The sequence below is a fragment of the Neoarius graeffei genome, chromosome 3 (genome assembly GCF_027579695.1).
Source record: "Neoarius graeffei isolate fNeoGra1 chromosome 3, fNeoGra1.pri, whole genome shotgun sequence".
Taxonomy (NCBI): Eukaryota; Metazoa; Chordata; class Actinopteri; order Siluriformes; family Ariidae; genus Neoarius; species Neoarius graeffei.
The window spans coordinates 84,106,876-84,178,964 of record NC_083571.1 but is presented as its reverse complement, the minus strand read 5'-3'; the positions used below and the strand labels follow the sequence as shown (position 1 = coordinate 84,178,964).

At 41.3% G+C, this 72,089-nt stretch overlaps 2 protein-coding genes across 2 annotated transcripts; both read left to right on the top strand.

The window, feature by feature from the left end:
• The first annotated feature begins 2,321 nt into the window (after window positions 1-2,321).
• Window positions 2,322-19,929, top strand: si:dkey-86e18.1 (uncharacterized protein LOC557342 homolog). Its single transcript, XM_060917542.1, has 5 exons — window positions 2,322-2,482; window positions 2,630-2,670; window positions 2,755-2,829; window positions 9,304-9,493; window positions 19,326-19,929. The coding sequence occupies exons 1-5, from the start codon at window positions 2,338-2,340 to the stop codon at window positions 19,718-19,720; spliced, it is 846 nt and encodes a 281-aa protein (XP_060773525.1). The 5' UTR covers window positions 2,322-2,337; the 3' UTR covers window positions 19,721-19,929.
• A 28,863-nt stretch (window positions 19,930-48,792) lies between these two features.
• On the top strand, window positions 48,793-51,951 carry faslg (Fas ligand (TNF superfamily, member 6)). Its single transcript, XM_060916071.1, has 4 exons — window positions 48,793-49,368; window positions 50,122-50,167; window positions 50,282-50,338; window positions 50,922-51,951. The coding sequence occupies exons 1-4, from the start codon at window positions 48,904-48,906 to the stop codon at window positions 51,323-51,325; spliced, it is 972 nt and encodes a 323-aa protein (XP_060772054.1). The 5' UTR covers window positions 48,793-48,903; the 3' UTR covers window positions 51,326-51,951.
• Window positions 51,952-72,089: the final 20,138 nt, after the last annotated feature.

Sequence of the window (72,089 nt, the reverse complement as noted above, 5' to 3'; positions counted from 1 at the left end):
TAGTTGGCCTCAATTAAGGTAAATGCAGATGCCTATAAGCAACACCACATTTTTAAAAGCTTTTCAGTGTCATATTGTATTTTTTCACTTCCTTAAAAATATGTAAAAGGAATAGTAGTAAGAAATTCTTGAACCTACTTTGTGAATTTTGCCCATTTTCCTTTTTAAAAAAATATAATAATAATAATAATAATAATAATAATAATAATAATAATAATAATAATAATTCCTGCTCAGGAAGCCATAGACACATTTACACATGTAATATATTTACAATATATTAATTATTATTATACAAACAGGACACTTTTTCAATGGAATAAAACCATGTATTCTATTCCCTTCTAGCAGGTTTCATTCACTTGGTTTAATAGCATGCAATATTGTTAGCATATCGCTTATCCTATGTTATTACATCACTCTACCCAATGGAGAATGAGCACTGAATATGGTTTATGATATTGCATGGTTGTCAAGACAACATGACGTCACACGCTGGAGCTGATGCAAATATCCAATAAGAAAGTTTACTGCTGCGCATGCGCAGAAGCATTTTGTTGTTCGCCAGGAAGGAGAAAGACATGTGGAACACTTGAAAGGCTACCAGAACTTCATTAGATATTCTTAACACATATTTATAAGCGAAACAACAGACATTGAAAAACTGGAAAAGATAGTGTATAATAATAATAATAATAATAATAATAATAATGGCTTTTTGTCATGGTATATCAGATATATTCCATTCAGCTAGCATGATATTGAACGAGTTGAAAATGAGTTCAATATCATGCTAGCTGAATGGAATATATTTGATATATCACATTCAGTATCATGCTAGCTGAATGGAATATATCTGATATACCACTCAACGCCAGCCAATATTATTTAAATATATAATTACAAATATTTGTAATTTTTTCCTATTATACAGTATTTTGTATTGCCTTTATACTTTGCAAAAAGTCACTATCATAAAGAGGGCGTTAACGCAACCATCTACAGCAGAAGAATTAGTTAAATTGATTAGTTAAATTTAATTTACTGCCAATATCTTATCGTCATGAAATCAGTGATTTGCTGTTCTACTTTAAGTGTCGTTTAGGACTCTTAGACTTTCCGATTCATGAATTTATTAAACCTAGGGTGCCATTTCGTACTACTCGTAACAGTTCTGCTTTTGATTTGATAATTCCGAAGTGCCAAACTAATCTTTTTCAGACTAGTTATTTTAATAGATTGCCTAAGCTTTGGAACACCCTGCCTGTTGCTTTACATTCTTGTAGATCTGTTAAGCAATTTAAATCTTGGTTAACTACTTACTATACTAATGCTTTTAACAATGGTTTTGACATCAATGCTTTTAATAATTGGAAATCCATTTGCCTTAAGTGCTGCTCTTCCCGAAATATTTTAACAACTAATGCTTGCTGCTATTGAGTAGATTTAGAGATTTTCAGTCAGTTTTTAAGTGTAAATAATATTATAAACGATATTAGGCCATAGTAATTGGAATATTGTAATTATATATTTTACATTCTTTTGTTATGAGATTTTTAGAAAATATTTTAATTCGTGGTATGTACTTTTTCTGTGAGGTGAATTTTTTTTAGGTTTCTGCTGAATGGGCTTTTGAATATCAATTAAGTAAAGCTTAATATTTTTAGGTTTTTTTGTGATGTGATATATTTATATTTATTTAGCTTTATTTATATGTATATACATCTTCCCCCCTTTATTATTATTATTATGGGGCGGCACGGTGGTGTAGTGGTTAGCGCTGTCGCCTCACAGCAAGAAGGTCCTGGGTTCGAGCCCTGTGGCCGGTGAGGGCCCTTCTGTGCAGAGTTTGCATGTTGTCCGCGTGGGTTTCCTCCGGGTGCTCCGGTTTCCCCCACAGTCCAAAGACATGCAGGTTAGGTTAACTGGTGACTCTAAATTGACCGTAGGTGTGAATGGTTGTCTGTGTCTATGTGTCAGCCCTGTGATGACCTGGCGACTTGTCCAGGGTGTACCCCGCCTTTCGCCCGTAGTCAGCTGGGATAGGCTCCAGCTTGCCTGCAACCCTGTAGAACAGGATAAAGCGGCTAGAGATAATGAGATTCTTCTTCTTCTTCTTCTTATTATTATTATTATTATAGGGCACACTGTTATTGGAGCCTAGCTCTGTTGTGTAACCCCCACCATTTTTTTATTATGTGTTTATTTATTGTATCTGAGGTGGAAGCTTAATAAAATAAAAAAACAACAACAACAACCACTACTACTACAACGACTACTACTAAAATGATTCTAATCTGCCAGCCCAGACATCGTTAAAGAACTCAGTGTCTCCTAATGATGATGTCACACAGTCTTCCGTTCTGCAGCGTCTGTGTGCGTGTGTCACGTGACTCAGTGTTTTCACCCCCTGGAATGGCGAGGAATGAAGAAAAACAGCTTGGAAAATTAAATCGATTATGGCTTCAGAAGGAAAGAGAGGGTAAAACCTGTCTTCCATTCAGAATGCAAGTTTCAGTTCTTTCTCCCCCCCCCCCCCTTTTTTTGCTGCACCTTGCTTCTGACTGTGTGAGCAGTAATGCTACATTGCCGACTTTAAATGTTTTCTTTTGTCTGTTTTAAAATCTAGAAGGTCGCATTAAAGATGTGCACGAGACAAGACCAAAACTTGTGAGTTTTATTCATCCAAGCACACTTTTACAACTAGGCTAGTTCTTGCTATCTTCCAAATTAATCTTGCTGTTGTTTCTCTAGGCGACATTGAATTCTGTTGCAGCCGTGAAAAAATGGATACCAAGTATCAAGAATGAAATTGAATATTACCTGCAAGTAGGTATAAACTATAACATCATACTAAAGTGGTGCACACGCTGTTTTAAGAGCAGGAGGTGATCATGTGTCTGCTTACACAGGAGTTCATATCATTGCCTGTGTTTATATGTAAAGAAATTCTGAATGATCTGTAGGCAGTCTTTATATGTACATTACATGAGATTGAGGGTGGCACGGTTTTGTAGTGGTTAGCACTGTTGCCTCACAGCAAGAAGGTCCTGGGTTCGAGCCCAGCGGGGGCCTTTCTGTGTGGAGTTTGCATGTTCTCCCCATGTCTGTGTGGGTTTCCAACAGTTTCCACGGAGGAAAGACATGCAGGTTAGGCAATTGGTAGGTGTGAATGTGACCATATGTGTGTCAACCCTGTGATAACCTGGCGACTTGTCCAGGGTGTACCCTGCCTCTCGCCCATAGTCAGCTGGAATAAGCTCCAGCTTGCCTGTGACCCTGTAGAACAGGAAAAGAAAGCACAACTTCATTCATCGCACACTTGTGAAATTCCCCTCTGCATTTAACCCATCTGAAGCAGCGCACACACACGTGAGCAAGGAGCACACACGTACCCAGAGCAGTGGGCAGCCATGCTGACAGCGCCTGGGGAGCAGTTGGGAGTTAGGTGCCTCGCTCAAGGGCACCTCAGGTGGGGTTTACATTAGACCGTATCAGCGGATCATCAGATTAACGTTTTTAAAACGATTAGCGTGCACACAGCAACGCCAATACACGATTCGCGTGCACACAGCAACGCCAATACACGGATACGCTCGGCTCCGCAGGCATCCTGCGCTCCAAATTACTCCGCCCTGAACAGCGAGTGCCCTCTGGAGGGTGCGCACTCCGGCCCTGCGCAGCTCACAGAGCGCGCGAGTGAAGCACACGAGCAGTGATTCGGGACTGAGCCGCTGTGTGTGTGATCTCAGTGCATATCGGGCATGCGCGTCACTTACCACTTGCAAGTGGAAGGATGGCAAGCCTAAAGACAATCATAACTACACAATGGGCAGTATTTGCATCAGTATTTGCAGTATTTTCATACTTTTATACTCTTTAATGAAAGGTGATACAAGGCGGAAGTCCGCGCCGTTTTTCAGCAGTCGCGTCACATGACCAACGCCAGCGAATCAGGAAGGTGGATGTCACAGTGACGTTGTCCAATGACGACACCAGCTAGAGCTCAGCACAGCGTATCCGCGTATTCTCAATGTTTACACAGCACCGGACCAGACACGATCTGGATTGAATACGTGGACCCTGGCGGATTCCCGTTTCCCGGTGTTTCCAGGCATTTTAATGTAAACGGACAGTGCATCCGCGAAGAAAACGAGACAGATACGGTCTAATGTAAACTTGGCCTCAGCCCAAGGCTGTCCCATATTAACCTAACTGCCAGGGGTGTAGTGGGCGTGGTACGCGGGGGTACACCGTCCACCCACTTCTCCCGAGGTGACAATTCCCCTGATGGAAATTGTGAGAGGATGCAGTGCGCAAAGCAATTCGGTCACACATGTTTGCTGGCCGTGAATGTGTGACCTGCTATGACGCTACAATGATTGTGTGTGTGCTTGAGACAGCAGCCCCGCCCCTCTCTGCTCCCTCACTGGCCCCAGTCGGCATGGCGACGGGCCTGAGCAGGAGCGCTGAGTCACACAAGATCTTGTCAGTTTTCTGCTGTTTTTTGCTCAGGAGCAGGCCTCGAACAACGACGAATAACTCGAAATCGAAAGCAGCTATTCACAAAATTCTTTCACAGTGAGCGCTACAAGGGTCTCCTGAATACACTGATGTAATTTTTTTGTCTGTAGTGTTAAAAGTGAGGACACTAGAGTGAGTTAAAAATGAGTGACTTTTCTGTCACGTTTATAATGGGTGTCAATGAGGCCTCTCGGCTGCACTCTCCTCAGTTTGAGGCTTCTCATTCAAAAACTGTAAATCCTATCGGTTAGGTAGACACATTGTGTGAATCAGGACAAGGGTGACCACTACTTTTGAGAAAATCATGTCTGTAGAGTGAAATTTGTGGCTGAAAACACAGTTTAAGCGAGAAAGTTTGAGCTATTTTTTCAAGCTCTCTACACTCTAACTAAATGAGCTCCACTGGTGTGTAACGCAATAGACACCCATTATAAAGCCGGATTTTCTCCCGGAACTCACATGGCGTTTGAGCCGGGACTGATCCGAAAGTGTAGAACCTAGCAGAAAAATTGAATGCCAGATCCACATAGGAGAAGTTTTCCTACATTTTAGAGTTTGAATCACGTCTCTAGGTGAAAGCATGCCAGAGCAGCGGATGTTTGAAAAAGTGCTTTTTTTTTTTTTTTTCAATTAATTCCATAGAAATGAATGGGGTGGAGCCGGCCCCCGCCTCCGCAGTGGGGGAATTGGGCGAGGGAGAGGAACAGAAGGAGAGAGAGAGAGGGGAGGGGAGAAGGGGAGACGTCACGAATCGCGTACCCCCACTTTAAAAATCTCCACTACACCACTGCTAACTGCATGTCTTTGGACCCGGAGGAAACCCACACAGACATGGGGAGAACATGCAGACTCCACACAGAAAGGCCCCCGCTGGCCGCTGAGCTCGAACCCAGAACCTTCTTGCTGTGAGGCGACCATGCTAACCACTTGCAGTACACCATGTCATAAGCGGCTACAGATAATGGATGGATGGATACATGAGATTGAGCTGACGTTATGTGCATGCATGTAGGGAGGTTTAGCGTCAATGTTACCATAACAACGAAATAATTATCCAAGGGTATGGAAGCCCATTTCCACCATGATAATAATGAGGTTTATCATAATTGTGACTTTAGTTAAGTTATGGCCAGGTTCTTGCCCGAACTAATAATCACATCATCAGTTTTTCTCTGGCTAATCAGACACAAGGTATGCCACCACTTTTGTTGGAGCAGTTGGGGGTTAGGTGCCTTGCCCAAGGGTACTTGAGCCAGTCCTGCTGGTTCAGGAAATCGAACCAGCAACTTTTTGGTCCCAAAGCTGTTTCTCTAACCATTTGGCCATGGCGTGACGTAGTACACTATGACTTATCTCATAATAATGAAATATGAGGGTATTTCTCATAATTATGACTTAGAATCTCATGATTATGAAATATTAAGTCATTATTATTACATGATTATGAGACACAGTCATAGTTATGAGATATATTCTCATTATTAGGACATACTTTGTGTCTTTTTTTTTTTTTAAGTGATGGAAACAGCCTTCCATAATTTACTCTTCTTCTAATGTTACTAATATTAAAGGTGAAAACCAGGGATGCTGTCCAGGACCAGGCCATGTGAGGAGCCCAGGATGGTTTAGTAGTCCACTGACATGCAGAAAATACAGTGGGGAGGAAATATATATGGTTTAGGCCTATGCATTGTTTTTTGACACATCAGATATTTGCCCTATTTTGTAAAATGGTTTGGTGTGTTGCAGTTTTCATGGTACTGTAAGAGCCACTGAAACATTTGTGGCTAATTACATACTACTGCTACTACTTTCAGCTGCTTCTGTTAGGGGTCGCCACAGCAGATCTGTTCCACATATTTGATTTTACATAGGATGCCCTTCTTGACACAACCCTCCCCAGTCTATCTGGGCTTGAGACTGGCACTAAGTATGCCCTGGCTTGTACAATCCCAGTGGCTGGGGTTATTTTTTTTTTTTTTTACCTAATCTGCATGTCTTTGAACTGTGGGGGAAACTGGAGCACACCCATGCAACCTCCACATAGAAAGGCCCCCATCAGCCATGAGGTTCAAACCCGGAACCTTCTTGCTGTGAGGCAACAGTGCTAACCACTACCGCCCTTGTGGTTAATTACAGGCTTCTTTTTAATACGTACCGGTAGCTTTTGCCTGGGGGAGCTTCTTAAATGGTTTGTCTCTGGCCCAGACAATATGTACGACAGGCCTGATTACACAAGAATTATAGGCTAGGTTTTGTCTACAGTTTATCCTCTTTTTTTATTACTGTGTATATATTCTGCATCCTCTCTGAATGTTTGGCCCTGAGCCAATGTTACTGAGGTCAGTTTGCACCTTGGATCTGCCTTGAGATGTTCTTTTGATGCCAGCCCAACCTCACAATTATTTTAAATATATTAAAATCTGTACAGTTAAATACATTTTATGTTTCATTCCAGAAGGTATGCATCTTGACCATAGGGCTAAAATACGTAGATAGTGCACTTGAACAGTTGTCTGTTATATGATGGAGTTATCAGTATAACATCCAAAACAGGAAACAATAACCTATGCCAGTTTTCAGAGAATAAATAGCTGACAGTAAAAAAAAAAATGTATATGCAGATTATTTTGGCACTATGTGATTATGAATGTTATAGCAGCTTCAAAATAGCACTTGTAGTCATAGCTACTGAGTACTGCTCCACAAGTATTTGTTTACAACAAGGGTGAGGCTGTCAGAAATGCAGGTGACAGACGGATGTAAGAGCAGCAGAGAGTTTAATAAGGCAAAGCTAGCAGACAAATCCAAAACAATAGGCAAAGGCATAGCCAAAATCAGGCAATGGTCAGGCGAGGCACAAACAGTTTATCAGAGGCAAAAGACCAAAAATACAAATAAGGTCAAAACCACACCATCAGCACAATAATCAGAGGCTTGGTAATGTCAGGCAAGGATACACTAAGCATTTGTTTCACAATGAACTGTGAGAGTGAAGTCCTTAGTGTGGCTGAGAGGCTGTCCACACGGCAATGGATTCAGGTGAATCTGATAAAATTGTTTATCGTTTCGGCCTGGCGTCCACATGGCACCGGCGTTTTGGGTGCCCCAAAATGAGAACGGGTTCCAGAGTGGAAAAATCTGGCAACGGCACCGTTGCGAAGTCGTCTGGATGAGTAGAATGGATTTGTTTACGATGACGTCACAACCACATGACTAGAACAAGCAGCACTCTCGCTGTTTTGTATGAGCCACTGCATTGCATTCACTTTTGTATACAGCTTTTCTTTTAAATAAACAAGTAACTGAACCATTTCTTGAATTTCTTTTTTTTATTGGATAAGACTGCTTTTCAAAATGTTCACACACAATATAAAAAGTTATATAAATTATATAAAAATACTTTTCAAAATGTTCACACACAATAAGAAAATTAAGTTATATAAAACTATGCACACTAATAAAACTAATTTGTACACACAGAAGGCATGATTTCCTCGCGTAGTCGCAGCCATCTTCTTCTTGTTGTTGTGTGCTTGTTCCTGTGAGTGCTTCACGCCGGGTAGAAGAAGGGGTTTATGTGCATGCGTCCTACTTCTTCTATTGTTCTGGTGTCTCCGATGGGACCGTCTTACAGCGCACGTAGAGGTGTGGCATGTGTATTGCATCGTTTTCAGTTTTACTGATCCGTTGCCCATGTGGACGCGATATTTTTTAAATAAAATCTCGTTGCCGTTGTCGTGTGGATGTAGCTTGAGTTGCTGTGCAGTGATTGAGTTCAGGTGTGTGTGTGTGATTTAGAATTCTGAGACTGTGAGCAGTGAGATGCAGGATGGTTATTGTTGTCCATAGCAGCCATATTTAAAGGCCACCGTGAAACCTAGGAAACAGAGTCTTGAATGTGAATAGGTGCAGATGTGACAGAGGCGAGAGGGCACCGAGGTCAACCATGACACCCGAGAATTTGGGGAAAAATTTGATCAGTTGAATAAACAAAGTCTGCATCCTGGGGACTTTGAGAATAATTTAGCAATGATATGATGAAGCTTTCTTTAAGGGCGTATTTATAGAATGAGTCTCTAGTATCAGAGGTTTGTAAGTGTTTTTGTTTTTTTTGAACACGGAAACTATCTAGGACAGAGAACTTTCTGGTTTCTCTCACTCGCTCACCCTGATGCCTGTAGGCCTGGTTTATGAGGCTGTCTGTGTCTATCTTTAATATCTATGTTCAAACCCAGAACCTTCTTGCTATGAGGCAACACTGCACCATTGTGCCACCCTCTGGTTTCTGATCACTTTTTTTGTGTGTGTTTGTGTTATTAATGTCAAGAGAAAAAAAAAAGATTGATGAGGGCAATACTGTTTATAGCTATCATAATGCAAGTGATAATAGAAACTAACCTGTTTTGCTGATGTTCCACAACATTAAAAGTGGTTCATTAATAAATTAATAATTGCTGTGGTACTTCAGGACATGGAAATGTTGTTGAACTGATGTTGTTTAAGTTTTTGTAACAGGCCTGTCGTGTTTTATTCCTTACATACTACTACTCAAATGATAGTTTCCATGTAAAATAAATCATGGTCATACTGAGCAAGTTCCTACACACCCAACAAAGTGTTTGATCTCACTGAGTAGTACAATATTTCAGTGAAAAATAAAAATAGGCTGAACATTTGAATGTTAAAAATGAGTCTCATCACCTTAAATGATGCTGTCTGCTCTCTGTCTCACATGCTCTCTCTCTTGCTTAACCTCACTCTCTCTTATATATGTAGCAGTCCCAGTTGTCGCACTACCCAGAGAGGAAGATAGCAGAGTTCCAGCAGCAAATTGAACGACTGGAAAAAGAGTACAAGGCTTATCTTAACAAACTGCACTTTTTAGACCCCAGCTGCAAACACCAGCCTTGGAGCCCCAGAGCATACACCAAGAGGAGGCCAGACTCTAAAGGCGATCAGTGCATTGGTTAGTCAATGTGATCTACTTGTACTGATGCATATTTTACATGCAGAGATGTCGACAAGCACCGGCAACCGGCTTTTTTCTCTGCCTACATAGACGGTCTGCGTCGGCTACTCAATCCCAGAAAAAATAAAATAAAAAAATTGCCTTTCAATGTTCAAGCGATTCATATTGTCTCCACGGCCCATAATTTGCTGCAAATCCAATTATTTCACCACGAAATTGTCTCCAACTCGGGTCTGGCATGACTGGAAGCGATGCCACATTTGTTGATCGATTCTCATGCTCTGATTGGCTGAGCCGGACCACACCATAGCAGACGGTAAAACCACAGTTGGTGATTGTCCACTGAGCTCTATGTAAAAATCTGGAGAGCTCATAGCCCATTCCCCGCTGTAGAGACAAGTGAAGCCGCCTGGCCGTCATCTTACCGCTCACATCATGTGTATTTGGTTTATGCGTTAAACCATCATATCCGATCAAACTTGCTCCAACAAAAGTAGCTCCTGACTTTTTTCCCCTTTCATTACCTCCTCTTATTTTCTCAACTTTACCCCCATTCCTTACATATCTTTATAGTGCGCCCCTTCACTGTTATTGGGTTTTTTCTTTTTCCAGTTCAGTCTCTGATAATTTTTTTTAATGGCTCTTTTACTACTATAATTATTTTTACACACGTTATTTCAGTTTTTCTTTGTACAGGAAATCATATATCAGACACCATTCAGGAAATAAGCCATTGATCAGGAAATATGGCCAACCCTGATTTAAGAGGACTAATCAGTATATTTGCACTCAATTTAGACTAAAATCATGCAGTTAAAACAGACAATCATGCCCATTTTGTCAATTTGTGCAAGTGGGTGTGACATGTATAGATGATCTACATTATCATTTGTGCTTAGCCTTAGGTAAATAAAAATAACTACTGACCAAACTAGAACAATAACATATCTCTTTTTATTTGCATCCCTCACTGCCATTTCTGCCTTAAAGGAACAGTCCACCGTACTTCCATAATGAAATATGCTCTTATCTGAATTGAAACGAGCTGCTCCCTACCTCTCCGAGCTTTGCGCGACCTCCCAGTCAGTCAGACGCGCTGTCAGTCCTGTTAGCAATGTAGCTAGGCTCAGCATGGCCAATGGTATTTTTTGGGGCTGTAGTTAGATGCAACCAAACTCTTCCACATTTTTCCTGTTTACATAGGTTTATATGACCAGTGATATGAAAAAAGTTCAGTTACACAAATTGAAACGTAGCGATTTTCTATGCTATGGAAAGTCCGCACTATAATGACAGGCGTACTAACACCTTCTGCGCGCTTAGGCAGCGCATTGATACGGAGCTCAGATATCAATGCGCTGCTGAAGCGCGCAGAAGGTGTTAGTACGCCTGTCATTATAGTGCGGACTTTCCATAGCATAGAAAATCGCCACGTTTCAATTTGTGTAACTGAACTTGTTTCATGTCACTGGTCATATAAACCTATGTAAACAGGAAAAACGTGGAAGAGTTTGGTCGCATCTAACTACAGCCCCAAAAAATACCATTGGCCATACTGAGCCTAGCTACATTGCTAACAGGAGTGACAGCGCATCTGACTGCGTCTGACTGACTGGGAGGTCGCGCAAAGCTCGGAGAGGTACGGAGCAGCTCGTCTCAATTCAGATAAGAGCATATTTCATTATGGAAGTACGGTGGACTGTTCCTTTAAGCTGGGCATACACTGTGCAATTTTTTTCAATTGCGGTATTCAGCTGCTGCTCACACTGTACGAGTGAATTGCAGGGGTAAACAGCACGCAGCTTACGATTCCTGTTCTCACACTATACGATCCGATGCTCGGATGCAATGCTCAGGATTTCAAACAGGTTTGATTTTCATCCGATCGATCGGGAGGAGGTCGTAAGGTGTTAATCGCTTGTCGTTACCCCATGTATACTACACGATCCGAGATGCACGATTGAGTCAAAACTCGGCCCGATCTCCAAAATAGTCGCACGAGTGAAAATTGTGTCAAAATCGGGCCAAAAATCGCACAGTGTATGCCCAGCTTTAGGCTATGGTCCTTCTTTCATTTAAGCTACTGAGGCTAATTTACTCAGTTCATTTTTTCTTTTTGAATTTGAGCCGTTGAGCTTGAGCTCTCATATTCAATATCAAACGTTGAGACTTTGGCTTTGATCTAGTCTGGGACATTTCCCTCAAAAATCTGTCACAGTGTTCATCCCAGATATCAATGTCAGATTTTCAACAAAAACAGACAAGATGATATGAGAGATTTTCTATGGGTTTTTCCCATTTGCTCTTGCAAACAATCATAAAATGCTATAGGGGGTCCACGCAAATGGCACTGTGCACACACACATGTAAAAAATGATCCTAACTATCAACACTCACAGGTGAAATGTCTGTCCACAACCTTTGACTTGACAGTTTGTACAGTTCACTGCTGCACATGCAGGCATTTTTCTTGTAATTTTTGTCACTAACTACATAAATAACTTGTCCAGTTTTGTGTAGCTTCCAGTAGTCTAAATGACAGTTCTGCTCCGCGATGTGTTTAGAGTTTAGAGTTTGTTTTATTTTTAAAAGGGACAGTGTACAAATTAAACATTATCCTTGTAGTAAGGACAGATGTCTGTACCAGGTTATAGCAGTACATGCTAGTTTCTGCCTGTAGTCCCTTGGCAGGTGGATGTAATAAAAAAGATAAATAAAATGTACAGAAAATGTCACCAAATCTGTCAATAGAACAATTTGTAGTGATTTAGACCAGTAGAATAGAAATGGATAGCCTCATAAAGCATACACAGCAGCGTCATTTTTCACAATTGCACACACACCATAAGTTAAGCGAAATGTGCAAAGGAATGTGCAAGCCAGTACAAATATGCATTATCCCATCCCACTACCCCCTCTTTACATAGAGTATAAGTTTTACCACTCCAACCTCGAGAGAGAGAGAGCACAAGACATGCTCTCCAAACCACCAAAACTTCACATTTCAGTAGGTTATACCCTCCCACACCCAATGGTCATACACAAGCATAATAAGATAAAATAAGAAAATCCCCCCCCCCCCCCACACACAGGACTCTCCCATCCCTCACAATCCCCACACACCCACAAACACACTAAAAAGTGCAAGAGCTGCATACCCCCCACACACACACCCAATACCCCCATCCCCCACCACACACACACATACCATTCAATAAAATGCCCTAACTATCCTTTTCTATCCATGTATGCATAATTGAGTTGATAATATCCATTTCTTTGTCAAATGTGAAAAAGACTTAAAATTTGTACAGGATATTAATTCTGTTGGAAGGTTATTCCACTGATTTCTAGTGGGACACTACATTCCCCCCTCGACACTGATCTAGTAGTACGTGTTGATACCTCTGAGCACAAAGAAATAAATTGTTTCAAAGGTGGTGGTGCATCATTATGTATAATTTTAAAAAGCAGGCAGAGATTTGCATGCCTAATTAGATTTTCAAGACTCAATATGTTATATTTACGAAGCACAAGACAGTGGTGGTAAGAACGTTTCCTCCTGGCATGGATCTTTATGGCACTTTTGTAAATTGAGCTGAGGGGTCTTAATACCATTTTGCAGGCTTGTGACCAACTTGTGATGCAGTATAGAAAATGAGACATAATCATTGCATTTAAGTATAAACTAGATGCATCAGTAGTGAGAGAGTTGCGTATATATCTGAAATTTGATAAACTGAACTTGTGTGTTACTAAGTTTTTTTGTTTTTTTTACATGAGATTTAAAACTAAGAGTCGGGTCAAGAGTGATGCCTAGGTATTTAAACTCAGTTACATTCTTTATGGCTTGCCTGTTGATTGTGATTTCAGGATAGTTTCTGATTTTGGTTTTGCTTGTAAAGAACATGGATACCATTTTATCAGTGTTTAAGACAAGGCAGGAACTATGCAGCCATTCTACAACCCTTTTCATTTCATTTGAAAGTATAGTTGCAACCTCGGATGCATTATTACCGTGCACATACAATACAGTATCATCTGCATACATTATAATATTAACTTGGTCACATACAAGTGGGAGGTCGTTAATGTAAATACTAAACAGCAATGGCCCCAAAATAGACCCCTGTGACACCCCCATTTCACATGCCTTGGATGAGGAAAGTGCACTATTAACCCGCACACACTGGTAACGATCACTAAGATAAGATTTAATCCATTTTTGTGTGTCAACAGACAGATCATAATTGACTAGTTTATTTATTAGTTTGCCTTCTCCAGATCCACAACATACAAAATGTGGGGGCATACAGGGTATACAGGTTAATCAGGGTTAGTATATATGAGAGTTTTTTTCTTTGTTGTTTGTTTTTTGTAAAGGCTTTACCCCGTTTAAAACAAAACAAAAAACAAACAACAAAGAAAAAAACTCTCATATATACTAACCCTGATTAACCTGTATACCCTGTATGCCCCCACATTTTGTATGCTGCTGAATCTGTCCTTTTTTCAGTAGCTTTGTATAAACAATAACCGCTAAATGTAATGCAATGTTGTGTAAGGTGATCGCCTAGGCATTCTCATTGTGAAAAGTAAGTCACATGTACATGGACTGGCATTTAATGTTGTATTTGTTACTTTCTATTTGTTTTTTTGTCTGTTCATATTCTTTTTGGGGGAGTAAAGTCAGTTTAAAAATGCCGTTAAATGCATAGGCCAAGTTTAATGACCTTGAGGGTATCAGAGGTCATATGTCGTTTTACAAATGAAAAATGAATTCAGCACCCAAACATTTAACAAACAAGGCCATTTGCTAACTTCATTAATCATTTTAGTACATTTCATTCCTTAGAAAGCTGAGAAACTGGGTTCAGCTGAGACGTTTACAGGCCCAAAGTTCAATGACCTCTAGAGGTCAACAGAGGTCAGATAGAGCTCGGCATATTGCAGATTTGAATTCGGCACACCCAAATTGACAAAATAAGACTGTTTGCCGACTTTGTCTCAAAAATGCCTTTGGGTGTCACAATTCTGGATTTTGGTACCAGTCTATACTAATTGGTCGATAGTTGCATACTTCTTGTGCATTACCTGCTTTAAACACAGGTGTCACTATGGCTTTTTTAAATACACTAGGGAAGATGCATTCATCAATAGATTGGTTTACCAATTTAGTCAAAGGGGTAATTATGCATTCTTTTTTTTTTATCAAGGCAGTGTCCATTCCATAGATATCTTTTGCTTTACTATTTGTAAGTGTAGATAAAATCTTTGCAACCTTTGACTCATTTGTGGGTGCCAAGATTAATGAGGTTAATGAGGATGTAGCACTAATGGGTATTTGTGAGGTGCTTATTTTTCCAAATATCTGACCTAGCTGTTGCACAGAGTTTATAAAATAATCGTTAAAATGAGTTGCAACAGCCAAGCTATCATCTACAATACTACTGTTTATTTTGAGTTCTAATTTACCACACTTGCGATTTTCCTTTCCAAGAAGTTTGTCAATGTGTTTCCATAGTTTTTTGCTATTTCCTTTTGCATCTCTTATGATGTCAAGGAAAAAATTTGCTTTTGCCTTTCTAAGTGGTGTTACAACTTTATTTCTTAAACTTTTAAAAATTAAATTATCGGTTACCAACCTTGATTTTAAAAACGTTTTTAAGGCGGCATCTCTTTTCTTCATTAGGTCCCAGAGGTCATTGTTAAACCAGGGGAGATTTTGTTTTGATTTTGGTTTCTGTGTCAGTGTTTTAGTGTGTTTTAATAATATATCTTTATAGGCTATATATATATATATATATATATGTGAGTGGTAAGATGGCGGCCAGATGGCTTCACTCTGACGAACCTATGAGCTCTCCAGATTTTTATGTAGAGCTCAGTGGGGTTGTCACAGATGATGTCACGTGATTTTCACAAAATGTTACCGAAGAAACCGAAACCTTCCATGGACAAAATAAAGTCTATGTTTTCTGCAGGTTTGCACATAAACATCATAATTAATATTTTCATATCTAAGAATTATTTTCATAGCTAGAAGCTACCCGGAGTGCCTAAGTTCCCATAGAGGTGCATGGTCCCTTAGCTAAGGTTTCATGCTTATAAAGCGCAAGTGCAAATAACTAATTGGGTGCAAAGATTTGTGCTGAAATTAAAACTACACAATACCACACCAGAAGCGCATCAAGTACATTACACATGCACCAAATAAGCTCACCATGTAGTTATGTTGTAGTTGTGTTACAGAGCCAGGCAGCGTACTATAGAGGGTAACTGAGAAAGTCAAGCACACATACATCTGGAAGGAAATTTCATACATACAGTGGTGCTTGAAAGTTTCTGGACCCTTTAGAATTTTCTATATTTCTGCATAAATATGACCAAAAACAGCATCAGATTTTCACACAAGTCCTAAAAGTAGATAAAGAGAACCCAGTTAAACAAATGAGACAAAAATATTATATTTGGTCATTTATTTATTGAGGACAATACTCCAATATTACATATCTGTGAGTGGCAAAAGTATGTGAACCTTTGCTTTCAGTATCTGGTGTGACCCCCTTGTGCAGCAAATAACTGCAACTAAACGTTTCCAGTAACTGTTGATCAGTCTTGCATACCGGCTTGGAGGAATTTTAGCCCATTCCTCCATACAGAACAGCTTCAACTCTGGGATGTTGGTGGGTTTCCTCACATGAACTGCTCGCTTCAGGTCCTTCCACAACATTTTGATTGGATTAAGGTCAGGACTTTGACTTGGCCATTCCAAAACATTAACTTTATTCTTCTTTAACCATTCTTTGGTAGAACAACTTGTGTGCTTGGGGTCATTGTCTTGCTGCATGACCTACCTTCTCCTGAGATTCAGTTCATGGTCAGATGTCCTGACATTTTCCTTTAGAATTCGCTGGTATAATTCAGAATTCATTGTTCCATCAATGATGGCAAGCCGTCCTGGCCCAGATGCAGCAAAACAGGCCCAAACCATGATATTACCACCACCATGTTTCACAGACGGGATAAGGTTCTAATGCTGGAATGCAGTGTTTTCCTTTCTCCAAACATAACACTTCTCATTTAAACCAAAAAGTTCTATTTTGGTCTCATCCGTCCACAAAACATTTTTCCAGTAGCCTTCTGGCTTGTCCACATGATCTTTAGCAAACTGCAGCATACTTGCCAACCCTCCCGATTTTGGCGGGAGGCTCCCGATTTTAGCCTCTGTCTCCCACCTCCCGATCGTATTTGTTAAAAACTGGATAATCTCCCGGTTTTGGGAAATCCCTACCGCCAAGTTAAAAATACTCCCAATTATGTCCAATCAGAATCATATGAGAAACACTGCTGACGTCAACTGATTTTTAACCAATCAACGAACAGAACAACAGTCACTTCCGTAATGTAGGATTCACCCAGGCTGTCCGACATTTTTTACAAGCATTATTTACCATTATTTATTAATTACCAAGTATTATTCATCATAGCCACTAAACCAAATACCAAACAGCAAAAATATGAATGTAAATACCAGGTTGCATGGGAGAATGAATTTCCATGGATAAGCAAATGTTTAACCAGCCAGACCAACTTATTTTGCAAGGTAAGCGATTCACTGACCGCACAGGTCAAAGTTTAGAAGTCTGTATGTTTACATCCGGGTTTCACGAATTTATTTCAGTTGGAAAATTTTTAACGCTGGGTCAGGTGGCCGTAACTATCGAATTTGTTTGATGAGTGTATTTGAATAGTGTGGTAGTGTCTTAGTGCTATTTTGAATTTATATTTGAAAGTTTTAAGTGAAAGTTTACAAGTGAATCATCTGGAAAGTGATTTAATTTGATAGAGTTTTAAGTGAAAGATTACAAGTGAGTGTGTTTTGGTAGTACTAAAATTTTGCATTCGAGTGAATTTCTTTGTGGAGTATATTTTGATAGTATGGTAGTATTTATAGTGCCATTTTTAAATTTTGTTTGAAAACTTTGTCAGAGTTTGCAAATGAGCAAATTCCTTTGATGCATTCTGATAGGATTTTGATAGTATTTCTAGTGCCTTTTAAAAATTCTGTTGGAAAGGGTTTAGTGAGAGAGATGCATTTTAGTAGTACTAAGACAGTGCTGTATTTATTTAACTGAGTTGTTACTATTTTGGTCAAATCTCATTGAAATGTTATTTATATATGATATTCTCTGTATTTTTACATGAGCTTACAGAAGGAAAACACATTTGATGCAGCCCAATAACACTTTCATTCACTGTGACTATTTTAAGAAATTATGATTCTTCTAAAGCATCACTTGTGTTATTTTTTGTGGGTCTCTGTATGTATACAATATTCAGGCATGAGATTTTTCAGCTAAAAATCTGATTTAAGCAGACTTCCCTTTCATTGTTGTTATATTAAAATTCAAGATGAGTATTATTTCAGATTTTTCACTCTGAGCTATCGCATGCCTGCTACATGAATCCCATAACCTATAGTAACTGATAGAACAATATCAACAATTCAAAAATTCTTTAATTGTATAAATTTCAAATGTTTTGCAATTAATTGGGATCCACTGTTTTTATCATTTCAACCGCGCATCATACCCTCGTCCAATTGAAAATGTCATTCATGCACTTTTCTCCCCTATGAGAATTTTGAAAAGTTGGCAAGTATGCTGCAGATGAGCAGCAGTGTTCTTTTTGGAGAGCGGTGGCTTTCTCCTTGCAACCCTGCCATGCACACCATTGTTGTTCAGTGGTCTCCTGATGGTGGACTCATGAACATTAACATTAGCCAATGTGAGAGAGGCCTTCAGTTACTTAGAAGTTACCCTGGGGTCCTTTGTGACCTCGCCAACTATTACACGCCTTGCTCTTGGAGTGATCTTGGTTGGTCGACCACTCCTGGGGAGAGTAACAATGATCTTGTATTTCCTCCATTTGTACACAATCTGTCTGACTGTGGATTGGTGGAGTCCAAACTCTTTAGAGATGGTTTTGTGACCTTTACCAGCCTGATGAGCATCAACAACATTTTTTCTGAGGTCCTCAGAAATCTTCTTTGTTCGTGCCATAATACACTTCCACAAACATGTTGTATTGTGAAGATCAGACTTTGATAGATCCCTGTTCTTTAAATAAAACAGGGTGCCCACTCACACCTGATTGTCATCCCATTGATTGAAAGCACCTGACTCTAATTTCACCTTCGAATTAACTGCTAATCCTAGAGGTTCACATACTTTTGCCACTCACAGATATGTAATACTGGATCATTTTCCTCAATAAATAAATGACCAAGTATAATATTTTTTTCTCATTTGTTTAACTGGGTTCTCTTTTATCTACTTTTAGGACTTGTGTGAAAATCTGATGATGTTTTAGGTCATATTTATGCAGAAATATAGAAAATTCTAAAGGGTTCACAAATTTTCAAGCACCACTGTATTTTGCAAGAATTTTACAGGGAAATTGTTAGTAATTTATCTGCTGAAAATGCACTAGAAGCCACCAGAAGGCATGTAAATTTCAAAAATTTCTGCGGGGGCATGTCCCCAGACATCCCTAGTATTAGCTCGCCTTTGGCACGCTGCAGCAGCTTTGCCGCCACAAATTCAAGACCCACCTACTACTTCTTTTTTTTTTTTTTTTTAGCCAGCTACTTCAGATTTCTGGAGATCCTGGTACATTATTTAAACTACAGTTTCCGACAAATTCTATCCATTCGCAAATTCTAGTGTACATTTAAATTACATTTCTCAGTGTGCCATGATCAGCTTGTACAGTTGTTCTTTTAGACTTCCTAAATATAACATAATGTTCTAATACTTTGTTACAGCCAAGAAACCCTGTGCTCAGGCCAGTTCTGAAGAAATTTCTGCAACAGCTACTGCAAAAATGCAGGCTATATGTAACTCCTCACAACTGGGTCCTACACACTCCTCTAATCTTCCAGGCCAGGATCTTCCACTCTCCTTTGACCAATCCAGACTGGCAATAGCAGTAGCTGGGTCTCGGGACGTTTCCTCAAGGCAGCAGAATGAAACAAACATCCTGGCCCGTGTTCTGCATAACAGCCTCCCCAACCTGCACAGCTCAGCTTTAGCACAAGTTCCAGGACTGCCAGAGAGAAAGGGGACAAACTCTTCCTCCTGCACCGAAAACAGTGAGGGTAAGACAGAACATGTGCTGGGACTGGGCTGCTATTCATCATCCTCAGATGAAGAGACTTAAAGTTTTAAACATTTCTGTGATCCCACTGGTTTGTTCATATGGATGTTTGCATTTTTCCATTTTGTGCTTTCTAAAAATGCTATTGTATGTAGCTGTAATACATAGATTTCTAGTAATGTATTTCTAGGAAGTATTTCACTAGTAATGAAAGTTCAGCATTTAAACCCAAACAAACCCCAAAAAATAAACTCCTCTTTACTGACAGATAATATCTATACAAGACATGTTCAATTATTCATTTGTTCATCTTTGTACCTGTACACTATGTACAGATTTTATTTTAAAAGGAAAAACAATGTCCCTGGGCACTGCCATCTTACTCTTACTGAGGTTCAAATATTGCGCTCTGAATACAAATTAGGTGAGAGAATCTGAGACTGTGACATCACTAACATGCTACATGATTTACCGATTCTGAGATCTAGTGGATACATCACTTTTTTAAATTGTTGTAAACAACCCTGAAGATGCAGAGTGTCAAGTGTTTAGCTGTAAAAAAATAAGCCCAAGCAGTGAATAGAGAGAGCGAGAGCAGTGAAGAGCTGCATCCTGGGAATTTTTTTTAAAAGAATCAGAAGCCTTTATTTGATGACTCTGTGTTACTAGTGGGAAAGCTACATCACAAGTGGATATCCGGTTTCGATGCAAATGGCTGCAACCAGGTAAGCCTATTTTTAGCAATATCGTTACTTTTAGAATGGATAAATTGTTGTTATAAAGATTTCTTTTTAATTTAAACATGTGGGGGTACATCAGGGCACTTGCTGTGATCTGGAAACGGCCTTTATTTTTGGGTTTTGTTTGGCTTCAAACCCGTTTCAAGCGTTTGAAAAATACAAAGAGACTCTTTTTGTCTTTTTCTGGTTTTACCAGTTTCAGTCACACTGTTGTTCTTCTCCAACCTGGAGTCTGTTGAACTTCAGAATGAGTTTGATGGTATGACTGGTATAACGTCTCTTCTGGAAGGCATCACTAACGTGATCGGGTGCTACCTAAGTGGGTGTTTTTTAACTTCATTTCAGCAGTTTCACACTGACAGTTAAGCTCAGTATATGGAGAGATTACATAATGACCCCACCACAAAAGATGTTCAACCACATTTGCATCTTACTGAATTATCAGTAAGCAGATATATGCTGACTCAGAGAGAGAGAGCTGGGTGATGCTTCTATAAAGCACACACTTGCTTCACTAGTCTGTTCATTTGTAAGGCATCCTACGCCGACCCCAAAACCATTCTTCCTCTTTTCTTCAGCAGTGGGAACTGCTTAGTGTGCACCACTTCGGGGAAATGAAGCCTTTGTCAGTAGTGAGGCTTTAATAGGACATATGTGGCTTTCATGACACACACACACACTCAGGGACAGGGTTTCCCATACCTGTAAGGGGAGAAATGAAACTTCTGAAGCTCTACCTGCAAAATACGTCATCTGCCGGAAAAGTTTCCTTCAGATTGTGTCATGCTTTTACTTGTCTGATCTTGTTATAATTTACAACGTACTATATAACGTAATATACATGGTGTCCTAAAAGTCTCCATACGTAGGGGAAATTAACACTTTTTAGCAAAATGTGGGTTTTTTTTTCATGTTTAGTTTATAGTATATATTTCTTTTGTCAGATAGCCTTTAAGAATGCTTTAGTCAAAAGAAGGATGTATTGGAATCATTCTCATGGCTACAGCACAAAGATCATTTAAAGGAACGCATGCAAAGTGTTATACATGCATAACACTAGATGAGTTTTCACAAGTTCACCATGAGTGGGAGAGATGGCGCCGTGTGTGTGTGTGTGTGTTTACAAAGAAATTGCAATCATGTAGACTAGAAAATGTTTTGTAAATAAAGTTACATTTTGCTTTTAAAAAAAAGTGTTAATTTCCCCTGTGTATGGAGACTTTTGGAACACCCTGCAGTATAATCTGATTAAATTTAATCTAAATTTGCATAAGAATTCAAGACAAGGAAACATGACATATGTAGGTTATGTGCTTAGAATTGTACAGCTAAAAATTATTACAATTACAATTAAATTATTAATAATAGTAAACCTTGAACCATGAGAAGTGCTGCTACAGCCTTCACTTTTAATTTTTAGAGCAAGCATTTTGTGAAGAAAAATGCTCTCATGCATGTATTTAGCTTGTTGTAGATGCACATTTTAATAGAATAATTTAATAATATTGCAACAACGATAGTAATAGACCCCTTCGCATGTTTGTAAACAAACCGACCGTTGCCAGGATGCGCGCGCAGCCTGGACTCAGAAACAATGGCGCTGCCCATAGACCAGCATTATGAGCTGTCAGATTATGCAAAACAATTGTCGTTACAAGATCGAGAATGCTACATAAATAAGTTAACTCTAACTAGTGGACATCGCCTACCGGATCCGTATTTAATTAAAGAGTGGACGGACGATGTTAGTAAGTTTTCCTCTGATACCTGAAGGCAGTTATACTATTTACAAAAAATATCAAACTCAAAAAAAAAAAACCTATTTACAAAAGTAGCCTGCCATCAACATTCTGGTTACAGTGAGACTACAACTTGATTAACAATGGGACATTCATATTCATTTTGTTTTAATCAAATTATGCCAGTGATGTGATGGCAATGTGGCTTTAGCTACAACAGCAAATACCAACACTAAACAGCAATTTGCAGGAGGTAATGGCATGAAAGGAACGATAGTGTAAAGAGTGCAGCTAAGAGAAATCAGCTGCGTAAAAAGCGAGAGGCAGAGACCAGAAATGAAACTGAACGGGGCGGGAGCTAGGTTAGAGCAGTCAACGTAAGTTGGCATTTAGAGTGAGGGCACGCAATTTTACCTTTCCATCCTTGCTTTAAAATTGTGATTTTCGGCATACACAAATAATGATGGCACAAAATCTGGACTGCTTGAGTCAAGCGAGACCTCTCCTACAAACAAAATTGCATGCAAAGCTAAGTTAACATGCTAACAATATTCATTACATTGTGTAACTATGACCCAGCTAATCAGACAAACGTTACCAAAGTATTTTGCTACATCAATAAACGAAGACTAGAAAGAATAAAAAAGAAAGATTTAATAAATAGCCTGATCTTACCTGTGATGAAGTGGGCGCTGCAAACCCGCGCATTTTTGATGGTGCTTTCATCCCAGTCTACATGTTTGATGGCTTGTAGCCATAGACTTCGGCGATTTTTTTGGAATGGGTGAGATCCTGCTGGAATTCTGTACATTTTAACCCCATCACTGCTACGATTCTGACACCCGACAACACAACAACTAGGCATTTCTTCCAAATATTTCTTCTCGTCTCTACCATCGCTGAGTCTTTTTTGGGTCCAGGCTGCGCGCGCAATTTCCTCTTACGTATGAATGACGTTTACTGCGAAGGGGTCTATAAGATTGAGAATATAGAGACTAAACTTTTGTTCCAACACATAAGGACTCGGACTTACCCGAATTTTCAACTGGCTTATTCCAGTCCTTGTCAAGGAATGACCCTCTGCTTCCGGCACGTGACTTTACGTGATTGGAGCAGAGGATCAAAGGTCGTCGATAACCGGAGCCTCCCTCCATCTTTGTTTATGTGCCGGAAGCACGTAATGTCGTTTACCAACACAGCTGAGTCAACATGCGGAGATTGATAATATGGGTAATAAAATACAGATGCTATAAGAATAATGGCAGTTTTCCAATCCTGGGCAAAAATAAAGTCTGAGGACCAAAATCGGGTTGCTTGTTCGGATTATAGCACTGCTTATATTATGAAAATACTAATCTTTAAAAAAAAAAATCAGTGTTCCCACAACTGTGAGACATGGAAATATTTAATTGGCCAACTTGCTGACATGATTGTCATTTATGTGATTTGCACCAAAAGCTGTGACAAAAATCTTCCATTTGTGTGACATATTTTGGAGAGCCTATTACAACACCTTTTTGTTTGGGCTGCTAAATATGATGTGATCAGTGTTAAGCATCTCAAAAAGGATCATCAGTATCTTTTGTCACCGATTATTATTGTGATTTAGCTGATTTATTAATTAGATTTTGTTTTGATCCAAACTATTTGTTATTACACTGGTATAACATGGTGTTAACTTTCAGTTTCTAACCATTCACATGCTGACACAAGAAGTTTTGCTTGTAGGAAGCAATTTCTTAGAATACAGGTTTGAAGTGGCTCAGCAAGATAGGAGAAACGATGAGCGGTAATGACCTTTTTATTCGGGGGGGGGCTTGCAGTGAAGGAGAGAAAAAAAACCTTTGGTGCTGATCAATTTCCGATGAATCTGTGTTGAATATTACAAAGACAAATGAGGAAAACTCAACCATCAATTAGACCTTATCAGCTCTGATGAAACCGAGGTGCCTGTTCCAGTAAACTGTGTATGTGTGTGGAGATGCGTGTATCTAGAGGATATGCAACATAAAGGGCACAGGTTAAAGTGATGCCGCTGTCTTGTCTGATTTAAACCACACCACTAATCTCCACCCCAACACCTACTCTGTTCTCATGCAGACCCCTGAGAATGCAGGATGCAAGACTGCAAACTCATACACACACGCATGCATACAGAGTGTGTTTCATGTGGAAGCTTCTGTTCCTTCGTGGTTCTTTGTAGGGTTTGTGAAACTATATTTATTCTGCTGCATCACTGTTTACATAAACAATGAACCGAAGTTTTTTTTTTGGGGGGGGGGTTAACGAGTGTTCATTTAAGTTTGTGGAAATGTGTATACAATTCATATTAACAACTTGTCACTGAATGCTCACAGAGACTTCATGTAGTATGTGTATATATAGAGTGTCACTCTTTCTTACTGCACATGCTGACAGACAGGATGCTGGTGGTCTTTGGTGTGCGCACACACAATGTAGATTTTCTGAAAAATGCTTTCTAGGTCATTCTAAAATAGTACAGCATTTGAGTGATCACTGAAACATTTTTAGCTGTTTAGATACAACTGCTAATAAAACAAGTGTTGCCAGGCAAAACAAACCTCACCCAGCAGCACTTATTTTATACCTATATGTTGATAATGGTAATATTTCTCAATCATCAGCTGTCAGGTTATAGTCCTATGAAAATCCATGACCTTGAGTTTGACATTTCAAAGGCATTCAAGGTCAAAGGTCATGGTGCCAAACAAAAGACCATATGGCACTTCCTATAAGTTGATAATAGTAAATATCTGTCTATTGGAAACTGTTTTTGAATTATAATGGAAAATGTTATTTTGACCAAAAGGTTGACCTTTCTGGTGACCTTAACCTTCACCTTGACCCGATTACCCCCAAATTTTAATCAGGTAATCTAGAGACCATTGCCCACCTACCCTGAGAATTTGAAGTCAACTGGTGCAACCGTCTAGACGCTAGATTGTTGACAGACAGACAGACACACACACACACACACACAAACAAAGAAAAGTTTGAAAGAAAACCATGAGAGATACCTCATCATGTACAACCCCAATTCCAAAAAAGTTGGGACAAAGTACAATAAAAACGTAAATAAAATTGTAAAAAAAAAAACGGAATGCAATAATTTACAAATCTCAAAAACTGATATTGTATTCACAATAGAACATAGACAACATATCAAATGTCCAAAGTGAGACATTTTGAAATTTCATGACAGCAACACATCTCAAAAAAGTTGGGACAGGGGCAATAAGAGGCTGGAAAAGTTAAAGGTACAAAAAAGGAACAGTTGGAGGACCAAATTGCAACTCATTAGGTCAATTGGAAATAGGTCATTAACATGACTGGGTATAAAAAGAGCATCTTGGAGTGGCAACGGCTCTCAGAAGTAAAGATGGGAAGAGGATCACCAATCCCCCTAATTCTGCGCTGACAAATAGTGGAGCAATATCAGAAAGGAGTTCGACAGTGTAAAATTGCAAAGAGTTTGAACATATCATCATCTACAGTGCAAAATATCATTAAAAGATTCAGAGACTCTGGAAGAATCTCTGTGTGTAAGGGTCAAGGCCGGAAAACCATACTGGGTGCCCGTGATCTTCAGGCCCTTAGACGGCACTGCATCACATACAGGCATGCTTCTGTATTGGAAATCACAAAATGGGCTCAGGAATATTTCCAGAGAATATTATCTGTGAACACAATTCACTGTGCCATCCCCCGTTGCCAGCTAAAACTCTATAGTTCAAAGAAGAAGCCGTATCTAAACATGATCCAGAAGCGCAGACGTCTTCTCTGGGCCAAGCCTCATTTAAAATGGACTGTGGCAAAGTGGAAAACTGTTCTGTGGTCAGACGAATCAAAATTTGAAGTTCTTTATGGAAATCAGGGACGCCGTGTCATTCGGACTAAAGAGGAGAAGGACGACCCAAGTTGTTATCAGCGCTCAGTTCAGAAGCCTGCATCTCTGATGGTATGGGGTTGCACTAGTGCATGTGGCATGGGCAGCTTACACATCTGGAAAGACACCATCAATGCTGAAAGGTACAGTGGGGCAAAAAAGTATTTAGTCAGTCACCAATTGTGCAAGTTCTACCACTTAAAAAGATGAGAGAGGCCTGTAATTTTCATCATAGGTATACTTCAACTATGAGAGACAAAATGAGAAAAAAAAATCCAGAAAATCACATTATCTGATTTTTAAAGAATTTATTTGCAAATTATTGTGGAAAATAAGTATTTGGTCAATAACAAAAGTTCATCTCAATACTTTGTTATATACCCTTTGTTGGCAATGACAGAGGTCAAACGTTTTCTGTAAGTCTTCACAAGGTTTTCACACACTGTTGCTGGTATTTTGGCCCATTCCTCCATGCAGATCTCCTCTAGAGCAGTGATGTTTTGGGGCTGTCGCTGGGCTACACAGACTTTCAACTCCCTCCAAAGATTTTCTATGGGGTTGAGATCTGGAGACTGGCTAGGCCACTCCAGGACCTTGAAATGCTTCTTACGAAGCCACTCCTTCGTTGCCCGGGCGGTGTGTTTGGGATCATTGTCATGCTGAAAGACCCAGCCACGTTTCATCTTCAATGCCCTTGCTGATGGAAGGAGGTTTTCACTCAAAATCTCACGATACATGGCCCCATTCATTCTTTCCTTTACACGGATCAGTCGTCCTGGTCCCTTTGCAGAAAAACAGCCCCAAAGCATGATGTTTCCACCCCCATGCTTCACAGTAGGCATGGTGTTCTTTGGATGCAACTCAGCATTCTTTCTCCTCCAAACACAACAAGTTGAGTTTTTACCAAAAGGTTCTATTTTGGTTTCATCTGACCATATGACATTCTCCCCATCCTCTTCTGGATCATCCAAATGCTCTCTAGCAAACTTCAGACGGGCCTGGACATGTACTGGCTTAAGCAGGGGGACACGTCTGGCACTGCAGGATTTGAGTCCCTGGCGACGTAGTGTGTTACTGATGGTAGCCTTTGTTACTTTGGTCCCAGCTCTCTACAGGTCATTCACTAGGTCCCCCCGTGTGGTTCTGGGATTTTTGCTCACCATTCTTGGGATCATTTTGACCCCACAGGGTGAGATCTTGTGTGGAGCCCCAGATCGAGGGAGATTATCAGTGGTCTTGTATGTCTTCCATGTTCTAATAATTGCTCCCACAGTTGATTTCTTCACACCAAGCTGCTTACCTATTGCAGATTCAGTCTTCCCAGCCTGGTGCAGGTCTACAATTTTGTTTCTGGTGTCCTTTGCCAGCTCTTTGGTCTTGGCCATAGTGGAGTTTGGAGTGTGACTGTTTGAGGTTGTGGACAGGTGTCTTTTATACTGATAACGAGTTCAAACAGGTGCCATTAATACAGGTAACGAGTGGAGGACAGAGGAGCCTTTTAAAGAAGAAGTTACAGGTCTGTGAGAGCCAGAAATCTTGCTTGTTTGTAGGTGACCAAATACTTATTTTACAGAGGAATTTACCAATTAATTCATTAAAAATCCTACAATGTGATTTCCTGGATTCTTTCCCCCCATTCTGTCTCTCATAGTTGAAGTGTACCTATGATGAAAATTACAGGCCTCTCTCATCTTTTTAAGTGGGAGAACTTGCACAATTGGTGGCTGACTAAATACTTTTTTGCCCCACTGTATATCCAGGTTCTAGAGCAACATGTGCTCCCATCCAGACAACGTCTCTTTCAGGGAAGACCTTGCATTTTCCAACATGACAATGCCAAACCACATACTGCATCAATTACAGCATCATGGCTGCGTAGAAGAAGGGTCCGGGTACTGAACTGCCCAGCCTGCAGTCCAGATCTTTCACCCATAGAAAACATTTGGCGCATCATAAAACGGAAGATACGACAAAAAAGACCTAAGACAGTTGAGCAACTAGAATCCTACATTAGACAAGAATGGGTTAACATTCCTATCCCTAAACTTGAGCAACTTGTCTCCTCAGTCCCCAGACATTTACAGACTGTTGTAAAGAGAAAAGGGGATGTCTTACAGTGGTAAACATGGCCTTGTCCCAACTTTTTTGAGATGTGTTGTTGTCATGAAATTTAAAATCACCTAATTTTTCTCTTTAAATGATACATTTTCTCAGTTTAAACATTTGATATGTCATCTATGTTCTATTCTGAATAAAATATGGAATTTTGAAACTTCCACATCATTGCAGTCCGTTTTTATTTACAATTTGTACTTTGTTCCAACTTTTTGGGAATTGGGGTTGTAGCATATCAGTGAAAGCAGAATTGAAAGATGGACATTTTGGAATTGGTTTGAAGTAAATGTGATGAATGTGGGTGGCATGGTGGTGTAGTGGTTAGCACGGTCACTTCACAGCAAGAAGGTTATGGGTTTGAGCCCAGTGGCCGACAGGGGCCTTTCTGTGTGGAGTTTGCATGTTCTCCCTGTGTCTGCGTTGGTTTCCTCTGGGTGCTCCAGTTTCCCCCAGAGTCCAAAGACATGCAGGTTAGGCTAATTGGTGGCTCTAAACTGAGCGTAGGTGTGAGTGTGAATGGTTGTTTGTCTCTATGTATCAGCCCTGCGATGACCTGGCGACTTGTCCAGGGTGTACCCCGTCTCTCGCCCATAGTCAGCTGGGATAGGCTACAGCTTGCCCGCGACCCTGAACAGGATAAGCGGTTACAGATAATGGATGGATGATGAATATGAAGGAGAAGATATCATGAAAAAAACAATTTTGATCTTTTTGGTGACCTTGACTAGATGATCCTCAAAATGTTGGAGGTTCTATTTGAGACCCAATGCTCATCTATCCTGAAAGTTTCATGAAGATTGGTCCAGTCGTTTTCTTGTAATGTTGCTAACAAAAAAATCAAAGAAACCCCACCGAAAGCAATACCTCGTCCCCTGCTGGACTCCGTCCCGGACGAGGTAATAACACACTAACTGGATATACAGTGGTGCTTGAAAGTTTGTGAACCCTTTAGAATGTTCTATATTTCTGCATAAATATGCAGAAATATAGATATACATATCTGTGAGTGACAAAAGTATGTGAACCTCCAAGTTTAGCAGTTAATTCGAAGGTGAAATTAGTCAGGTGTTTTCAATCAACGGGATGACAATCAGGTGTGAGTGGGCACCCTGTTTTATTTAAAGAACAGGGATCTATCAAAGTCTGATCTTCACAATACATGTTTGTGGAAGTGTATCATGGCACAAACAAAGAAGATTTCTGAGTACCTCAGAAAAAGCATTGTTGATGCTCATCAGGCTGGAAAAGATTACAAAACCAGCTCTAAAGAGTTTGGACTCCACTAATCCATAGTCAGACAGATTGTGTACAAATGGAGGAAATTCAAGACCATTGTTACCCTCCCCAGTAGTGGTTGACCAACAAAGATCACTCCAAGAGCAAGGCGTGTAATAGTCGACAAGGTCACAAAGGACCCCAGGGTAACTTCTAAGCAACTGAAGGCCTCTCTCACATTGACTAATGTTAACGTTCATGAGTCCACCATCAGGAGAACACTGAACAACAATGGTGTGCATGGCAGGGTTGCAAGGAGAAAGCCACTGCTCTCCAAAAAGAACATTGCTGCTCATCTGCAGTTTGCTAAAGATCACGTGGACAAGCCAGAAGGCTATTGGAAAAATGTTTTGTGGATGGATGAGACCAAAATAGACCTTTTTGGTTTAAATGAGAAGCATTGTGTTTGGAGAAAGGAAAACCCTGCATTCCAGCATGAGAACCTTATCCCATCTGGGAAACATGGTGGTGGTGGTAGTATCATGGTTTGGGCCTGTTTTGCTGCATCTGGGCCAGGACAACTTGCTATCATTGATGGAACACTGAATTCTGAATTATACCAGCGAATTCCAAAGGAAAATGTCAGGACATCTGTCCATGAACTGAATCTCAAAAGAAGGTGGGTCATGCAGCAAGACAGTGACCCTAAGCACACAAGTCGTTCTACCAAAGAATGGTTAAAGAAGAATAAAGTTAATGTTTTGGAATGGCCAAGTCAAAATCCTGACCTTAATCCAATCTAAATGTTGTGGAAGGACCTGAAGCAAGCAGTTCATGTGAAGAAACCCACCAACATCCCAGAGTTGAAGCTGTTCTGTATGGAGGAATGGGCTAAAATTCCTCCAAGCCGGTGTGCAGGACTGATGAACAGTTACCGGAAATGTTTAGTTGCAGTTATTGTTGCACAAGGGGGTCACACCAGATACTGAAAGCAAATGTTCACATACTTTTGCCACGCACAGATATGTAATATTGGATCATTTTCCTCAATAAATAAATGACCAAGTATAATATTTTTGTCTCATTTGTTTAACTGAGTTCTGTTTATCTACTTTTAGGACTTGTGTGAAAATCTGATGATGTTTTAGGTCATATTTATGCAGAAATATAGAAAATTCTAAAGGGTTCACAAACTTTCAAGCACCACTGTATTATTCATCCAAAAATGTGGATGGAAGGAACAAAGTGTTAAAAATAACATGCTACATAATTTTATTATAAATGCAGCAAGCATGTGAAAGTACTTCAATGAACCAATCATAACACTATAGCCAACTCAGACTCTTCTGAACTAATAAGGTATTTTTGCTAACTTTGTTGTAATATACAGTATAGATAGATAGATAGATAGATAGATAGATAGATAGATAGATAGATAGATAGATAGATAGATAGATACTTTATTAATCCCAGAGGGAAATTCAAGGTATCCGGTAACATTTCCGCATTGCACAAGATCAATACAAAAACTAAATAGCATTGTACGTATAAAAAACTAAAATACAAAAAACAAAATACCAAAAGAAATAAAACATTACCAGTAAGAGCAAGTAATAAAATATACAGCTCTCAGTGTGGGAGGTAGTGCAGTTGGCAGTAACCAGTCACAGTGCAAATAAGCGTGTAATGAGCAGTGCAAATACTTTGTGGACAGTTACATACATGTGCAGTGTGTTGAGTGGTATATCTCATCTCATTATCTCTAGCCGCTTTATCCTGTTCTACAGGGTCGCAGCCAAGCTGGAGCCCATCCCAGCTGACTACAGGCGAAGGCGGGGTACACCCTGGACAAGTCGCCAGGTCATCACAGGGCTGACACATAGACACAGACAACCATTCACACCTACGGTCAATTTAGAGTCACCAGTTAACCTAACCTGCATGTCTTTGGACTGTGGGGGGGAAACTGGAGCACCCGGAGGAAACCCACGTGGACACGGGGAGAACATGCAAACTCCACACAGAAAGGCCCTCGCCGCCCACAGGGCTCGAACCCGGACCTTCTTGCTAAGCGACAGCGCTAACCACTACACTACCGTGCTGCCCATTTAGTGGTATATGGTAGATAAAAAGCATAGTATATTACATGATCTCATTATCTCTAGCCGCTTTATCCTTCTACAGGGTCGCAGGCAAGCTGGAGCCTATCCCAGCTGACTACGGGCGAAGGCGGGGTACACCCTGGACAAGTCGCCAGGTCATCACAGGGCCCACACATAAACACAGACAACCATTCACACTCACGGTCAATTTAGAGTCACCAGTTAACCTAACCTGCGTGTCTTTGGACTGTGGGGGAAACCGGAGCACCCGGAGGAAACCCACACGGACACGGGGAGAACATGCAAACTCTGTACAGAAAGGCCCTCGCTGGCCACGGGGCTCGAACCTGGACCTTCTTGCTGTGAGGCGACAGCGCTAACCACTACACCACCGTGCCGCCCATATTACATAATAGGCATAGTTAAAGTATATATCAGTACATACAGTATATGTAATAGTGTGATAGTATACGATATATAATATTAAGTTAGTATATCAATATTGTTAGTGTGTATAGCAGTATGTATAATATATAAGTAAGTAGGTACATAACAGTATATAATAAAGTATATAATAAGTTTAAGTACAATATACCAGCTTATCTACAAATATCTGTATATACCCATCTATGCATATAATGTACATCTACGTAAGCAGCAAAGAAGTGCAATGGACATGAAAAGAGCAGTGTAACTAGTAGAGTTGAGCCGGATACTCGGCTGAAATGAGTATCCGGTACGGATAAAGCACTTTTGCCGAGTATGAGTATTATACGAGTAATACGAGTCAATATCTGTGCTCGGACTGAATGAAAATCCTCACACAGCGTCACAGCGCACCTCCCCTACACACACTGCTCTGCTCACTCACACAGAGAACAGCTCTCTGTCTCTTTCCGTTAACGTTTCGGGTTTCTTCAGCTTCAAGTTTGCTTTTACGTCAGTTTGTACTTACTTATAACCAGTAGAGTTCTGGTAAACGTGGGTTTGTTCAGATGTGGTGCTTGGTAGAAAGCGACTTGCGTTGCGTCTCTGCCTGTCTGAGATTTTTTTTTTCTTTTTTTAACTGTCGGTTAAAAAGAGTTTTTTTGACTCCATGCATTGAGTGTCTGACACTTTCTAGGTAGTAGTGGTATAAATAACATTACAAATAAAGCTACACACACACACCTGGTGTGGAAATTAAAAAAAAAATCACACTGATCATAAAAAGGTTAAAAAAAAGAAAGTTATGTTTCTCGTCTCGTCTTCTTCCGCTTTATCCGGGACCGGGTCGCGGAGGCAGCAGTCTAAGCAGGGAAGCCCAAACTTCCCTTTCCCCAGACACCTCGGCCAGCTCCTCGGGAAGAACACCGAGGCGTTCCCAGGCCAGCCGAGAGACATAGTCCCTCCAGCGTGTCCTGGGTCTTCCCCGGGGCCTCCTCCCGGGGGGACATGCCTGGAACACCTCCCCAGGGAGGCGTCCAGGAGGCATCCGAAAAAGATGCCCGAGCCACCTCAGCTGATTCCTCTCGATGTGGAGCAGCAGCGGCTCTACTCCGAGCTCCTCCCGAGTGACTGTGCTTCTCACCCTATCTCTAAGGGAGCGCCCAGCCACCCTGCGAAGGAAACTCATTTCGGCCGCTTGTATCCGCGATCTTGTCCTTTCGGTCATTACCCAAAGCTCATGACCATAGGTGAGAGTCGGAACGTAGATCGACCAGTAAATTGAGAGCTTCGCCTTTTGGCTCAGCTCCTTCTTCACCACAACGGACCGGTAAAGCGACCGCATCACTGCAGAGGCTGCACCGATCCGCCTGTCGATCTCACGCTCCATCCTTCCCTCACTCGTGAACAAGATCCCGAGATACTTAAACTCCTCCACTTGAGGCAGAACTTCTCCACCAACCTGGAGAGGGCAAGCCACCCTTTTCCGGTCGAGAACCATGGCCTCGGACTTGGAGGTGCTGATTCTCATCCCAGCCGCTTCACACTCTACTGCAAACCGCCCCAGTGCATGCTGAAGGTCCTGGTTTGAAGAAGCCAACAGGACAACATCATCCGCAAAAAGCAGAGATGAAATCCTGTGGTTCCCAAACAGGATTCCTTCTGGCCCCTGGCTGCGCCTAGAAATTCTGTCCATAAAAATTATGAACAGAACCGGTGACAAAGGGCAGCCCTGCCGGAGTCCAACATGCACTGGGAACAGGTCTGACTTACTGCCGGCAATGCGAACCAGACTCCTGCTCCGTTCGTACAGGGACCGGACAGCCCTTAGCAAAGAGCCCCGAACCCCATACTCCCGAAGCACCCCCCACAGAATACTACGGGGGACACGGTCGAATGCCTTCTCCAGATCCACAAAGCACATGTGGACTGGTTGGGCAAACTCCCATGAACCCTCGAGCACCCTATGAAGGGTATAGAGCTGGTCCAGTGTTCCACGACCAGGACGAAAACCGCATTGTTCCTCCTGGATCCGAGGTTCGACTATTGGTCGAATTCTCCTCTCCAGTACCCTGGAGTAAACCTTCCCTGGGAGGCTGAGAAGTGTGATTCCCCTATAATTGGGGCACACTCTCCGGTCCCCTTTCTTAAAAAGAGGGACCACCACCCCAGTCTGCCACTCCAGAGGCACTGTCCCTGACCGCCACGCGATGTTGCAGAGGCGTGTCAACCAAGACAGCCCCACAACATCCAGAGACTTGAGATACTCAGGGCGGATCTCATCCACCCCCGGTGCCTTGCCACCGAGGAGCTTGCAAACCACCTCAGTGACTTCGGCTTGGGTAATGGACGAGTCCACCTCTGAGTCATCAGCCTCAGTCTCCTCAGTGGAAGACATGACGGTGGGATTGAGGAGATCCTCAAAGTATTCCTTCCACCGCCCGACAATGTCCCCAGTCGAGGTCAACAGCTCCCCACCCGCACTGTAAACAGTGTTGGCAGAGTACTGCTTCCCCCTCCTGAGGCGCCACATGGTTTGCCAGAATTTCTTCGAGGCCGACCGATAGTCCTTCTCCATGGCCTCCCCGAACTCCTCCCAGTTCCGAGTTTTTGCCTCCGCAACTGCCCGAGCTGCAGCACGCCTGGCCTGCCGATACCCGTCAGCTGCCTCGGGAGTCCTGGAGGTTAACATGGCCCGATAGGACTCCTTCTTCAGCTTGACGGCATCCCTTACTTCTGGTGTCCACCACCGAGTTCGGGGATTGCCACCACGACAGGCACCGGAGACCTTGCGGCCACAGCTCTGAACAGCTGCGTCCACAATGGAGGTAGAGAACATGGTCCACTCAGACTCAATGTCCCCCGCCTCCCTCGGAAGCTGGGAAAAGCTCTCCCGGAGGTGGGAGTTAAAGACCTCCCCAACAGAGTGCTCGGCCAGACGTTCCCAGCAGACCCTCACCATACGTTTGGGCCTGCCAGGTCTGTCCAGCTTCCTCCTCCGCCAGCGGATCCAACTCACCACCAGGTGGTGATCAGTTGACAGCTCAGCCCCTCTCTTCACCCGAGTGTCCAAGACATAGGGCCGGAGATCAGATGAAACGACTACAAAGTCTATCATTGACCTCCGACCTAAGGTGTCCTGGTGCCACGTGCACGTATGGACACCCCTATGCTCGAACATGGTGTTCGTTATGGACAAACCGTGACTAGCACAGAAGTCCAATAACAAAACACCACTCGGGTTCAGATCGGGGAGGCCGTTCCTCCCAACCACGCCCCTCCAGGTGTCACTGTCATCTCCCACGTGAGCATTGAAGTCCCCCAGTAACACAATGGAGTCCCCAGTCTGAGCACTCCTCAGTACCTCTCCCAGGGACTCCAAGAAGGCCGGATACTCTATACTGCTATTTGGGCCATAGGCACAAACAACAGCAAGAGCCCTCTCCCCAATCCGAAGGCGCAGCGAGGCGACCCTCTCGTTCACTGGGGTAAACTCCAACACATGGCGGCTGAGCTGGGGAGCTATAAACAAGCCCACACCAGCCCGCCGCCGCTCACCACGGGCGACTCCAGAGAAGTGGAGAGTCCAGCCCCTCTCGAGGAGCTGGGTTCCAGAGCCCAAGCTGTGCGTGGAGGTGAGCCCGACTATCTCTAGCCGGTACCTCTCAACCTCCCGCACAAGCTCAGGCTCTTTCCCCCCCAGCGAAGTGACATTCCATGTCCCAACAGCCAGCCGCTGTGTCCGGGGATCAGGTCGTCGAGGCCCCCGCCTTCGACTGCCACCCAATCCACATTGCACCAGTCCCCTACTGCTACCTCTGTGGGTGGTGAACCCACAGGAGGTCGGGCCCACGTCAGCTCTTCGGGCTGAGCCCGGCCGGGCCCCATGGGCAAAGGCCCGGCCACCAAGCGCTCGCATACGAGCCCCAACCCCGGGCCTGGCTCCAGGGTGGGGCCCCGGCTGCGTCATCCCGGGCGACGTCACGGTCCTCGGATTTTTCTCCATAGGGGTTTTGGTGAACTGCTCTTAGTCTGGCCTGTCACCTAGGACCTGTCTGCCTTGGGAAACCCTGACAGGGGCATAATGCCCCCGACAACATAGCTCCTAGGATCATTCAAGCACACAAACCCCTCCACCACAATAAGGTGGCAGTTCAAGGAGGGGATGTTGAGTATGAAAACTCTTGTTCATTACATTTCATTTCATAGTTACAACCGCATGTGTTGTATTCATTGTTGCAAAACTTGTTCTGTAAATAGTTCGTTTGCTATCGTGATCAAAATCATTGATCTGAAGCTCAATGCTGATGTTGTCCTGTAAATAGTTTTCTAATCAGCAATAAATATAACAATTTCTGATCAACCCATATCAATTGCATGCTTAAAATAACATACTGGTTAAAGCCCCGCCTGTTTCAAGACAACCAGACCCACTTCCGGGTTAAATCCTGCCCACTTCCGGGTTAGGCCCCGCCCACTCCAAGTACGGATACAGATAATCCATATGGTTAATGGATACAGATACAGATAATGCTGTACTCGCTCATCCCTAGTAACTAGTCCTGAGTATAGCAGAGTCACAGAGTCTTATTTTTGCTGAGCCAGGAGGAGTTGAACAGTCTAATGGCCTGAGGGATAAAAGACTTCCTGAATCTGTCCATGGTGCAGGGCAGGGACAACAGTCTGCCACTGAACGAGCTCCTCTGCCTGATGATGGCACCGTGCAGAGGGTGGTGAACGTTGTCCATGATTAAGAGCAGTTTGCTCAGGGCCCTTCGCTCTGCCACTGATGTAAGGGACTCCAGCTCAGTTCCCAGCACAGAGCCAGCTTTCCTCACCAGCCTGTCGAGCCGTCCAGCGTCTCTCTTCTTAATGCTGCCTCCCCAACACACTACAGTACAGAAGAGGATACGGGCTACCACAGACTGGTGGAACATCAGCAGCAGTTTTCGGCAGATCCTGAAGGACCCGAGCCTCCTCAGGAAGTAGAGTCTGCTCTGACCCTTCCTGTAGAGGGTGTCAGTGTTCACTGTCCAAACCAGCTTGTTGTCCAGATGTACACCCAGGTATTTGTAGGTCCTGACCATTTCCACATTGACCCCCTCAATAGCGATTGGCTGCAGAGTCAGCCTGGACCTTCTAAAGTCCACAAGCATTTCTTTTGTTTTGCCAGTGTTCAGCTGCAGGTGGTTGGATTTACACCACAACACAAAGTCCTGTATCAGGCTCCTGTACTCCTCCTCCTGTCCATCATGAACACATCCCACAATTGCAGTATCGTCCGAGAACTTCTGCATGTGGCAAGACTCTGAGTTGTATTTGAAGTCTGATGTGTAGAGAGTGAACAGAACTGGAGAGAGCACAGTCCCCTGTGGTGCTCCCGTGCTGCTTATCACCATGTCAGAAATGCCGTCCCTGATCCTGACATGTTGTGGTCTCCTGGTGAAGTAGTCTGTGATCCAGGAGACCAGATGTGTGTTCACCTCCATCTCCTGCAGCTTATCTCTCAGTAGAAAGGGCTGGATGGTGTTAAAGGCGCTGGAGAAGTCAAAAAAATGATCCTCACTGCGCTGCTCCCCTTGTCCAGATGAGAGTGAGTCCTGTGCAGAAGATAGAGGATGGCGTCATCCACTCCCACCTTCTCCCGGTATGCGAAATGCAGTGGGTCCTCAGCATGGTGGGCCTGGGGTCTGAGGAAGTTCAGCAGCAGTCGCTCCATGGTCTTCATCACGTGTGATGTCAAGGCAACCAGCCTGTAGTCATTCAGTTCCTTTGAATGTGTTTTCTTAGGAACTGGAATGAGGCACGACGTCTTCCACATGACAGGAACTCTCCCAAGGCGAAGGCTCAGGTTAAAGACGTGTTGGAGGAGCTCCCCCAGTTGGGCAGCGCAGGCCTTCAGCATCCTGGGACAGACCTTGTCTGCGCCTGCTGCCTTCCTGGGGTGGAGTCTCCTCAGCTCTCTCCTGACTTGGGCCCTGTCCACACGGCAACGGATTCAGGTGAATCCGATACAATTGTTTATCATTTCGGCCTGGCGTCCACACGGCACCGGCGTTTTGGGTGCCCCAAAACGCAATCATTTGAGAACGGGTTCCAGAGTGGAAAGATCTGGCAACGTTGCCGTTGCGAAGTCGTCTGGATGAGTAGAACGGATTTGTTTACGATGACGTCACAACCACATGACTGTGAGTGCTTCACGCCGGGTAGAAGTGTAACGAACTCGATGCGAGTTGTCAACAAATCCTATAACTTGGTTCATGAAACGCGCTTACAAAATATTTTCACTGTGAATATTTATTGTGTAATGGTGCAAAGTGAGAGAGAGAGAGAGAGAGAGAGAGAGAATAGCCCTTAGGGCAGAGTCAATCCCGCCAGCAAAAACAGGGGAAAAAAGGAGCGATCTCACCTCTTCAGATGTTGGTTTAAGTCCTACAATACGTTCCTCAAAAAGGGCGTAGAAGAACAAATTAATCCATCAACGTGTAGCATTCAATTTATTCCGGACCATTAAAGACGCCGCCTTCCGCGTAGAATCATACGTCATCCTTGGAGACTGGCGTTGTTCCTGTGTCCCTAAAAAAAGCTGTTGTAAAGCCCCTTCTTAAAAAAATAATCTGGATCCTTCAGTGTTAAATAACTACAGGCCAATATCAAATCTACCATTCATCGGGAAAATCCTGGAAAAAATTGCCTTCAATCAATTAACTGCCTTCTTGATATCAAACAGCCGTTTTGATCATTTTCAGTCAGGATTTCGTGCCAATCATAGTACTGAAACAGCGCTGATTAAAGTTATAAATGACATACGTCTTAATACTGATGCAGGCAGAACATCGGTCCTGGTATTACTGGACCTCAGTGCAGCTTTTGATACTGTTGATCACAACATACTGCTATATCGACTTGAACACTGGGTTGGATTGACTGGTAAAGTTATCAATTGGTTAAAATCATACTTAAAAGATAGAAGCTTCTTTGTTACCCTGGGAAATTGTTCCTCAACGTCAATGCCCTTGACCTGTGGTGTCCCCCAGGGGTCGATTCTTGGACCATTACTTTTCAACCTTTATATGCTCCCACTTGGGCAAAGTATCAATAAAAATTCAATTTTGTATCACTGCTATGCAGATGATACCCAAATTTATTTTGCTCTATCACCAAATGACTATGCCCCCCTTGAATATGTCTACCAGTGCATCGATCAAATCAATAGCTGGATGTCACAAAATTTTCTCCAGTTGAACACAGATAAAACAGAAGTAATTCTATTTGGAAAAAAAGATGAAAGACTCAGGATTACCACTATTCTTGACACAAAAGGGATTAAAACTAAAGAAATGGTTAAAAATCTTGGTGTTTTCATTGACAGCGAGCTAAACTTTGACAGTCACATGAAAGCAATCACTAAAACGGCATTTTATCACCTAAAAAACATTTCCAAACTAAGAGGACTTATGTCAAAAAATGATCTGGAAAAACTAATACATGCCTTCATCTCTAGTAGGGTTGATTACTGCAATGGCCTTTTCACAGGCTTGCCAAAAAAGACCATCAAACGACTTCAGCTGGTTCAAAATGCAGCGGCGAGGGTTCTCACACGAACAAAAAGAACAGAGCACATTACCCCAATTCTAAGGTCCCTTCACTGGCTTCCAGTAAGCTACAGAATTGACTTTTTAAAGTATTGCTGCTGGTGTATAAATCTCTAAATGGTACAGGGCCCAATTACCTCTCTGATATGTTGCAGCGGCCTAACCCAATCAGATCTACCAGATCGCAACAGAAAAATTTACTATTAAAACCAGTTGTTAAAACAAAGTGTGGTGAAGCAGCTTTTAGCTACTATGCAGTACATCTATGGAACCAACTGCCAGAGGACATTAAAAATGCTCCTGCTGTTGGCAGCTTCAAATCTAGGTTAAAGACCAAGCTGTTCTCAGATGCTTTCTGTTAAATAATTAATATTTTTACATTTTTTATAATCTTTACTTTCTCTGCATGTTTTAAATTTACTTTAATTTTATTCCACTGGTTTCTTTTTCTTTTTCTCCTTTTTTCTTTTTGGCATTTTATTATTTTATTTCTACTATTGTTTAATTCTTATTATTTTCTTTTAATTCTTTTAATTCTTTTAATTAATTGTTTTAGATTAAAAATAAAATTATTTTATGTAATTTTATTTCTCTATTGTTTACTGTTTTTGTTTTTGCTTCTGTAAAGCACATTGAACTGCCATTGTGTATGAAATGTGCTATATAAATAAACTTGCCTTGCCTTGTCTTGGCGCCATATTGGATGGGTCAAAGCGGAGAATAAAGATGCCTCATTTATGTGCTGCGTTTAACTGTACCAACAGGTTTACCGTCCAAACGAGATCACATGGGATTACCTTTCACAGGTGAGACTGGAAAAATACTTTTCATTGTATTTGGTCATTATAATGTAATTTTACGAACAGATTTTTCTGACTTTGTGGCTAATATGAAGTCTCGCGCATAATAGTTTATGCGCATGCGTCCTTACTTCTTCTATTGTTCTGGTGTCTCTGAAGGGACTGTCTTACAGCGCCTCTAGGTGTGGCATGTGTATTGCATCGTTTTCAGCAAGCGTTGCGTTGCCATATGGACCTGATATTTTACTGATCGTTGCCCATGTGGACGCTATATTTTTTTAAATAACATCTCGTTGCCGTTGTCGTGTGGATGTAGCCTTGGGCCCTGTCCACACGGCAACGGATTCAGGTGACTCCGATACAATTGCTTATCGTTTAGGCCTGGCGTCCACACGGCACCGGCGTTTTGGGTGCCCAAAACGCAATCTTTTTGAGAACGGGTTCCAGAGTGGAAAGATCTGGCAACGTTGCCGTTGTGAAGTCGTCTGGATGAGTAAAACGGATTTGTTTACGATGACGTCACAACCACATGACTGAGTGCTTCACGCCGGGTAGAAGTGTAACGAATATCACCAGGAAAAAGCCTTACAGAGCACTAGTGAGAGTGAAACATGAGCTTGGATATTATTATTATTATTATTATTATGTTCAGTGTTAGTTCACAGTAGTAATGCAAGAAGCAGAATAGTGACAGTAATAGTGAAGCAAAAACATGCAATTGTACAAACACTGCAGCTCTACAGCAAAATATTCATTTATGAAATGGTCTGATTCTTAACACCAGTAGTGCCAATGATCTCATTGCGATGCGAGTTGTCAACAAATCCTATAACTTGGTTCATGAAACGCGCTTACAAAATATTTTCACTGTGAATATTTATTGTGTAATGGTGCAAAGTGAGAGAGAGAGAGAGAGAGAGAGAATAGCCCTTAGGGCAGAGTCAATCCCGCCAGCAAAAATAAGGGAAAAAAAGAGCGATCTCACCTCTTCAGATGATGGTTTAAGTCCTACAATACATTCCTCAAAAAAGGGTGTAGAAAAGCAAATTAATCCATCAACGTGTATCATTCAATTTATTCCGGACCATTAAAGACGCCGCCTTCCGCGTACGTCATTCTCGCCGCCATATTGGAAAGGTCAAAGCGGAGAATAAAGATTAGCTGCGTTTAACTGTACCAACAGGTTTATCATCCAAACGAGATCACATGGGATTACCTTTCACAGGTGAGAAACAACAAATTAATCCATCAACGTGTAGTATTCAATTTATTCCGGACCATTAAAGACGCCGCCTTCCGCGTAGAATCATACGTCATCCTCGCCGCCACATTGGAAAGGTCAAAGCGGAGAATAAAGATTAGCTGCGTTTAACTGTACCAACAGGTTTACCGTCCAAACGAGATCACATGGGATTACCTTTCACAGGTGAGACTGGAAAAATACTTTTCATTGTATTTGGTCATTATAATGTAATTTTACGAACAGATTTTCCTGATTTTGTGGCTAATATGAAGTCTCGCGCATAATAGTTTATGCGCATGCGTCCTTACTTCTTCTATTCCCATACAAAAAAGAACAGTAAAGAACTTAGAGTTTACCACTGTCTTAGTAGTAAATCCTTATAAATATAAGGATAAATCCTTATAAGGATTTATAAATAAATATATATGCCATGTATGATTTACTCCTGAAAGTGGCCCATTTTGCATTTTCCTCATACAAATTTTTTATAAAAATCTAGTATGTATGAAGTGAACATTGTGCATGGTTTTTACAGATAATGTGTATGATGAATTACACCGTCTTTGTATGCTTCATGTAATGTTTGTAGTTTTAAATTATATTTTACAGTTTAAAATGTATATGCCTTTTATATGTAAATTCACATGTGTTGGATTTACATATAAAAGGCATATACATTTTAAACTGTAAAATATAATTTAAAACTACAAACATTACGTGAAGCATACAAAGACGGTGTAATTCATCATACACATTATCTGTAAAAACCATGCACATTGTTCACTTCATACATACTAGATTTTCATAAAAAATTTGTATGAGGAAAATGCAAAATGGGCCACTTTCAGGAGTAAATCATACATGGCATATATATTTATTTATAAATCCTTATAAGGATTTATCCTTATATTTACAAGGATTTACTACTAAGACAGTGGTAAACTCTAAGTTCTTTACTGTTCTTTTTCGTATGGGTTGTTCTGGTGTCTCCGAAGGGACCGTCTTACAGCGCCCCTAGAGGTGTGGCATGTGTATTGCATCGTTTTCAGCAAGCGTTGCGTTGCCATATGGACCTGATATTTTACTGATTGTTGCCCATTTGGACGCGATATATTTTTAAATAACATCTCGTTGCCGTTGTCGTGTGGATGTAGCCTTGGTCTGCGGTGAAGATGGGGGGACTGGGGGAGTGGATGTGTATTCCATCTGCAGGAGGTGTTGATGGCTCTAATGCTGATGATGTTGGTGGTGGGGGTGAGGGCTGATCTGCCGGTGATGGTGACAAGGTGACAACTGCTGCAGGGGGAGGGGGCAGCAGGAGCAGGACAATCAAACCTATTGAAGTGATTAAACTGGTTTGCCCTGTCCATGCCCCCATCTGCTGAGCTGCTGCTGTTCTTCTTGTAGGCTGTGATGGTTTTCATCCCATCCCAGACCTCCTTCATGTTGATTTCTTGCAGCTTCTGTTCCACCTTTTTCCTGTATGACTCCTTGGCCTCTTTTAGCCGAACTTTGAGTTCCCCCTTTACACGCTTCAGTTCTGACCTGTCTCTGTCTTTGAACACTCTCTTCTTTTGGTTGAGCAGGCCCTAAACTTCACTGGTAATCCAGGGTTTGTTGTTTGGAAAGCAGCGTACAGTTTTTGTGGGAACAACAACGTCCCTGCAAAAGTTCAAGTAGTCTGTTATGCAGTGTGTCACCTCCTCAATGTCCTCCCCATGCGGGTCTAACAGTACATTCCATTTGGTCGTCTCGAAGCGGTCCTTAAGAATTTCCTCTGCCTCGGGAGACCAGACCCTGAATGAACACATGGTGGTGGGCTGCCTCAAACCATTGGTTTGTACTGAGGCTGTAGGAGAACCAGATTATGGTCAGATCTCCCCAGTGGCGGTAGTGGGATTGCCCTGTATGCGTCCCTTACATTGGCATACAATAGGTCTATAGTCTTTTTCCTAGTGGGACAGTCCACAAACTGATGAAAGGCAGGGAGAGTGCAGTCCAGAGTGACATGGTTAAAATCCCCAGAGATCGCGAAGAAAGCCTCAGGGTGTTGTGTCTGCAGTGCTGCTATGGTGGCGTGAATGACGTCACATGCCGCCTGCATGTCTACACACGGAGGAATGTAAACACAGGTGAAAATGGTGTGTGTAAACTCCCGAGGTGTGTAATACAGTCGGAGACTCACCGCTAACAGTTCAATGTCCCGGCAGCAGATGATCACCTTAACGTTTACATATCCCAGGTTGCACCATCTGGTGTTAATAAACAGTGTGAGTCCCCCTCCTTTGTGCTTGCCGCTCAGCTTCGCGTCCCTGTCCGCTCTCACTGTAGTGAATCCAGGTAGCTCCACATTAAAGTCTGGTGTGTCGCTGTTAAGCCACATCTCCGTGAAACACAACAAACTACACTCCCTGTAGAGCCTCTGGGTTTTCACCAGTCCTGCCAGCTCATCAGTTTTGTTGGTTAGTGAGTTCACATTCCCCATCCTTCTTATCCTTGCGCTTGGCCCCGGCTCTGCAGCCCCGGTACCTCCTCCTCAGTTCCGCAGGTATAGAATGGACAATGCCCTCGCATCCCCTCGGTCGTAGGGTGAGCAGTTGTTCCTGAGTATAACCACGAAAATCTCCGCTGCACCGCATGCTGACACCAGAAATATCCATAGAATATAAATGCACACCAGAAAGACTAAAAGAAAAACGCTAAAAAAAGTGCTAAAGTCAAAGAAAGAATATAAATACACACCTAAAAGACTAAAAAAAAAATCACTAAAGTCAAAGAAAGGCGATACAGACGGAGCTACTGGAGAAGCCGCTGCTCTGCGTCAGCGCTATCCTGTGAAAGTTTGAAAGAAAACTATAAGAGATACCCCATCATGTAGCATATCAATGAAAGCAGAATTGAAAGATGGACATGTTGGAATTTGAAGTAAATATGATGAATGTGGGCATGGTGGTGTAGTGGCTAGCAGTGTCACCTCACAACAAGAAGGTTCTGGGTTCAAGCCCAGAGGCCGACGGGGGCCTTTCTGTGTGCTCCGGTTCCCTCACAGTTCAAAGACATGCGGTTAGGTTAACATGGGGTGGCCTTAGGCTGAAGTGTCCTTGAGCGAGGCACCTACCCTCCAACTGCTCCCCGGGCGCTGTTAGCATGGCTGCCCACTGCTCTGGGTACAACCCCGATTCCAAAAAAGTTGGGACAGAGTATAAATTGTAAATAAAAATGGAATGCAATAATTTACAAATCTCAAAAACTGATATTGTATTCACAATAGAACAGGATAAAGCGGCTAGAGATAATGAGATGAGATGAGACATAGACAACATATCAAATGTCGAAAGTGAGACATTTTGAAATTTCATGCCAAATATTGGCTCATTTGAAATTTCATGACAGCAACACATCTCAAAAAAGTTGGGACAGGGGCAATAAGAGGCTGGAAAAGTTAAAGGTACAAAAAAGGAACAGCTGGAGGACCAAATTGCAACTCATTAGGTCAATTGGCAATAGGTCATTAACATGACTGGGTATAAAAAGAGCATCTTGGAGTGGCAACGGCTCTCAGAAGTAAAGATGGGAAGAGGATCACCAATCCCCCTAATTCTGCGCTGGCAAATAGTGGAGCAATATCAGAAAGGAGTTCGACAGTGTAAAATTGTCATGGTCCTACCTGTGGGCTTCTCTCTTCAGGTAACATCTCCACTCAGCATTACCGGCCACGCCCGCACTCACTTCCTCTTATCTTTCAGTGACTGTCATTGGCTGTTGCAGATCACCTGCTCTCCCCCTGTGTGTATTTAAGCTGCAGTTCTCCCTAGCTCCTGTGTCAGATTGTCTGCAACTCTCAGCCTGATAACCTGCTCTGTGTTCCCACTACTCTGACTCCTGAAGATTTCCTGTTCAGTCTGACTCTGTCTGCTCTCCAGCCCCAGTAACCTGATCTGCCTTCTGTTCTGTCGACTCTGCCTCTTGCCTGCCCCTCCTGTACCTTCGCCTGATCTCCAGCTTGCCCAGCCCTGCTGCTCGCCTGCCTCTCCATCTGCCTGGTGTGAGCTACCCTGCCTGGAGCCCTACTCTTCTGCCCTGGTAACCTGACCCTGCATTTCTGCCTCCTATCCTGCTACCTGTTTTGTGACTCTGTGTTCCAGCCTGCTCTCTATCTCCTGCCTGCTGAGGAACTGTTTGCTGGGAGACTGCCTGTAACCCTAGCGCTGTCAGCCCTACAGCCACACCTCTCTGACTACGCCTGGTCCCGTCTCATCTCTGAAGCTAAGCAGGGTCGGGCCTGGTCAGTACTTGGATGGGAGACCTCAGACTTCACCACCAGCCATCCCTGCCTCTCAGTTCTCCTGCCACTGGACTTCACCCACATACATTCTTCCAACTCCCCTTTCCCCTATTATAAATAAACTGTGGTTTGAGCGCATTTGATCTCCTCTCCTGTCTGTGACAAAAATTGCAAAGAGTTTGAACATATCTACAGTGCATAGTATCATCAAAAGATTCAGAGAATCTGGAAGAATCTCTGTGCGTAAGGGTCAAGGCCAGAAAACCATACTGGGTGCCCGTGATCTTCGGGCCCTTAGACAGCACTGCATCACATACAGGCATGCTTCTGTATTGGAAATCACAAAATGGGCTCAGGAATATTTCCAGAGAACATTATCTGTGAACACAATTCACCGTGCCATCTGCCGTTGCCAGCTAAAACTCTATAATTCAAAGAAGAAGCCGTATCTAAACATGATCCAGAAGCGCAGACGTCTTCTCTGGGCCAAGGCTCATTTAAAATGGACTGTGGCAAAGTGGAAAACTGTTCTGTGGTCAGACGAATCAAAATTTGAAGTTCTTTATGGAAATCAGGGATGCAGTGTCATTCGGACTAAAGAGGAGAAGGACGACCCAAGTTGTTATCAGCGCTCAGTTCAGAAGCCTGCATCTCTGACGGTATGGGGTTGCATTAGTGCGTGTGGCATGGGCAGCTTACACATCTGGAAAGACACCATCAATGCTGAAAGGTATATCCAGGTTCTAGAGCAACATATGCTCCCATCCAGACAACGTCTCTTTCAGGGAAGACCTTGCATTTTCCAACATGACAATGCCAAACCACATACTGCATCAATTACAGCATCATGGCTGCGTAGAAGAAGGGTCCGGGTACTGAACTGGCCAGCCTGCAGTCCAGATCTTTCACCCATAGAAAACATTTGGCGCATCATAAAACGGAAGATACGACAAAAACGACCTAAAACAGTTGAGCAACTAGAATCCTACATTAGACAAGAATGGGTTAACATTCCTATCCCTAAACTTGAGCAACTTGTCTCCTCAGTCCCCAGATGTTTACAGACTGTTGTAAAGAGAAAAGGGGATGTCTCACAGTGGTAAACATGGCCTTGTCCCAACTTTTTTGAGATGTGTTGTTGTCATGAAATTTAAAATCACCTAATTTTTCTCTTTAAATGATACATTTTCTCAGTTTAAACATTTGATATGTTATCTGTGTTCTATTCTGAATAAAATATGGAATTTTGAAACTTCCACATCATTGCATTCCGTTTTTATTTACAATTTGTACTTTGTCCCAACTTTTTTGGCATCGGGGTTGTATGTGTGTGTGCTCATTGCTCATGTGTGTGTGTTCACTGCTTCAGATAGGTTAAATGCAGAGAGGAATTTCACAAGTGTACGTGTGATGAATAAAGCTGTTCTTCTTATATAATGATTCTACCCCATTGTTAAGTAGATAAATCACTGCAACAATAAAATATCACCTTTCTAATCATTATCTTTCTTCATCTATATAAACATGTCAGCATTTTAAAAATGCAGACGACTGAAACTTACATTGGGGTCACTAGAGCAACTCATCCCTCCCTAGTAATATATAATATATAGTTACCAGTCAGCACCAAAGTAAAAATCCCATGGTTAAATTAGTAACAAACATATTTAGCCTAAAGTACCATGTAACCATAGTAGCATCATGGTCACCATCAAATACCATATTTAAAAAAAAAGTATTTACTATAGTCCCATAATAAAGTCATGGATGTGTCATGGGTAACAGAAAGTACCATAGTAAATCCATGGAAGCATCATACACTAATATTACACACATATTACATAATGAGTCTTTGATACTGATCCCAACTATCAAACTGTCAGCTGAGTTGACAGGAAAAAGAGCAAATACTGAAAATAAATTGCAGAGTGGCATCACTGAGGTAACATGGCAGTTAGTTTTTAATTGGACATGGCCACAAAATATTATACTGAGGCTACAAGACAATATCTTGAGGCCACTAGTTAATATTGCAAAGCCCACATATCACATAACTGATGACCAATAATAATAATAACACCGAGACCGTCAATGATGGCACAGCTCACTTCAACCCCGTGAGAAATCAAATCTGGGTAGAAGTTATATGCAACCTAGGTACCCCTACCTTCATGCCAGATAGAATCAAAATCGGTGAAGAATTGAGGGAGAAGAAGCGATTTGTGTGGAAACTGCTCATTAGGGCTTAATTACTCCATATCTTCATTATTAATTGCAATTATGCAAATTTGGGTAGAAATTATATGCACCCCAGGCAGACCTACCTTCCTGCCGAAAAGGATAAAAATCAGTGAAGAATTGAAAGAGAAGAAGCGATTTTCGTGAAATGTGGTAGACACCGGATGGACGATGGCTGACAGACAACACATGATGGCCTAAGCCATCATGTGTCACCCAGATGAGCTAATAATACTAATAATTGTTGTTGTAGTTGTTAAAAAAGCACTTGTGTAGCAACGTCATACTTGGCCTCAGGGGAATTATTTTGATAAGAACTGGCAAAAAATTCACTTTGAGTTTTTGCTCAATGTGATGTTGGTTAAAATGTTTCTACGTGACAATGCCAGTAACTCCATTATGTCTTTATGTGTCATTCCAAGATTATCGGCAATCAGCATGGGTAAGTTTCTGTGGTCACAAAGATTTCATTCATTTTTCTCTGTGTTTCACTCTTTTCACAATACAATTGCCACAATTTAAGTATTTTGTGGCCAGCAAATAGATCTTCAGATCTTGTATCTTTTGGCCTCCACATATATAATTATTGGCACACCTTATTAAAAAATAATCAGCAATAATGTCATGTCACTGCCTCTGTATATAATAGTTCCTGTAGTATGTACTAACTGGGCTGAGTTTTACTGAACTGTTTTATCATCATTATAGACTCCAAACTTTACATAGGTTAAACAAGAAAATCAAATATCTAACAGTTCAGTGAAGAACATGTCAATGCAAGGTTTAGCTACTGATTTGACAGCTGACTGATTTGAGAAAATGTCAGAGGGCTTTTCTTCCCATGATGTCACCACCATCAGTACACAAAATCTTAAAGGCAAGGCATGAGTTCTGCAAAGGAGAGAGAGAGAGAGAGGAAGAAGACGCCCGTGGGAGGAAAGTGTTGGTGTCTATGACACAATTTTTTGAAGGAGGCACTATATTGTGTCAGACACAGGCTTACTCTAACTATTCAGACACGCACAGAGAAGCAAACATGCAAAGTAACCTTAGGTACACATACCCTCCAGTGTTCACAGTTGATGCTGTAGGAGGCTTTCAGCATCAGGCTGCAGGTATGGAACCTCCCCTGGTCCCCTGCTGGACATTACCTCCTGCCCGAGTCCAGGCCAAAAGAAGGGGCTGTGGAGGAATGAGCTCTGCAAGATACTTCTTGATTATGGTCCTTCTGACAGTGTTTGCTACACTGGGACTTGGAGCCTATCAGCTCTGGAGGCTGCAGACAGAGCTGCTACATCTGAAACAGGTGAGACTTATCTGTCTGTTTGTTTGTCTTCCCACCTGTTTGTTTCCCATCATGTTTGCCTATAAATAGCAATAAGCTAAAATCTATGCAATGACTCTATGTAAAATTGTTTTTATAAGAAACCCAATTACTTGTCCTCATAACAAATTTTTGAAGAAAATGGTCAATAGAAGTCAAGCCATCTGTGGCTGAACCATTAACCATTAGTATGAAATTAGTATGAAATAGATAAGCTCTAAAATAAGTTGTTATTATTATTATTATCAATAATAATAATAATAATTATTATTATTATTATTTATTATTATTATTTATTATTATTATTAAAACTGATAATTGCCTGTAGAATTTTATAGTATTGGACATATCTCCAACATTCAGAATGGTTCTGAAATATTTTAAACCTTTGCTTTGCTTAAACTTTCTTTTTCTTACATTTTCTTCTGGTGCATAGTGCTTTACGTGCAACTTGACATTTACGGGACCATTTTAGCATTTAAGTAAGGTTGTGGTCACCAGTCCAGCGGTACAGGATATCCTTTACTTAAATCAGACAGCACACAGTCTTGCTTTCTTATGAACTCACACTGAGTGAGCATCATGCATAAAGATAGTTTCTAACTGATCCATATTTATGCATTAAAATTTGTGCAAATGTATTTTTGTGCACACTTGCACACGTCAGTCAAAAATATCATACAAATATGTGATGCACCTCTGAATAATGATATATTTCTCTTATCTTTATGACAGGAAATGCACTCACAAAGTTACAGCAGTACACCACAGAGGCTAGTTGGTAAGTTCTAATCTTGGTTTACTCTTTCATCCTATCATGCTTCATTTATATCTGATACAAAATTCACCATGCTTACAAATATTGATAACATGCAATATTTTCTGACTTTTGCAGGGCACCCAGTAGAAGATATTAAAGAGCCCAAGCATACACCAGCTGCACATCTGTTGGGTAAAGAGATAATCCTAATGTATTCAGTAGATCCTGCTATATAATTACACTATATCCGAATACCAAAGTGTAATCAAAACACAAAGTAATCAAATAGACCAAGCAACTCTCTCTCACTCACTTACTCACTCACTATCCATTCACGTCAGTTTCCACCAGCCAGCAGGTGTGACATTGCATGATAGGCTTTCACCCTCATTTTCCATGCTGTTCGGTCCCTTGTGTCAATATGCAAGCAAACACCATCTGAATATTTGATAGGTAAAAAGAGCTGAATTAGAAAAAGCATTTAACAAATATTCTGTCATATTCAACATCCTAATATATATATATATATATATATATATATATATATATAAAACTAAGATACAAATTTTCACCAAACTAAATTTATAATGATCAAACCTCACATTAATTGCAAACCAATCAACTCTATCTCACAGACTTACACAGATGCTAATTAAAATTCCATATTAAATGGACCTGGACCTAAACTTGGTAGGGCAGTAGATATCTAAGAGCATACTTGAATTCATGTCTAATAGCCAACTAATAATATCATCTTTTCCTCTTATCCATTCAGGAAAAAGCCAGGACAAAAGATCAAAGACCCTGAAGTGGGAGTCAAGGCATGGCCGTGCTTTCACAGATGGTATTCTGTACCATGATGGTGGTTTACAAGTGAATGAGACAGGCCTCTACTTTGTCTACTCACGTGTGGAGTTCCGGTCAAAAGACTGTAAGCCAAGGGACTCTCTGGCCCACATAGTGTACATAAAGAGAGGCGAAAGGTTTCTAACACTCATGGCCAATCATCAAGAAGGCTTCTGCCAAGCTGGAAGCAAGGAAACGTGGACAGCCGGAAGTAACCTTGGCTCCATGCATCAGCTCAATCAGAATGACTGGGTGTTTGTCAATGTATCCCAACCAACCCAGCTCAGTTTTGATGACCAAAGTAATTACTTTGGCCTTTTTAAACTCCCATAAACACTCATTGTGTTCCTCAAATGTTTGGCAAGCCAGTGTTCAGAGGAAACGGGAAAAGTGCATTTGAAAGGCCAAATTGGCCTTTTGATTGGGAATCATCTAAGGATGTTTGACTGTCCTCTCTATATAAAATATTAGCCATTTTTATTGTTTACTGAACACTAACATGCTCCTGTGTGGAGTAAAATTACAGTAGTGTTATTTATTTACAGAATTTTTTTATGTATGGATGTCTGGGCATGGTCTGAAGCAATATAATATGCAATATAAATATATAGCAATATAAATGATGGTCAAATTGACCATAAAGGCCTAATAGTATACATTTTACAGTAATTATTGTTTATTCATTCATTATTATTAATTACATAAATTATTGTTGTTGTCATTGTTGTTCAGTAAGCATTTGTTTCATAAATAAATGATTATACATTGAACAAATATTAAGAAATGACTATTTTAATGTCCAACCAAAAATAGTGCATGTAGTTACCATTATATCACACAGTTGTTGTTGATGGCAGGGGAAACAGTGGGCTGGTACTGGGAGAGATGGAGGAAAATATGCTAAGCATTACAATTAACATAGTTTCCAGGTCTGTTTGTATACTGACCATATAATTAACATTTTGTTGCATGAGTCATAACTTGTTACTTTTACCAATTCAAAAAATTATCAAACGTTTGAAGGGTTTTAATTTTTGGCAAAGAGATGCAGCATATTCAGTATTGCATACTGAGGTTTTAAATACACTCTTTTGGGCCATCAGGCAACTCTGCAATGTTGCAGTTTCATTCCTCATCATTTCTGCAAAGCCCCTCATGCTGGCTTCATCGCAAAGCCACAGATATACATGCTCTCTCTCTCTCTCTCACTCACTCACACACACACACACACACATATTTCGGTTGTTGACGCAGAACACAGTGTCTTTTTTTCAGTTTCCTTCCTGTGTTGTAATTCTGGTTCAGCAGCTGGAGGTAAATTGTCAGACTGTGAAATTTGGTAAATTTGTAAAGTATAATATAAACTACATATATCTCCTTCTGAGTTCCAGTAGAACAATAACTGTTGTGTGGCAAATTTTGTGTATGGCCACACCCACTTTGCCAAAATGGAATGGAAGTGCTGTAAATATTTGTCATGTCACCGAAAAATATTTGATGAAAGACGTGATTTGCCACACGAGATCTGACAAAAAAAAAACAAACAAAAAAAACATTTCACGCTTCAGTAGTACTCAGTGTTAGTCTTAGGCAACGCAGAAGGCAAGCACACAAATGTGCCAAGCACAGTACTGTAGTGCATTATGTAGTCTATTATGTAACCAGGAGTGGACTTTAAATGTACCCATAATTATTATTTAAGATGTGAATCAGTTAATAACAACCCTGAAGGGAAGATAAACTACCTGTATAATGTTATAGTGTCTAGCAAAAGTATTCATCCCCCTTGGTGTTTGTTTGTCCTGTTTTGTTGCATTACAAGATGGAATTAAAATGAATTTTTGGAGGGTTAGCACCATTTGATTTACACAACATGCCTACCACTTTAAAGGTGCAGATTTTTGTTTTATTGTAGCACAAACAATAATTAAGATGAAAAAAACAGAAATCTGGAATGTGCATAGGTATTCACCCCCAAAGTCAATACTTTGTAGAGCCACCTTTTGCTGCAATTACAGCTGCAAGTGTCTTGGGGTATCTCTTGATTAGCTTAGCACATCTAGCCACTGGGATTTTTGCCCATTCTTCAATGCAAAACTGCTCCAACTCGTTCAAGTTAGATGGGTTGCATTGGTGTACAACAATCATCAAGTTATGCCACAGATTCTCAATTGGATTGAGGTCTGGGCTTTGACTAGGCCATTCCAAGACATTTAAATGTTTCCCTTTAAACCACTCCTGTGTAGCTTTAGCAGTATGTTTAGGGTCATTGTCCTGCTGGAATGTGAACCTTCATCCCAGTCTCAAACCTCTGGCCAACTCAAACAGGTTTTCCTCCAGAATTGCCCTGTATTTAGTGCCATCCATCTTTCCTTCAATCCTGACCAGCTTTCCTGGCCATGCAGATGAAAAATATCCCCACAGCATGATGCTGCCACCACCATGCTTCACTGTAGGAACGGTGTTCTCAGAGTGTTGGGTTTGTGCAACACATGGCATTTCCCATGATGGTCAAAAAGATCAATTTTAGACTCATTTGACCAGAGAATCTTCTTCCATGTGTTTGGGGATTCTGCCACATGCTGTTGGGCAAACTCCAAACGTGTTTTCTTAAGCAATGACTTTTTTCTGGCCACTCTTCCATAAAGCCCCACTCTGTGGAGTGTACGGCTTAAAGTGGTCCTATGGACAGATACTCCCATCTCTGCTGTGAATCTTTCTAGCTCCTTCACTGTTATGTTTGGTGCCTTTGTTGCATCTCTGATTAATGCCCTCCTTGCCTGGTCTGTGAGTTTTGGTGAACAGCCTTCTCTTGTCAGGTTTGTAGTGGTGCCATATTCTCTCCATTTTGCTATAATGGATTTAATGGTGCTCCCTGGGACATTCAAAATTTGGGATATTTTTTATAACCCAACCCTGATCTATACTTCTCCACAACTTTGTCTCTGACCTGTTTGGAGTGCTCCTTGGTTTTCATGTTGCTTGCTTAGTAGTGTTGCAGAGTCAGGGTCCTTCCAGAATAGGTTGATTTATAAAGACATCATGTGACAGATCATGTGACACTTTGATTGCACACAGGTGGATCTTAATCAACTAATTATGTGACTTATGAAGTGAATTGGTTGGCCAGCTCTTATTTAGGGGTTTCATACAAAAGGGGAGAACATGCAAACTCCGCACAGAAAGGCCCTCACCGGCCACGGTAACTGGTGACTCTAAATTGAACATAGGTGTGAATGTGAGTGTGAATGCTTGTCTGTGTCTATGTGTCAGCCCTGTGATGACCTGGCGACTTGTCCAGGGTGTACCCTGCCTTTCGCCCGTAGTCAGCTGGGATAGGGTCCAGCTTGCCTGCAACCCTGTAGAACAGGATAAAGCGGCTAGAGAGATGAGATACGAAAGGGGGTGAATACCTGTGCACATTCCAGATTTCTGCTTTTTCATCATAATTATTGTTTGTGTCACAATAAAACAACAATTTGCACCTTTAAAGTGGTTGGCATGTTATGTAAATCATATGGTGCTAACCCTCCAAAAATCCATTTTAATTCCATCTTGTAATGCAACAAAACAGGACAAACACCAAGGGGGTGAATACTTTTGCAAGATACTGTAGATATAAAGTGGATATAAAAGGTCTCCACACACCTGTTAAAACTGCAATGTACAAAATTAAATCAAGATAAACCAAGATAATTAATGTCAGATCTTTTTCTACCTTTAATGTGATATACCTACTAACAAAATATATGAGAATGAGGACAGGCAGACTATATAGGTGATGATGAAATTGAGAGTAAGTCTGTGACTGGTCTTCTTTTATTTAGTGTATAGCTATAGGTATGTGTATATGTATGTACTGTATATATGTATTGTATGTGTGTATATATGCATAACATAAGTATCTGTATATATGATTTGATTTGGTCGATATTATACCATGTCGGTATGTTTTGGTATGTTGGTATGTTTTCTTTTTTGTTTATTGCTTTTGTTTTCTTTTGTATATATAGTTTATTATGGTGGAAAGTGACATTTGATTAGCGGTGGTATAGAGGGTTAGGATTGGATAAGTTATTACTTCTTCCTAATCCTTTCTGAACATTGTTATGTTATTGCCTTGTGGCTACGCTATTCTGTTTGTTTATGACGATGTTTTGATTATTGCATTTTTATTTAAATTTTTATTTTTATATCTTCTTTATTGTTCAGAATAAAGTAATCAATCAATCAATCACCTTATAATAACCTGGTTGCATAAGTGTGCACACCTTTTTATAATGGATCATGTGACTGGACTCGGAATTAACCAATCACATTCAAACTCATATTTAAGTCTTTATTATACACCTGGCATCACTGATGTGATACTGATTAACCCCAAATAAATATCAGCTGTTTCTGTCAAAATTTCTTGACATCGGTTTTATCCAGCTGCTGATGGTCCACAAAGAGTTTACAAAGCATGTACCAGATCTCACTATGGAAAGGTCCATAACATTCCAAAGGTTCCAAAATATTTAATGTACTATGGAACACCCTGAAGGCCTTCGTCAACAAGAAAATGGGGCACCAGAGTGACATCACAAAGAACAGGACAGCCCTCCAAAATTGACAAAAGGAGAAGACAAAAACTTATCAGGGAGACTACCAAGAGGCATACAGAAATATTAACAGAGCTGCAGGAATATTTACCAAGTACTGGTCACTTCCTGCATGTAAAAACAATCTCTAGTATTCTTCACATGTCTGGGTGATTGGGTAGAGTGGATAAAAGGAAGCCCTTTCTCTCCCCCCCCCCCCCAAAAAAAAAAAAAAAAAAAACTTCCAAGCTCACCTTAATCACCCCAAACCATGTGGCAAAATGTGTTATGGTCTGATGAGATCCATGGTGAAGCATGGTTCTGGCTGCATCATGTTATATGGCTGCTTCTCTTCAGCTGGGACTGAGGCTCTGGTCAAGATAGAGCAAATCATGAATAGCTCCACAAACCAATCTATACTGGCCCAAAACCTGCAGACCCAAAGCAAAAATCCAAGTCAACAAAGGACTGGCTTCAGAAGAAGTTGTTCAATGTTTTGAAATGGTCCAGTCAGAGCCTAAATCATAGACATGAAGAGAGCTGTACACAAGAGATCAACTCACAATCTGATAGTGCTTGATAGTAGTTTGATAGATCTGGAGCAATTTTGCAAGGAAGAGTGGAATAAAATTGCCATTATCAAGAAGTGCTAAGTTGGTAGACTAATTCAAAAAGCGATGTATTACAAGCAAAAGGTGATTTATCCAATTATTAGTATGTTTGTGTAACCAGGTTATTGTAAGTTTTTTCTTTTTCATAAAATGTTTCTTTTAGTTTTTTGGCTTGAATTTTGTTTGCTTGTTTGTCACATTAAAGTAGGAAAAAAGTCTGACACAATTAATTTTCATTCATTCATTTTCTACATCCAATCCTGCAATTTAACAGGGGGTACTGATTATTTTTATATCAGCTGTGAAAAAATTTTAATAGCAGCAAATATTATCCACATTTGTCTTGTTCCTATGGGTGGGACTCAAGATACCACTCATGTTCCACTTGTGGAAACAAACACACACACACACACACACCACACACACATGCATGCGCCCCCAGAGGAAATGACCATTATGGGCCAACTATGAACATAAAGATCAATAATGGTTTATAGTGAAAGTTTAAAGTCTTTATGAATTTTAAAAGAAATCTGTGTATCAGACATGTGATGCAGAGTAAAAATGTCAAAAGTAATCATTCTGATATAACTATACAATTCTCAGAACTATGATGAGATAAAAATCTTAAAAAGCAAACACTGTTATAACTACGGTATATGATTCTCAGAACTATGATAAAATCAAACTCTCTCTATAAACCACTTACAAGGACCAATAGGCTGTGATTTCATCAGAAAATTAACAAAGTGAGAGACATTTTGTAAAAAAAAATTGATTCATTACTGCGTTTTGAATCAGATTTTAATATAGAGTTGCCACATGTATCTGTATATCTGACTGGATCAACTGCACTATCAGGTGCACTTTGTAGGTAGGCAGTTACTAACTCTCACCTATCTAATTGTTAGTTTCTCCTCTACTTTGTCCATCACTGAAAAGAAGCCACTATAGTTGCATCCCTGACAGCATTACTTTTACGTGGTGCCAGTATAATGGGGGGGGGGGGGGGGGGGGATATGTAATTGTGGTTAACCTCTTAAATAAGCATATTTGTCATTGAGTAGGCTGTATGTTTTTGGAACATATGCAATATTGCAAAAAAGGAGATAAAACAGAAAACACAATTTGATTGGATGTGAGGCAGTTCAACCAATTGATGGCAGCAGTAAGCATGATTAGAATAATTAATTCAAAATTAATATATCAACACAAGTGATCATTTGACATTTCATAACAGTTGGACTGGAACAAGGCGGCACAGTGGTGTAGTGGTTAGCGCTGTCGCCTCACAGCAAGAAGGTCCTGGGTTCGAGCCCCAGGGCCGGCGAGGGCCTTTCTGTGTGGAGTTTGCATGTTCTCCCCGTGTCCGCGTGGGTTTCCTCCGGGTGCTCCGGTTTCCCCCACAGTCCAAAGACATGCAGGTTAGGTTAACTGGTGGCTCTAAATTGACCGTAGGTGTGAGTGTGAATGGTTGTCTGTGTCTATGTGTCAGCCCTGTGATGACCTGGCGACTTGTCCAGGGTGTACCCCGCCTTTCGCCCGTAGTCAGCTGGGATAGGCTCCAGCTTGCCTGCGACCCTGTAGAAGGATAAAGCGGCTAGAGATAATGAATGAATGAATGGACAGGAACAGTGAATAATTTTATTGAGGGATGTCCTCACGTTTTTAAATACGGCAATTTATTTTTTTCTGCAGATCACTGGGTTCAAAATGATCTGCACCCTTACATTTAATATATTGTGATCAAATCAACTGTGGAGTTTTAATTGTCATTTCGATACACTGATTTTATCTTTGGGGTGGCACGGTGGTGTAGTGGTTAGCGCTGTCGCCTCACAGCGAGAGGGTCTGGGTTCGAGCCCCGTGGTTGGCGAGGGCCTTTCTGTGCGGAGTTTGCATGTTCTCCCCGTGGGTTTCCTCCGGGTGCTCCAGTTTCCCCCACAGTCCAAAGACATGCAGGTTAGGTTAACTGCTGACTCTAAATTGACTGTAGGTGTGAATGGTTGTCTGTATCTATGTGTCAGCCCTGTGATGACCTGGCAACTTGTCCAGGGTGTACCCTGCCTTTCGCCCATAGTCAGCTGGGATAGGCTCCAGCTTGCCTGCGACCCTGTAGAACAGGATAAAGCGGCTAGAGATAATGAGATGAGATGAGATTTTATGTTTGGTGGCACAGTTGGGTAGTGGTTAGCACTGTCACCTCACAGCAAGAAGGTTCTGGGTTTGAGCCCAGCGGCTGATGGGGGCTTTTCTGTGTGAAGTTTGGATGTTCTCCCTGTGTCTGCGTGGGTTTCCTCCAGGTGCTCCAGTTTCCCCCACAGTCCAAAGACATGCAGGTTTGGTTAACTGGTAGCTCTAAATTGACCGTAGATGTAAATGTGAATAATTGTTTGTGTCTATGTGTCATAGATAGAGATAATTTGGTGACTTGTCCAGGGTGTACCCCACCCCTCGCCCATAGTCAGCTGGGATAGGCTCCAGCTTGCCCACAACCCAGGATAAGCGGTTACGGATAATGGATGGGCGATTTTATGCTTTTGTTTTTACAACCATTTCACTATGTGAGCATTATTGAGCCATTTTTTTACAGTAGGGCATTAGGTGCTTTTCCTTGTGTGCGTGTGTATACATAGGCCAACTGTTGATTGGTGAAGTTCAGGCACTGCAATTTGTGAGATGCTCTCAGGAAAGTATCCTTTCTTGCAATGCTTCAAACAGTTTGACAGTTTGACAGCTTTAACGGTTAATTTTGAAACTTGACACCCACAAGAATCACCTAAACTGTGCAATCCTAAAACCGATCTTTGTGCTCTTTTTTTCCTCCTTCTTATCATGGGGGGAAGGCTCAGGGTTTGGGTGGGGGGCAGTTGGAAACTTCTTGCCATGGTAGTAATTGTGGTTTATTGTATTTTAGTTATGTAGTTTTTATACATCTATTATGTGATTTTAACACATGAATCACCATCTGTCTCTTTAATATTAAAAATTATTTGGTTTTTCCCCATTGTAATGAATGCAGGATTTTACATTTTTTTGTAACCTCATATAAGGTCTTCAACATGTGTCTTTTTAAACATCATTCTCATACAAATCTATGCAAATAAAAGGTCAACATGAGCTGTGAATTTAAATGCATGATAATGAGAGAAATTAATTGAGGTAGAGTACATAAAGGCATTATTTAAGCTTCAGCATTAAGCCAAACCTCATACATTAAAGTTAGTCTATTTTAGTTTAACTGCATGAGAAGATTTTGTTCATATGTGTATTCTCAGTCACAGGAATGTAGAACCAAGTAGAACAATTTATAATAAAGTATCCAATATCAGCTCAATTCCATCCACCTCACTTCCAGTGTTTCTGGTCTTCGCTCCCAATCCACCATGACCCTGACCAGTATAAAGTGGGTACTGAGGATGAATGAATGAATCAATGAATGAATGAATATCCAGATTAACAATGCTAGCAGGCAAAAACCCACAGGCAGGAATTAAACAGGTATTTCCTCCCATCTCTTATTATATGAATCGGTGAATAATCAGAGCCCAAAAATAAAACTGTGCAGCTGCAGTGTAGGGCTCCAAGATTTTCACTGAAAATCACTGTTATGCAGAATATTATGCCTGTCTTTTCAAACATTGAGGTGAGGAAGCGCTCCCTTGCACACTTTTTGTGTTTAAAAATTGTGATGACACTCTAATCACCTGTGGTTGGTTGAATGGGGTGAATTAAATCTAACAATGCAAGCTGTAGGATTCGTAAAATTAAAGCAAAAGACAAAAACTGAAACTTCTGTTATATTCAAATTCTCAGTTGGATCTAAATCCCACTTTGCATCCAAATTTGTAGCAGCATTGAAAATGGAAAGGACAATAAGTAGTATCTTATTTGCCATGACTGTTACAAATGTACACTGATCTCAGTATCAAATCTGGGACCCTGGAGCTGTAAGGTGGCAACATTGCTTGTACTGCTTGCTGCCCTGTTGCCAGCATGACTTACCAAATAATATTATTCTAAACAAGAATCATAGCACTCTATAATAAATTATACATAATACAGTTTTTCCCCTAGTTTTTTTTTTTTTTTTTGGGGGGGGGGGGGTATGGTATTGGATGAGGATGGTCACCTGCAGGACCCCTCCCCTTGGCTCGTATTACAGAGCATTTAGACCTGGACAAACAGTTGGAGTCATATTTAAATCGTCACATTTATCTTAGAACAATAATTAGAACAATTTTTACATTAGAACTTTTTTTTTTACAACAGAACAATTATTTTACAACAATCTGTTTTACAGTAGAACATTTCTTTGACAAATCTTTTTTAACAAGTATGAAGAGATTAAAATGCCATATGAACCATTTATAGTTCTAATTGATTTATAATTCTAATTAGAAAGTCAGATAGCTTATTTCTTCTTTCTGTAATTAGTTTTCACTCACCTCTCCACTGCCTATCACTACTTTGATTTATAAATCACAATATTCTGCATAACAGTGATTTTCACTGTACTAAAGTACAGTAGTAGACTGACTGTGCTCGTTTGAAATAACATATAAAGAATAAGTCATTTTCTGTGGCTAGCTAGCTTGAAAATGTTTACAAACTGATATCATATTCCAACATGATCTCACTATGAATATTCGTAACATAACGTTAGCTAACAATATAGAGTGTCTGAAGACATCATTCACAGGTTTTTTGTTTGTTTGGTTGGTTGGTTGGTTTTTTTTTAATGTTGTATGTCCTCTATCTTTTGCCACTTGGGGGGTTCTGACATTGCTATTGTTTGAATTGAATCGTCTGAATCATTTTTGAGCACACGAGAGGAGAGTGCAGCTTGAGTGGGGGCTGTTTCTGCATGGTCCCAGTGCCTGCAGACCCTCCTGTTTTTGAGCAGACGCTTTTCCACTTGGTCCTAGTGCCTGGAATCCTGTTTTTTGTTTGTTTGTTTGTTTGTTTGTTTTGTTTTTCAGACTTTAAAATGTGTGTGGGGGGGGGACTTTCGGGGGTCCCATTGGGGAAGGGTACTTTTGCCAGATAAATTGTCAGATAACTTTTCTGAAAATGGGGTTAGTAATTAATGTAATTCATGTGCCTCAATTCCTTTAATGGATTAAGAAGTAAAAAACTTGACAATTTACCTACCAGACCCTCTATGTATACATGCATTTCTGTTTTAGTATAGTTGTATATAATTGTTTTTGTAGGCCAAACCTAATTAAAAATTCCCACCAGATTTACAAAAGTTTATTTTCTTCAGACTCATACACCCGTATTTGCCAATCATTCAAACCTACTCAGCGAATTCATGGAGAGCTGATTTTTAGTGACAATAATAAAACTGTGTGTAAGCTATAAAGAGCTGAATATTTAATCCCTTTTCATCTTTGTTAAAACATCAAATCTGTATTTGACAATTTTATGTAAAATCATCCATCTTTATTACATCATGTGTTTTGTGTTGTATGTAATTTAATTAATATATAATTTTATGTATGAACATTTTTATATCTTTTTTAATGTTTAATATTCATGCACATATAATCCATTCATCTGCTTATTCTATTCAGGGGCACAGGCAAGCTGGAGCCTGTCCCAGCTGACTATGGGCGAGAGGCAGGGTACACCCTGGACAAGTTGCCAGGTCATCACAGGGCTGACACATGGAGGCAAACAACCATTCACACCTACAGTCAATTTAGAGCCACCAATTAGCCTAGCCTGCATGTCTTTGGACTGCAGGGGAAACCAGAGCACCCAGAGGAAACCCACACAGACATGCATTATGGAGAGAACATGCAAACTCCACACAGAAAGGTCCCTGTCAGCCATTGGGCTCAAACCCAGAACCTTCTTGCTGTGAGGCGACAGTGCTAACCACTACACCACCGTGCCACCCTGCATATATAATGTTTTAACTTTTTGGTCAGCACTGTATACAGAGAATGTAGCTGTGAAATGTAAAATTTTAGAAATGTGCATTGGGGTAATAGTGTTTTAAATCTGTTTTGGATCTGTCATATCTATCACACTATCATTGAAATGTAAATTATGAAAAATACAATCGAGAAATTGTAATGGAAAGTGAAATTAGTAGTCGTAAATATAATGAAGAATTTAGGCCACACCAATTCTATTAGTTGGTTCTTGGAATCGCCGCTTGAAGAAAATGCAAAATGAAAAAAAAAATAAAATCGAAATCGACTGCAGGTTGAGGTCACGTGATGTCGAAAACCAATCAAATCGCCCCTTTCACTTTAGATAAAGACTTGTGGAAGAAACATGGCTGTGGAGGGGAATCCTGCAAAGCCTGCTTGTGATTGTTAGGATATTCAGCGAACAGAAGCGTAAAATCTTTGACAGGTGTGTCGAAATTCAAGAGGGGGAAAACTTTGCACAGTTGTACTCAAGATGCCATGAGCTTGTTACCCTGCGATGTGCCAACTTTGACTACAACTCTGTGGAGGTGGGTTTGATTTATATATTTCACTGATTGATGTGAGGGGCAAACAAAAATCATTCGAAGTATTTAGCCATCAGAAGTAGCCTACTCCTGGTCAAATCTTTTTTCTGTGCATTGTAGATGTTCAATTGACTGTAATTCAATCATTTATTTAGCCTATCTGTTTACTGGTTTGCCTGATAAAAGACGTGCAGCCAGAGCTAGCCCTTAATGCATATGGGTGGAAATAAGATAAGCTATTAAAAGAGCCATATGAAATGTGTAACAGTAATGTATTGTCTTTGTTTCTCTATTATGAAAGCCCTCTATTTCCACTGCTAATTTTACCATCAGAGCATTTTTTAAATTTTATTTTTATTTTGCGTGCTCGCTTCATATTTTTCCTGAAAAAAATCAGAGAACCAACTAATTAAATTGGTGTGGCCTTATTTTAATTATATATTGATATTTAGGAAATTCATAAATCTATGAAATAGACAGTCATTATAATTTAACACCATGCTATTGCAGAAAAAAAGCCAAGTCATCAAAAACCTGTCAGAGGATAAGCTGCACTGCATATGCATCACTTTGTTACTTCAAAGGCCAAAGTGGTTTAAAAGACCTTCAGAGAAAGGAAACAAAAGACGCTTGAAAAGTCATTATAATCTTTCGTTCTTCACAACTAATGTGAGTTCTGGCAAGACCACTGCAAACTTTTTTCCATGTCAACCTCTAAATGTGAGTCATCACGCAGAGCAGGTTGCAAATAATGGATGGCTTCTCCTTTAATTCTCATCAGTCTTTTTTTTCTGATTTTCCAAACCCCTAAATTTTATTTTTTGTAAATGCATAATTGAAGTAAACTGTAACTTTTCAATAAATATTGTCATGATTCATTTTGGAGATCATAAAGCTTTTTATTATCTAACAAGAAAAAAAGTGTCCAAGGGTCCCCCACCCCCCACAGGTCTCCCCTGAAACATGGAATAATGCACTGGATAACAGAGACATTAAATGCACTGTAAGAGGATGCATTTCATGGTCAGGTGTCATAGTACCCAAGACGTACAGAGACAGCTACTGGATATAAAATGCACAGCTCATTCAGGTAACACATTCAGAGCATAAGTTTTTGACTGTTTGTATTGCTGTGGCAGTTTCCTTTGGAACTAGGAGTCTTCCTGTGTGCTCATTCCCTGGATGACTACAAATAAATTAAATCTCATTACCCTGACCCCACATGTGTTACCTACAAAATGTCCCTACTATATCATATTTGCCTTCTTTTCAATTCTTATTTTGATAGGCATTGAGGAATGGTTTGACAGACTCTTAAAATGGAACCCTATTTCCCTGTCTATTGCTCATCTCATCTCATCTCATTATCTCTAGCCGCTTTATCCTTCTACAGGGTCGCAGGCAAGCTGGAGCCTATCCCAGCTGACTACGGGCGAAAGGCGGGGTACACCCTGGACAAGTCGCCAGTTCATCACAGGGCTGACACATAGACACAGACAACCATTCACACTCACATTCACACCTACGGTCAATTTAGAGTCACCAGTTAACCTAACCTGCATGTCTTTGGACTGTGGGGGAAACCGGAGCCCTGTCTATTGCTAATGACCATAATTTCATTATTAAAAAATCTGCAATATAAAATTAGTTTGCATTAAAACACACTTTAGGTGACAATAATTCTGCCTTATGACTTATTACTATTCTCACCACATTCTCAGTAGACTTGACTACATAGGTCCCAAGTTTCCAACTTCCAAATGCTGGTCCATTTCTGAAGTGATACAGGAGGCTGAGGCTACACAGCAGCCAACTGATGGAGGCAAAACCACCAAGGGGGGAGGGTGTGGGAGGGGGTATCCCCCTCCCATTGGAGGGTCTGAGGTTCTCCCTCAGAATTTTTTTTTAAATGATATTGAAATATCCAATTTCCAAGCATTTCAACTTATTTTTATGACATTTATATTGGTATCAAACTTGCAAGTGGATCGTGTATCTGGTGACAGTTTATAACAGCACATGTTTAGCATCTGACAGCACCAAGCAGTATTTATTCTGATGGGGCAATGACCTTGACAATTGATAAATCACACATTAGTCTTAGAACACTACAGACCAGTCCTGGGCATTTTACGGCCCGCGGGCCGCATCTGGCCCTTTGGTTCATTCTGACCGGCCCGCGTAAGGTTAATTAGAAATTACAAAATAAACATATTTTCTAATTTTACCTCATGCATGGACTGAATGCACATTGCTTTTATTTTGAAGTTGTGTTCAACAAAAACGCAATGCGCACGACAGGAACATGACATGAAATCCCACGAAACCTAATCCCACGATAACTACTTCCGTAATTTGTCCAGACCGACCACAAACTTGTACGTCATCCTTCAAACAGTCCAGCCAATCACATAGTGTGACGTCACCAGCAGGCGCCGGAGCCCGAGCCGATCTGTAGATCTGATACCTACACTGAATTGACGTTGTTGCGAGCAGGTCACATGAGGTGATTAGACTACAAATGTGGGCATCATTATTATAATAATGATGTATCTTGCTTGATATTTGGAGTAGAAAGACAATACTGTGATGTCTTTATTGTGTTTTGGGGTGAATGTGACTGAAAAAAAAAGGTACAAATGTTCACATTTTGTTAACCATTGTTTTGGGAAATTTGATTGAATAAATGACATATTTTTTGTAAGGCAACCTCGTTTTTTCCATACTCTTACCAGTCTTAGCAGCTTGTAAAAACAATATTATTTACTGCTTTATATAAAGAAATACAATTAATATTATGCAGAAGTTAGTTCAGCCTTTTGGTCCGGCCCGCCACAAAATTTTCTGTTTCTCATGTGGCTCCAAGGAAAAAATAATTGCCCACCCCTGCTACAGACATTCGGCTATTATAGGTCTGCACTAGAGTCCATCAGATGCAGATCTAGATTTTAGATACATTAAAACACTGGTATATTTCCAACATATGGATCTCTTTGCAAACCAGTGATATAAAGGGAAATTTAAGCATTAGCCCTAGATCTTGTAAATAAGTTATTTAAAAATTATATATAATCACTGGGGCGGCACGGTGGTGTAGTGGTTAGCGCTGTCGCCTCACAGCAAGAAGGTCCTGGGTTCGAGCCCCGGGGTCAGCGAGGGCTTTTCTGTGCGGAGTTTGCATGTTCTCCCCGTGTCTGCGTGGGTTTCCTCCGGGTGCTCCGGTTTCCCCCACAGTCCAAAGACATGCAGGTTAGGTTAACTGGTGACTCTAAATTGACCGTAGGTGTGAATGTGAGTGTGAATGGTTGTCTGTGTCTATGTGTCAGCCCTGTGATGACCTGGCGACTTGTCCAGGGTGTACCCCGCCTTTCGCCCGTAGTCAGCTGGGATAGGCTCCAGCTTGCCTGTAGAAGGATAAAGCGGCTAGAGATAATGAGAATGAGAATGATATACTCACTGTGCAGAAAGCTTTGCCTGGCTGATCTTTCACAGGCTGTATACATGGCAATGCAAAAGACCATCCTTTTTAGAACGCGCGCACACACTCATTTCTTTGGTGTCTTTGTAATTGGTCTATCATTATCTGACATGATTACACAAATGACTGATCATGCATGTGAGATATAAATTATGTATGGTAGAGATCAATAATTATAAAGATTAACTTACATATGTACATGCATGCAGGCTACGTTTACATTACGTCGAATCAGCGGATCATCAGATTAATGTTCTTAAAACGATTCGTGTTTACACTAAAACCGTTAGCCGTGCACACAGCAACACCAATACGCGGGTACGCTCGGCTCCGCAGGCATCCTGCGCTCCAAATCACTCCGCCCTGAACAGCGAGTGCCCTCTGGAGGGTGCGCACTCTGGCCCTGCGCAGCTCGCACAGCGCGCGAGTGAAGTGCACAAGCCACGATTCGGGACTGAGCCGCTGTGTGTGTGATCCCAGCGCACATCACTTACCACTTGCAAGTGGAAGGATGGCAAGCCTAAAGACAATCATAACTACACAATGGGCAGTATTTACATCAGTATTTGCAGTATTTTCATACTTTTATACTCTTTAATGAAAGGTGATACAAGGCGGAAGTCCGCGCCGTTTTTCAGCAGTCGCGTCACATGACCAACGCCAGCGAATCAGGAAGGTGGATGTCACAGTGACGTTGTCCAATGAGACGCCAGCTAGAGCTCAGCACAGCGTATTCGCGTATTCTGAATGTTTACACAGCACCGGAGCTGACACGATCTGGATTGAATACGTGGACGCTGGCGGATTCCCGTTTCCTGGCTTTTCCAGGGGGTTTAATGTAAACGGACAGTGCGTCCGCGAAGAAAACGAGACAGATACGGTCTAATGTAAACGTAGCCGCAATGACAGCAGCTGTCAAACAGACATGGACAAATTTGTTGGTACTCTTACAGCTCAATTGAAACAATGCCTTATTCCTCCTGTTGTGGATAAAAATACTTATCAGCAAGTTTAAGTTTAGAATATATATTTAGGTACTGCCTAAAAGCAGAGCTCCCGATGAGTGTAAAATGTATGAGTAAATGATCCCTTGTTATTTTTTAAAAAGCAAATTAAAAATAAGCACTGGATAAAAACTCATCTATGTTATGTAAATAAAGCTACAAATTTCATTGTCCAGTGGTCAAGAGTTTATGAGATTTTGCCTTGCACTTGTTACTCGGTACCGAATGGTCGCAAAAGACATCAAAAAGCAAGTTGATGCATTACCTTATTCTCTTAATTATAGAGCTCCATTCCATGTCCTTCATGCATGGGGAGCTCGGCTATAAATCCTGACAGATTCATTACTCTTTAGATTTTTCTGATACAGGTTATTTCATGTATTGGCGGGTCAGCTGGTTTGGATACCATTTTGTGGGTCTGACCTGCCAGAACCAGGTCACTTGGGAGGTCTGAACTATTAACTGCAACACAATGTTAATAGTGATGTATGAAGCACACCACCCAGGCTATGGGAGTACTGACTATTTATTATCTTCCTCAAAGAACAGGTTTATACTTCTTTAAAATACGTGGACAAAAAAGGTTCGCACACAAATCCTGTGTTCATTTGGCATGTTGACTGCCTTGACTGGTGAAGAAAATGTATGCATTGCAGTTATTACTGTTAACATTTGCATAATAAAAAAAACACCTTTCAAACCTATTCAGTAGTAGGTTTTGTGTATCAGTCTTCTGGATCTTCCAGGTTAGTACATTGTGGCAGTGAGGGTGGGGTCGAGCATTGGCTGTGAACAGCAAGGAGTCAGGGTGAACCAGGAGGCAACATGTGACAAGGTACACTTGTGTCTAATTACTGACTGTCTATTAACATGTATCTCTCAGTGTCTTGCAGATAGCCAGTAACGAGAAAGAGAGCCATGTTCCCCAACACATATGGTGTCTGTGTTTGTGTCTTAATAATCACATTGAAAAGTGAGAAAAATAATCATACCTGTTCTGAAGCCTGTACCCAGTTTCTCTGTATCCCAAAACCCAGAGAGTTGTCACACTGGTGCCAAAACCTGGGACTAAGGAACGATGCTGCTATGGAGTCCAGACCAGCCAGAGAGCTCTTCCAGACCCTGCTCAGCAACCTCCAGAGCCAGCATCAAGTCCTCGTCAAGCTGTCCATGGATCAGGAAAAGCAATTCCAGGCCCTGCTCGAGGCCCAGCCTGAGGAATGGCAGGTGATCAGGAGCTTGGTCCAATCAGTGGGTACTCCAGTGGTCATTCCTGTGGCCAACTTCCCCATCCAGCTGGTCAAGATGGGGCTGCAGGATGACCCAGAAGTATTCATGGAGCTATTTGAGTGTGTCACGGAGACATGCTCTTAGCCAACCTAGCAGTGGGCAGCCCACCTACTGCTGCTCCTGTCAGGGGAGGCTCGGCTCAGCAGCTCCCACTCACCAGCATGCTGGAATACCCAGACCTGAAGCAGGCTATACTGCAGTGGGTGGGCCATGCACCAGATGAACATCACCAGCACTTCCGTGCTCTGACGTACAGTGAGACCAGCTGCCTATCTGCCTTTGCCCAATGGCTTCAAGACACCTGCCAATGGTGGTTGATTACTGATGAATGCGACACTGAGGGCATCATAGATTGAGTGGCACTGGAGCAGTTTGTTGCCCAACTGCTGAGCAGGATGTCGGTGTGGGTCCGGTGTCACTGTGTGGCATCATTGGAGGAGGCGGTCCAGCTGGCAGATGATCAGCTGATGGCATTTCCAGGAGCAGGTGCTCCCATAGCTTCTCCTCCTCTCTTTCACTTTCTCTCTCTCTCTTTGCCCATCCCCTACACCAGCCCCATGGAAATGGGAATCAATTCCCCTGCAACCCACTCCCCACAGTTGTGGCTATCCTTGTGTTTCTTCTCTCCCTTCTCCTTCTGTGTCTGTGCTGCCATTAACCCTCTCTTTCTTTCTCTCTCCACAGGGGGACACATCCATGCTCACTAGAACCAGGAGTGAGCCTGGCCAGGGCTGTTGTCACAGCAGAAAGGCTGGGATGTCCCAGAATCAGCACTTCCACAAGGAGGTGGGGCTACTGACTTGCATGCCTGATGCACCGCAGGCTTCCCCTGATCGAGCAGGAACATATCAAGTCTCTGTCAGTATTCAAGGGGGTACACATCAGGCTTTGGTGGATTCTGGTTGTAATCAGACCTCCATGCATCAAAGCCTGATTCAATGAGGGGCACTGGGAAATACACAATTGGTGAAGGTGAGATGTGTGCATGGGGACATTCATAAATATCCACTAATGCCCATCACTATTCAATTCAGGGGAGAAAAGCATAGTGTGGAGGCGGCAGTTAGCGCAAGCCTCACCCATCCACTTATCCTGGAAACAGACTGGATGGGATTTAAAAGGCTAGTAGTTAGTTAGTAGTGGGTGGGTGCTGTGGTAGTATGTCATGGGGGAATCCCATTGCAACTTTAGCTGGGGAGGTGGTGTCACGGCTGTCAATGTCAGCTCTGCATCATGATGACACAGAGTGGGGAAGCCCCTCCTCTCTCTCTGGGGAATCCCTTAGTGGATTTCCCATTGGAACAGACACATGACAAGTCTCTGAGGCATGCTTTTGACCAAGTGAAAGCAATTGATGGCCAAAGCCTCCAGCCTAATATTGCGCTTTCCTTTCCATATTTTTGTATGATTAAGGATAGGCTGTATCAAGTGATGCAGGACACTCAAACTAAGGAAGAGACGACACAATTGTTGGTCCCAAAGAGATGTAGGGGACTTTTATTCCATGCTGCTCATCATAATCTTATGGCTGGGCACTTGGTTCAGGATAAAACACTAAACCATCTCATGGCTTGTTTCTATTGGCCAGGGATTCATGCTGATGTCCATAGGTGGTGTGCAGCTTGTCACAAATTCTAGCTAGAAAACCTAGCAGCCATGTCAAAAGCACCATTGTGCCCATTACTGTTAATTGGGATCCCTTTGAAAGAATTAGCATGGATCTCATCAGGCCATTAGATCAATCTGCATGCAGGTACTGCTCTGTGTTAGTCATAGTGGATTATGCAATGTGATACCCAGAGGTAGTGCCTCTTCGCAATTTCTCTGCATGTAGTGTTGCAGAGGCACTCTTCCGCATTATCTCCCAAGTCAGGATTCCAAAAGAAAGGCACTACTTTTACGTCACGCGCACTACAAAATTGTACAAATTATTGGGGATTAAATTGATTCATACTAGTGTTTATCATCCATAAATAGATGGGCTGGCCAAACGATTTAACCAAACACTTTAAAACAGGATTCATAAGTTTGTTAACAAGGATGTTAGAAGCTGGGATAGGTGGCTAGACCCTCTGTTGTTGTCCTCTACTGGGTTTTCCCTGTTTGAATTACTGTGTGGGTGCAAGCCCTGTGGTGTATTAGACATAATTAGAGAAAATTGGGAGGAGGGGCCTTCTGAAAGCAAAAATTAAATTCAGTATGTTTTTGATCCGAGAGCAATACATCATGCACTGATTCACATAACCCAGGAGAATTTGCTACAGGTGTAAGAATGTCAATCCCACCTATAGATTAGATTTTAGGTTAGATTATTTTCTGGCTATAATATCCAATATATGTACAGCGAGCAGGGTAGACAAAAAACATGAATAATACAGCTTTTAACAAAAAAAAAGAAAAGAATCAAGCCAAGATGAGGAAATAAGCACAAATAAAAATGACAAAACCATCTCAAGGGCTTCAAATATGACCTACAACAGTAGAATTTCATAGGATTTGAGGCTAGACAGCAAGATATAACCTTAAGCCCTACTACTCAAAAGAAAATGCTGGGATCACGAGAAAGCCTACTAATACCTTTTCATGGAATTTGCACATATTTTAAGCACTCTTACTTTATCAGAGTTTTTTTTTAAGCACAAATGTTTGAAAAGTTCATATCTGAATTCTCTGATCTGATAGCTGCAGTCAACGGGCATTTACAAAGAATATGTTCTTCAGTTTGAACTGCACCACAAGGGCATAATCGTTCATCGCATGGAATTCTAGCCCATTGACCAGTCTCTACAGCAAGATTGTGAGCTGAAAGGTGTAACCTAGTGGTTGCTATTCTCTCATGCTTTGCAATGTCAGATGAGGTATATATACCTGGCAAGGATAAGTCTGGATTCAAGTTACAATACGTCTTATACTTAGACCGTTCTGATGTTATAACAGAATGTTTGCGGCGTGTTATATCCACCATCACATGATCATCTACATCTAGGAGACTTTGTAGATACCTTGCACCAGACATTTTAGCATCACTACAAATCTTCCATATGGTGTAAAATGGGTCATCAGATAACCTACTTCTGTTATTTAACATGCGTGAAAGAAATCTTCACTGAATATTCATCACTTTTGTTTGTAACGAAGGGTACTCCAGTGCTAAAAGAACCAGATCATTAGGTGTCATCTGTGTGACTCCCAGGAGAGTTTTCAAGGCTGTGTTATATACAGACTGGGCTGCGTTCTTACCTGATCCCAGCCAGGACTCGCAACCATACAAAATGGTACTTAGTAAGGCGGCATCCAAAACTTTTCATTTCACCCAAAATGGAAAATCAGAATTCTTCTTCATGAAGGCTGCAAATTTACTAAGATGTTTTTGCTTACTTGGTAAATGTTCTTTTACTGATGACTCTACTTTTCCATCCTGCATAAATACAAATACTAAATATGTGCAAGTTGTACAATTTTCTACCTTCAAGTCATATGTACAGGTGCCCTGTCTGCATCAGTACCATTAATCACCATTAAATTTGTTTTCAACTGGTTAATAACCATGCCAGAACAGCTACAAAAATGAGCCAACACTTTAATCTTCTTGACACAACCTTCTCAGGTAGTACAACAGAGAGCTATGGCTAAGGGAATTTGCACTGGGAGATAAAGTG

Bases quoted from the DNA above. Each gene is read 5' to 3' on its own strand.
- si:dkey-86e18.1 (XM_060917542.1), top strand. From the start codon at position 2,338: ATGATGATGTCACACAGTCTTCCGTTCTGCAGCGTCTGTGTGCGTGTG. The intron at 2,483-2,629 runs GTAAAACCTGTC...TTTAAAATCTAG, and splicing joins GCTTCAGAAGGAAAGAGAGG to AAGGTCGCATTAAAGATGTG. The intron at 2,671-2,754 runs GTGAGTTTTATT...TTGTTTCTCTAG, and splicing joins ACGAGACAAGACCAAAACTT to GCGACATTGAATTCTGTTGC.
- faslg (XM_060916071.1), top strand. From the start codon at position 48,904: ATGATGTCACCACCATCAGTACACAAAATCTTAAAGGCAAGGCATGAG. The intron at 50,168-50,281 runs GTAAGTTCTAAT...TGACTTTTGCAG, and splicing joins TACACCACAGAGGCTAGTTG to GGCACCCAGTAGAAGATATT. The intron at 50,339-50,921 runs GTAAAGAGATAA...TTATCCATTCAG, and splicing joins ACCAGCTGCACATCTGTTGG to GAAAAAGCCAGGACAAAAGA.